We start from the raw sequence: 71,200 nt of genomic DNA on the forward strand, positions 1-71,200 counted from the left end.
CCAGTAGTTGAGTGGCTATCTATGCATTTAATACTTTGTACTAAATATAATTTGTTCAAATTAACCCATGCATAGTCTCAAGAGTAGAAATAACCTTTGACTCGGCCCAATTTTCACCGAGTATGAATTAAATCTTTCCTGCTAACAGTTCACGAGACAATTTTGAAATTTAAACTGTAATATTTCAATTGACACAAAACATCCAAAAACATATCAATTTTCAGGTGCATATAACTCTTTCACTTTTCTCAACAATGTATATCAGCTAATTGACACTGTAAATAATAAATATATCATTCAATATATGTATCATGGCTCCCGAAATCGATGAAATAAATCCCACAAAACACGGGATCGAACTGCCATTACCTTGAGGATTATCATATTCAACTAAGCAAACAGACAAGGATTCATGAAGAAGAGTATAAAATAAACAATAAATTTAGGAGCGGTATTGCGTAAATCTAAGATTTATGTACTTGTTCCTCGAGAATAGTTAATTAGAAAAGGATCAATCAGTCCTATGTAATAATCACCTGATTTGTAGTATAAATGTATCAGGCATTAGCTGTTGATTTGAAGTGATCGTCATCAATTGTGGAGTAAACAAAGCCATTGTCGACAAGAGTCTGTAATTCTTCCCTGTAGGAGGTCAAGAAATCCACTGTTAAATAATCTCTTTCAAGAGGTGAGCATATGTATGTGTGTGTGGCGAAGAGAGAGAGAGAGAGAGAGAGACATACGTTAGCTTATTCATCGGAATGTTTAGCTGACGGGAAATGACGCTATGGTGTACACCATCCTCGTTAGCACTGAAACAATTTGATACACCAATTAACAGTAATAACTAGAAGTGAAAAAATAATAGTATATACAAATTACAGCTAACAAAAAGTATCAACATCAGAAATACACAAAGGATAGAACACTTAAACATCCAAGAATATACATGCGATGAACAATTCAACATTCGTATCTCGAGAAATTTCACTATAGCAGTAATATGAGAGCACATAACACATCTATACAAGAGAACATTCCGTTCCAGACATAAAGTTCTTGCATTCTTAAGTCAAGTAAGAACTGCATGATACATGGGCTACATACCAAATTGGACTTTGGTGCTTCCGTTCCCTAATTTCTTGTCGTTATTTAAGGGTAAAAACCATCCTGAGGCCCTGATCTTTCATTTTTTGGTCCCTTAAGCCTGTGATCTTTTATTTGGACACGTTGAGCTCCTGATCTTTTACTTTTATTTTCTGTCACATTAAGCCCTTGCTTGTCAAACTGGTTAGCTGTGAATATCTAATACAGTTAAAAAAGTGTTATTAATTTCATCTGTGTTTGAAATTACATATGTTACAGCTAGAAGTAAGGTTTTTACAGTTTTCCTATAGCCACATTACACAATAAAAATTGTTTCGAACGGTTAAAAAAATAATAATAATAACACATGTGAAATGAACAACACTTTGTAAATTGAGTTTTATATTCAAAACTAACTTTTATGGTCATCAAGGGCTTAATGAAACAGGAAATAAAAGATAAGTGGCTTAATGTGTCCAAATAAAAGATAAAGGGCTTAATGCACCAAAAAATGAAAGATCAGGGGACCTCAGGATGCTTTTTGCCTTATTTAAGCACCTAATATTGGAAATTGGCTTTATTGTTTATTTTTGGAACCTGATCTCGCTGGATTCAAGCTTTAATCACAGACATGCTAAGGGAACTCTTCTTTTGCAGAACTCGCTATGTAATAAGCAAATGCAGGGGATGTTCGTCAAGCACATGCCAAAGCATTGAAAAAAGCCAATATGCTTAAGTGTGAGACATCTCATCAAAAATAAATTTCCCCACCTAGTACTCAACTTAGAAAAAAAATACATAAATGAATTTTGTTTTGCAATTTATGTGTCATGAGGTCCATCCGATGCATAAAAGACAGCATCAATGAAATTAACCATATATTTCAAGATAACATATTGTCATACCATATATATGATGTGTAAAAGCATATTTCACATGCAAGAAACACATTGACAAGCAAATAAAAACTATACAGAAAAGGGGGGAAAATTGCTATTACTATAAGGATTACATGAGAGAGAGAGAGAGAGAGAGAGAAAGCACAATTACAATCAGAATATCAAATAAAACTCACAGATGTGAAGGCTGCTGCAGAAAATTTAATATCATCTGACCAACATTGTTCAATCCATCAGCACCTGAATAGACAGAAGGCTGAAATGGAAAATTTGAGGATCAGCTCAGAAAGTGATTCTACAACTACGCACACTGTAATAATTACAAATGTTACTTGATTTGAGACGGCAGATTGGTATCCTTTAGAAGGAGTGTTCATTAATGGATTTGCCATCTGTGGTTGAGTACTTGCACTTGCACCCTGAAGTTTTTTTTTTTTTTTTTTTTTTTTTTTTGGCAAACCCAAACTTTTCATTAGAAGAAAGATGTGTATCATAGACTTTCATCATAAAGGAAAAAAACAATGATAGTTGTAACTACTAACTAGGCCAATACCCGTATTTTTGAATTGTAGAAACGGACATACATACACTCAATGAAGTGGCTTGTAATCTCATTGAAGTCAGTAACAGGCCTGAAAACCATAATCGATCTTGAAATTAAAACTCTACAGTTGATTTTTACATTCTTAAAATGAACAAGTTCATAAATTAACATTAAATTAAATGCTTGAAACTTTGGTGTCATAGAAGAATTCGATAAGGAAAAAAAAGCATCAGCTTTCTGCTAACAAGTTTTAATCAGGACTTCATATAAATGTAATTAAACCAAGAAGGAGGAAATTAATCAGATAAAGGCAATTATTTAGCGTAGTTGTTAAAGGCGCAAGGCGCGCTAAGGGGTCCTGGAGCCTAGGCTCAAGGCGCAAGGCAGGTGCGCGCCTTAGGAACACAAGGCGCAGCAGAAAATATATATATATACTCTTTTACTAGTTGAGCATAAACCAAAAAGAACACACTTATGACCACATAAACAAAACAAAACCACATAAAAACATAATACTAAATCATAAATGTTAAAAACACCAAGTTAAGTTAATACTTCATAGTGTACCTAACTATAACTAATTCTACTAAACTAATAACCATTCTCTGTTTTCTGTTCATCATTGTGTCTGTAGCAGTTTATTTTTGGGTGGAGTGAAGGAGACTCTTCTTTCTTTACGTGACTGCTCTTAATCCTTCTCTATTCTTTCTATATTTAGTTATAACTCTTGATATTCTTATTTAGATCAAGGGTTAAGATTAATCTTGTTTAAATTAGATTAGTGGTTGAGATTAATCAAACATTTATTTTACAGAAAACAGTAAAAAATAAAAATGAAAACCTAGTGAAAACCCTCAGGCGCGCCTTGTTCCAGGCTCTGAGGCGCACGCAAGGCGAAAGCCTTCTGTACAGCGCCTCGCTTTCTGCATTCAAGGCTCAAGACCTTGAGCCTTGAGTGAGGCGTGCCTTGAACAACTATGTTATTTAGTCAGCGGGTATTTCCACAGACAACTTAAGAGTTTTTCTTGAAAAAAGGGCGGCCCGGTGCACTACGCGTCCCCGCTGAGCGAGGGTCCGGGGAGGGGTCCCACCACAAGGGTGTACTGGGGGCAAGCCTTTCCCTGCCAATTTATTTGGCAAGAGGCCGCTCCTAAGACTTGAACCCGTGACCTCTTGGTCACACGACAACAATGTTGCTAAACAGCTGAAGAATTTTCTGACGACCGGCTAATAGAGTTCAACTGATAATCTCTAGCGAGAGAATGCATTTTATGTTCTCTTTGTCAAAAAAAATCTGAAAGCAACATCTGCCCATCATATTCACCAAAAGGGAAACTACAGAAAAGCCATTTGCGGATAATGATAGTAACAAGAAGCTGAATATATTCAAAGTTTAACCACTTCATCTAAACAACAAAGATAAACATCATCTAAACCTTTCCTCAAGTGTATGCATGAGTCCTTGAACAATTCTAAGTTACTACTTACTACCATTAAGGATCATGTCAAGTACACCCTACGAAAATACCTAATTTAATACAATGGATAAGGACAAGAAAAAAATGTTCAAGGGTGAAATTTAGGAGACTCAAATTACTCCAGGAAATTGAAGAAAATATTCCGTTTTGAGAAACACTCGTGAACTCTTACCATTTCCCATACAAGAGAAAGAGGTAAACTAGACATCTGTCTATGGTGAAGGTGAAAAGTGACACGTGGGTAGTAAAAGTGACAAACAAATAAATGGTGCGACCTACAACAATTTTATAAACAAAAATAACACTACTAATAAAAAATAAAAAGATGAAAAAACGGAGATAGTAAGTTCATTCAGGATTAAGTAACCTATGGTTGATGAAATGCAGGTGAGAGTACCAATAGATAATAGAACAAGTTTTTGGTTAAAATAATTGAGATAGTTCTACACAAAATCCTTAAACATATAGAGAAACAGAGGAAAGAAACTCATATTCCCATGTAGATAATACAAAATATATAATTATTATACAAACATGACAAAACAAGTTACCTGAAATCCAGTGAATACATATATTATCCAACACCATATCCTTATCATAATAATAGAGATTTGGTGTTAAGACAGAGATATAGAAATGATAAAGGGAAGGGTTGGAGTTCTTCTCTTGCTTTGTAAACATATTTCATGAAACATTATCAGAAGCAAAGAAAAAGAAGACTAGACGCTTACCTAATGGAGAAGGCATTCAAAAACCTTCTACCTTGTAGGCCTCTCAAGTGTCCAACAACACGAACATATTTTCCAACTCTATAAGAGAAAACCAGTAGTGTAAACAATATTAGAGAAACTAATTGAGTAAAAGAAAAAATATCCCTTCAACCAAACCCTTCAACCAGCTTTTGGTTGTTAAAATGAAAAATTATATTCACAAATAACTTAATTACTTAATTCCCCTCTTGATAGCTGAAAACAAACAGAAAAACTGAGCACATGAATTCTACTAGAGCTATTTCAATTCTCAATTTCTAAGCCCAATTTAGAGCAATTCTCTGACCTTCCATTTTCTCCTCACACAAAGCCTAGCAATCTAATGCACATTTTACCTCTAAAATTGAACTAAGAAAAAATTGTCGGATCAAGAAAAATTATTGAACAAATGAAGGGGTGTTCAGCTCATTGAAATGCAAGGCAGATATATTATTCAATCTCCCCTGCTAAAATGATGCAAAGCACGAGTGTAAAAGAAGAGACGTACATGATTCCCTCCACTTCATCTATGTCTATCCGTTCTTGAACCCTGTACAAACACAAAAATACATAACAAACTCATCAGAATTCAGAACTGTAAAACAAAGATATAAAATAGCATAAACTCATTGAATTTAAATTTTATACGCAGAACAACCATGTCTATAAATAAAAAGGAAAAAACAATACCATCTGGTACATTCAACCTGTCCTGTCCCATCATTTATAACGAAGGTATACTCACTAGCTTTGTCTTCTTTTTGGCATATCCTCCCCACAATTGTAACCTAATTCCAATTCAGTGTCAACAAAAGAAAACACAAAAGAAGCCAGACAATCCGACCAATGAGAAGACTTACATTGGTCACTTCAACCCCATCAATGATAAAATTGGATTCATCATTACTCGGTAGCTCCTGAATCTGCTTCACCGTCAGTGGTAATAAGCACTTGGCGTCACGATTCTGCAAGGAAAACTTAAAACCTAGTAAATTGATTTCTCATATTTAAAACGTTTAGATATGATTTGATTTTTCATCATTATCAGCGTCAGAAATTTCTCATCATCTGAAAGAAACCAAGTGTACAGCCCTAGATTGTTTAGTAAAAAGAAATGAAGAAACAAGTAAATACTCTGGAAGAGGTGAAGGAGGATTCCGGAGCCTGGGTTGTCTGAGAGGGCATAAAACCGCCGCCCATAAAGGCTGATGCGCTGCCATCGAATTCGGTGCTGCGGTACATCTTCTCTACTAATTAATGCCTGAAATCAACTCAACTGCAAGCTATCCAAAACCAAATCCCTAGCACGGCTACAGACCTTCCCGCCAATTTCAGTGATCTTTCAACTTATTGCTTTATGAGATTTGCTATTTATATGAAACTATTTCCCTTCTCAAATACCATTTGGCCCATTTCAATATTATTAAAAGGGAAAATTACACAGAAATTCATATTTTAAAAATTATTTACAATTATGAAAATCGCTTTTATGTATTTTATCATTATATGATTTTAAATTTTAAAATATCAGAATATCATAATTTTATTTTTATTTTTGTCAAATTTTCAGTTATTCAGTTGCAGGAAATAAAAACAGTTTTAAAAAAACCACCAAATATGACATTTAAATAAATTTGTTTGACATTTAAATAAATTTGTTTAAGGGTCTGACACAGTTATAAATAATTTGTTAATTATTATCATTGTGTAATTTATCCTTATTAAAATTCATTTATCATCGCTTTCAAAAAAAAAAAAAAATCATTTATCATAGTAGGTAGCTTAAAAACCAAATTAAAGAAAAATATAAGTTTATGAGGTCTTGCTTGGAGTGAACCATATTTATTTGTTTTTTAAATGCTCGATATGATTGCATTTATGAAATTTTATAGATGAAAAAAAATCAATTTTTAAAATTAGATTGATCATAATTAATGTGTTGAATTTATTAGTCGATATATAAAACATGTATTAACTTATATTTTAGCTAGGTCAATTGATTCTGGGTCAGAATACGAAATTTGTGGATTTTATCATTCTCTTTTTCTTGTTTGTGTTTTGAAAGTTGAACAATAATTAAAAAAAAAAAAAATCTGTTTTCTAGAAAACTTGCTATTTTATAGCTAATTTTTATCTTGAAAAAGTATGGACATAATATTTAATTAAAATTAAGAAATAATTATAGGTAGCTATTTAAAAAAATGGTAATGATATATACAGCTCTTAGGGCTGTATATTAGCATTTAATAGGGTAATATATTTATATTTCTTAGTGTATTATTTACATTTATTATTATATTGAAATTTTAAATATAATAAAATCTATTAATGTAAATATTGGAAATATACAATTGTATTTAATTTATTCAAAAGATCAATACAATAATATATATAAATATAAAAAATACACATAAATATACTACTCTATTAAATGCTAATATACAACCATAAGGACTGTATATATCATTACCCTTAAAAAAAATTAACTAAACAATAACCAAAAAAAAAAAACAGTAAAACAGAACAAGAGAGCCTAAACATAAAAAATTGATCTATACTTAAAGAAGAACATACGGAACATAATAAATTTATATCATGTTAATAATTTAATGATAAAATCCATAATTAAGCCTTTGAACGTTTTTAGCTTTAAATATTGAATCTTGGGTAAATTTCAAATAAAATCCATGTGGTTTCACTAATTTTCAGATAAAGGACTGTGGTTTTCTTTTTGTCAAAACGAGGATTGATGTTTCACACTTTTAATAAAACAATGACTTTTTGGATTAATACTATTAAAACCATCTTTAACGATCTGAAAATGAAAATTTTCAAGAATTAAAGTTGTTCAATGTCATATTTGTTATGGAACTACATTTTCGATTTTCGAAAATCATATTTTTTAAAACTTTCTCTCTCTAAACATTAACTTTCTCTCTCTTTACCAAACATCATCTAAATAATCTCAAAATAAAAAAGTTGAAGAATTAAAGTTGCTTAGAATATTAGTAGTTCTTAAAATATGTCATTTTTGAAGTCGTTAATGGTGATTTTAATAGTATCAATCGAAAAAGTCATTATTTTGCTAAAGTTAAAAACCTCAGTCTCTACTTTGAAAAAAAGTAAATCACAGTCTTTTATCTGAAAATTAGTGAAACCACAAGGATTTTATTTGAAATTTACCCTTGAATCTTTGATTATTTATTTTTTCAGATTAAATCCTTGAACCTTAAGAATTAAGCTCCTCATTTTTAATTCTAAGATACACATTGAACTCCTTACTTACTAATGGTTTTGTTATCTAAACCAATGTATGTGAAATAAAGGATCATGGAACTAATCTTTATAATTTTAGAAGTTTGGGGGCTTAAATGTTCTTTTTGTCTATAATAACAAAAATAAATATTAATTAGAGAGATTTAATGTATTATATTAGTTAATTTAAAATGTTTTTATAGGAGGTTAATTAGTATAACTAATTTGACATACTTTTTATTACTTTTTTATAGTTTGTCCAGTGGCGGAACCAGAACCCCGAATGACCCGGGGCTCAAACATATTAATAAAAAAAATTCAAAGTTCAGCCCGTTAGGGTTGGGCAAAATTTTTTTAGCCTCCAACGTATTAAAACTGTAAAAATGTTACTACCTCCGTTTCATATTACTTGTCTTTCTAGAGATTTTTTTTGTTTCATATCACATGTCATTTTATACGACCAGTACACGTTAAGTCATCTTTTTTTCTGCTATAAAATGCGGGTTTACGGAAATTAATTAGAATAATAGACTTATTATAGAATAAATAAATATTGGAATCAATAAATAAGGGATAACAACGTCTTTTTTTCAATATCCTTAATTTTTATACAATTTTCTAAAAAGACATGTAATATAAAACGGAGAGAGTATCATTTTTTTTAGAAACTAGCAGTGAACTAATTGAATATTAAATATGTTTATTTTTTTAATAATAAAAACATATTAAAAATGAATTCAAAAGTGTTATGAAAATAAAAATAAAGAGTCCATTTAAAAATAAAAACTTTTTAAAAGAAAATGAGGTTGAAGAGAATCGAACACAAAACCCCTCAAATAAAAGCAAGCATCCTTAACCATCTCATCTACCTTTAAACATTGATATAATACTACATAGAGTCAATATAATTCTCTCCAAAATATTACGAGACACGATTACTAAAAAAAAAATTCTCGATTCTCGGGCGGCCGGCCGGGGCTGGAGCCCCCCAACCCCCCTGGTTCCGCCCCTGAGTTTGTCTATTTCTTTTTTCAGAAGTGCAATTTCACATTAAATTAATTAAAATAGTATTATTTATAGTTAGAAACAAAAATTAAAAAAAAAACACTGCTGCCATGGGGGTTCAAACCTTGGACTCTTTGTTTACACTTCATATTACTTACCATTGAGCTAATTACTTTTCTTGTGTGTTATGTCACGCGCTGATTAATATACCACTGCACTTCTAGCTTCTATTGTTTAATATTTGACGCATGCACTTATTAATATCGATTAAATGTGCATTATAATGAATTATTAATAGAAAAAAAAAGAAACGTGCATAATAATGAATTATTAATAGAAAAAAAATCCAAGAACATGCTCTAATTTCTTATTTATTTAATTCCTCCATATTTTTGTAATTTATGTTTTAAAATGTTAAGGACGATGTTCTAAATATTGTTACATGTGTTCTTAACTTTATAATTTGTGTTCTAAAAATTAAGTATAATATTTAAAAAAACAGTAAATATATGGACCATTTTTGCATTTGTTCTATAATATAATTTATAACTCATATTCTAAATAACATAACGTATGTTCTAAAAAACATAACGTATGTTATAAAGTTTATAATTTGTGCTCCAAAAATTAAGTATAATGTTCTAAAAAATCAGTAGATATCTGGATTGTTTTTTCATTTGTTCCAAAAATATAATTTATAACTCGGTGTTTTCTATGGTTACTTTGTTTTTAACAAAGTAATCATTACTTGGTATTTTTCACCATTGGATGATGGAGTGTAAAATTAATCCAATGGTGAAAACACACAAAGTAAGGCTTACTTTGTCTAAAACAAAGTAAATATAGCCTTTACCTTTATAACTCATGTTCGAAAAAACATAACACATGTTCTAAAAAACATAATGTATGTTCTAAAAAATATGTCGTACGTTCTAAACTTCATAGTTCGTGTTTTAAAAGTTAAAATATATGTCGTTTCAAAAAAAAAAAAAGTTAAATTATATGTTATAACGTATGTTTAAAAAAATATATTTTCTTATATAACATAACAAAATATAAAGGAATTAAATAAATAAGAAATTGGAGCATGTTCTTGAATTTTTTTCTATTAATAATTCATTATTACGTACATTTCTTTTTTTTTTATATTAATAATTCATTATTATGCATATTTAATCAATATTAATAAGTGCATGCGTCAAATATTAAACAATGAAAGCTACAGTGCGATGGTATATTAATCAGCGCGGCACATATCACATAAAGAAAGTAATTGGCTTAGTGGTAAGTAATTTGGAGTGTAAACAAAAGGTCCAAGGTTTGAACCCCCATGGCAGCAGCGTTTTTTTTAATTTTTAGACTCAAAACTACGTAGTTTTAGTGGTTCTCACCATAAGGAAGTGTCCCACCTAAGAGGAGGTTCTCACTTGACCCTCCCCTATGTATTGTGGTTTAAACATAATAGATGATTAAGTAAACAGTAAAAGTATATGATTAAGTCCTTTAACTATTAAGATTTTAGGATTAAACTCACAAATTTTTAATATTTTAAGAATTAGGTTCATAATCTTTAATTTCACAATATATTGAACCCTTATTAAGGGTTTAAATACTGTTAATGAAAGGTTCAATGTGTGTTAAAATTAAAGATCACTTAAATAAATTATTTAAAATGAATTGCTATTTACTTCTCCTAAATTACTAGTTACGGTCCCCTATTGGACAATTTTGTCCTTTACATTTTTAAAAAAAAACTGTGAATGGTTTCTCTTTTCCGATCAAAATTGAAATTCTGAAAATAATTGATGAGTTTCAACCCGAGAACTCCGGAGATGGATGATTACAAGTCGGAGAAATTGGACAAGCTACATTTTTCGTGAAAATATACGCTATTTCCACTAGCTGGTCACAGAAACCGCCTGGCAATCAAAGAAACCGCTTAGCACTACTAGAAAATTATCGAATAGTATGGAATATTTCGTCACAGATCATCTATTTCTGTCGGTAAATTGTCTTGATGACGGAATTTGTGACGGATAGAAACCGTGGTTATTTTGATTGACGCAAATATGAGCTTGATTCGGGATGTTCCAATCATAGAAATCGATCACAGCTTGCTTTTCCCATGGTTGAAACATTCCAAATCAAGTTCATATTTGCGTCAAAATAGTCACGGTTTCTATCTGTTACAAATTCCGTCAGTAAGATAATTTAGCGACGAAAAAGACGATCTATGACGGAATTTTCCGTCTTGTTTGGTAGTTTTCTAGTAGGCGATCACTGAAACCGTCTGGCCATTGGCCAGGCGATTTCTGTGACTGCCTAGCCATTCACATTTCTCCAATAGAAAACGGTAACTAGTAATTTGAGGGCAGTAAATAGCAACACCTTTATTTAATGATCAAGGTTCAATTCTTAAAACCTAATTATAGGTTTAGCCCAATTTAATTTTAACCATACATGCTCATTTTTCTTATCTAGTCATCATTTGGTCCACTCCAAATTTAATCAGACATGCATGTTGATTTTATTTGAAATTTATCAAAGCAACAAATGAATCTCACATCTAAATTTAAACACATTAGTTGCCAAATCATGGATTTCCTTAAAAACGAAAAATAAATAAATAAATAATCTGTAGAACTGTTCAAGTTTTTTTTTTTTACATTTTTGGAACTTATTAACAATGGAGAAATTTATTACTTAAAAAAAAACAATGGAGCAATTTATTGGAAAGAGAGACCATCTGCATTGATGCACATTATAGGAGGCCTGTTATTTACAAATTCATTTTACGCCTGGAGAACTCAGAAAACATTTACAAAATAAAAAAATTTCACTGAACATCAAACAAATTTGCCACTCTTTCCGCAAGATGTTGCAGCCATTGCACTACGCACTAGATTTGACTATACATCCATGACAAACGAACTTTGCAGGAACCGAATCCCAGTCCGGGATGCCAGAACACCGTGTGTGCTGCCAAACATTGCAAACATCACAAGCCAACATTCTTTCTCCGTCGTCATCTTTAGCACCACATCTGCAATCAACAGTCCATCTTTCCATTCCTCTCTCCATCCTGAACTTGCTGAGGCTGCTTTTCCCGGGACACCTGCCCTTCACTACCACGAATTCGGTCGATCCCAACAAGAGTTTGACCTGGGTGGAATCATCAACACCACTATAGCCAACAATTTCTTCTGCTTGAAATCTTTTATACATCAGATACACTTCTTGAAATGCTTTGGATACTTCCAGCTTGAGGTCGGACACAGTAGCATTTGAAGGAATGATAACTAATTCCACTGGGTTGCTGGGTGCAATTTCTTCCATCTGATCCATAATTTCCACATTGCATAAAAGGCAAATAACCGATGCGTTTGTATTTGATGAAACATTTTCGACCGGATACTCTTTCACAAATTGCTTGCAGTCAAGGAGCTTTTCAGATGAATTAATAGCATGTTCCCTGGTTGCTTCAGTTCCGTAACTCAAAATAGTCCTCGGGTACAGTAGGCATTCATAAAGAAATTTCAGGTCTAGCATGAGGCTTTCTTCAGAGGGACTGATGACAGGAGAAGAACCAATGCCAACTGTGATACCATTTGAAGGAGGATTACCAGGCTCGAGCCTATAACAAATTAAAATGATAAGATACAGAAACTAAATATGAAAGAAACAAGATGCTCCCAATCTGAGATGAAGGCATGTATTACAAACTATTGCACCCTGAATTCAACTTCTATGTGTTCCAAAATTACTTGTTGTCTTAAACAATTATCCCCATATACATCATTTGGTAAAATTTAAAACTTTTCAAAAGTAAAATGTAAATTGAAATAATCTTCAGATACTTCAATTGTATTCCATTCCCTATAAAATTAATAGGGCAACATTAAAAATGTGTTTGTGTTACTGACCTGTACTCAAAAGCACCAGAATTGGGATTGCAACGGGTACAGACAGTCAATCCATCAGCTGCTACCTTCCCTCCAAGTTCCTTAAGACAATGGTCAAGGAGCTCAGGAGAAGCCACCTTGCAAACAGCACCTCTAAGAGCACGCCAACTTACCCAGGTTGATCCCGATACTGCACGTAGAACTCTAAGCATAGCATCTTCAACACGTTCAACATCACTCTTATTCCAAGAGGATGAAATCACCGTGCAAGTATGATGTTTCTTACTGGTAGAATCTTCAACCTTTGATGGAGACTTGTGAGCATCATGGATCAATCTAATCAAATAACAGAAGAGATCCCTTATATTTAAAAGCTCATGGTCCGACAAAGATTGGTACAACACGATTATGTCCTGCAATCGACAGCGTGGTTTTCGCCCCTGAGAAAGGAACATGGACAAGGGTATGTTGGAGAGTGTTTCCACAGCTGACTTATAGGTATCAAGTGTCATAGCAAAACTACCAGCACCGAATTCGTAACCCCAGTTGCCATACCATGGATGGCCTTTGGTGATGGCATGCAGAAGTCTGTACTCCAATCCATACTTCTTCGATACATCCATTACACTGACCTTTCTGCGTAAAACAGGAAATGCAATTAGGCTGGAAAAGTTAATAATTTAACTAGGCTATAAAAAAGTAGATACACATACAGCTAGACTTGACACGTATGTTTGTTTCATTCTAATATTACCAACAATAATATCCAGTAGATATAAGAAGCAACAAACATATTAAATTCAAAATGTATAGTGGGTCACAATTGCATATCAAATTGAAACAAATCAGAATAAACAATATTTACCAGTTCCTTACTCCAGATCACAAATTAAATTATTTTCACTTATTCTTGAGAATTCTTTGTTCTCATTTTTTAAAATGAAGTATGATGGTTAGCTACTTGAATCATAAAATAATTATTATTTATTTTCAAAACTGTTAAATAACTGAATATTCTATTATCAAATTTCAAATATAAATAATGAAGAAGTTCTTCAAAATATCTAAAGTTCGATTGAAAAAAGCCATCATATTCTAGTTACATATTGATTCAAAGCTCAAGTACTTCAAAATATCTAAGTACTTGTAGAATTTAGCATAAAACTCACAAGAGAGGACTAAATACGACATTTAAAAAAAAAACACCCTAAATTGTAAAAGCGTATTAACTTTTAGAAATTCAAAAGTCATTGTTCCTATTGTCTATTATGATCTGATCAACATTAAAAGATTTTATGCTACAAGATCAATAATAAAAATCCTAACCTGACTACAAGGGTTTTGCATAATCGATCCCAAAAGTCCATGATATGACATCCAGAAAGGATTCTAGAGCCTCCTTCTCTGCCATTGACCCTAAGTAGGTGACCATAACCATTTGCATGTACGACACCATGTAAAAGATGCGAAGTATCTTCTAACTGGTGATACACCCAGTCTTCAACATCATCCATGGTTGTTGCATGGTTGCATGTTTTACATCTGAAATGCAAGGCTCAAATAGTCCATCAGAACCCATGCAGAAAACAAAACCAAAACTCTAAATCTATAAAAGATAGAGATTAGCATGCAGCATAATCTCTTCCATAAAGAACCAAATCAATATATGGCATCAAAACTCAATTCTGCTAACATAAAACAGACTAAAAATATTTCATTTCATATCTTATTATCTTTAAACAATAACTTGATCCAATAAAAGTACTCCAACTTAAATATATTATAATATTTAGAGGACAACTATAGCTAAACTGATTTTTTTTTAAATTAAGAAAAAAAAGTGTTTAGAAGATTGTATAAGATGAACAGATGCAAACCCCTAAAAAGTCGACTCTACCTAAACATGCGTTGATCGTCGAAAGATAACAATACATGATCACATTTGCATAAACAAAGCTCATAGCATTGAAACCAGAGTCTAATAATCAGAGATGAATCATTGAACAATGGAACACAAAGCTAGTCCCATGTTATTGATACTAAAAAGATTTGATTTTTTTTTTCTTTTTGTAATAACCAAAGGTTCTGACCTCAATTCTGAGACATGCAGAACATCTCCACAGCATGTGCATGGTTTATGATATCCACCAATGGAATTACCATCAGCCTTAATTATAAAATGGTAACGTTTGCAGCATACTGGATGCCCACTCCAACCTATAAATTAGCGTAATCATTTTTTGAAAATCAAAATAAAAAAAAAATTGATGAGAAACCATGATTCCAATTTATTTATTTTATGGTGATTCCAATTTTCATTTGTATTTTATATAAACAAGCAATTCCTGATAGTGAAACGCGTGAAAACTTTAGTGTTAAATCGCTACGTTACGTTCATTCAATTCCCACATTTTCCCGACATATGATAAAAAAAAAATATTGTTTTAATTTTAACTCGGGTTAGCTGACTCGGAGTGAGTTAACTCACCTACGACTCGGCAGTGGTCGCAATAAACGGATCTGGATTTAGCAACATCCTCCTCCACGATATCCAGAGAGACCACCGCCGGGGTAGAATCAAGGCCTTCAGTCATATCACCGACTCGAAACGAGATCTGCCAAGTCATCAGATGAGGGAAAAGCGTAGATGGAGGTGGGAAAAGCGCGTGCTCCGTCAAAAACACCTTGATGTTAGATCGGAAAGGGCCACGGGGCGATTCGAAGCCAGAAGGGAAGGTTAAAAAGTCACATAGATCGGCGGTGACTCTCCTCTTCATTCTCTTCAAAGGCCTCCCGTTGACAACCATATCAGCGGTGCGTGGCGTCAGATTGAAGAGCGCGTGGGGGTAGATCTGGGTGTCTAATACTCCGGGTAATACAATAATGTTACAGATCTGGCGGGTGAGCTGACGTAGAGTGATGTAGGAAGGAGGTTGGAAGGACGCGAAGAAGATAGAAAGGGAAAGAAGGAGAGAGAAAGTTGGATCTAGGGTTTTCTGAAACTGTGATCTGAGCTGAAATTACATGAATCTCCTCGTCATCAACAGTGATCAGTAACTGGTTTTTAATTTTAGATTTTGATTTGATTTGATTTTATGATTATTTTGTATTAATTTCTGGAATTGAAAATCTTTGTCTGAATTTTTCTTTTGCTTTTTCTTTTTTCTTTTTTTATGCGGTTTTCTTTTTCTTTTTTGATAATAGCTATGTAAATGCCGAATGACGTGGCTATTAGTATGAAAATCTTATTCAATTAGTTGTATAGGTATATACAACTTCATCCACCTAATTTTCAGGAATAGTGCATCTTAGTCAATTGATTGTGGGAAAATATTTGCTTTTTAAAATATTAGGTAAGATAAAAAAAAAATGTTAGGAAAATGAAATATTTTTTAGTGTTTGACTAGAATGTTGTTAGGACACCGGCTATCCTCGTTTGGTGTTTCATTCCCAAAGAATAGATGTGTTTTGTTTACACTAGTTAGAGATGAATGAACATTTAGAAGGGATGTGGAAACGACTGAAAATGATAGACGAAGAAGAGACACAGATAGTGATTGATGCGGATAGTGAAGATACTACTACAAATGCCTCGAAAAAACTGGTAGGGAGATTACTTTCTTCGAAACCCTTAAATATCCAAGCCATGGCGAATGCGTTCAACTTTATCTCGAAAACGAATAAGGGGTTTTAAGTTACTAACTGTGGGGATGGTCTTTTCTAATTGAATTTCAATTTATTAACGATAAAGAACGAATACTAAAAGGTTCGTCATTGCATTATGATCCTCGGTTGGTGATGCTTGCAAGTATTGGAGGGGTTGCACAATTGTCCCAAGTCAATATGAATCTCTGTGGATTTTGATCTGTATGGGGGATGTACCGTTAAACTGCAGAACCATGGAGATGATCATTAAGGTGGCGAGCCAAGTGGAAGAGGTAGTAACGGTGGATGCTAGCAGTGTTGATAATTGGGCGAACTACATAAGAGATTGTGTTATACTCGATGTAGCCAACCCTCTCATGCGAGGATTGAAGCTTCGGATATGTTGTGACATGAATGTGTGGATCACTTTTAGCTATGAAAAAATCTCCAAATATTTGTGTGGAATTGTGGGACATGTCCATGAGGATTGTGATAAATAGTAGGAGGAAGACATGGAGTCTAAGTGGCATTATGGTCCTAATCTTAGGGCAACTCCTTTAAAGTTAAGGACAATCAATTGTGGCTTTGAAACAAAGTATACAAAAGCTAGTTAGAATCGAAAACCCGTATATGCTTACAGCAAAGGCCCTTCATCGAAGAAGCAACTATTCGATGAGATAAATAAATGTACTAGGGAGCAAGAGGAATCTGGGGCATCTAGTTGGACATGAGTTTTTTTAGTCTAACTATCCTTTGAAGGTTTAGCATGAAAAATAGGATTAAAGGTAAGAGGTGGACTTTCGCACTCAAGTTGGATATGAGTAAGGCGTATGATCGGGTTGAATGGTCTTTCTTATATAAGATGCTTATTCATATGAAATTTTCGGATAATTTAATTAAGCTCTTTATGATGTGTGTTTTTACTATTTTTATGTCTTGTGTGATCAATGGCCAATCAAATGGGTGGTTACAACCAACCGGATGATTGAGACAAGGAAATCCTATTTCCCCCTACTTGTTTCTTATATATTCGGAAGGGCTATCTACTAATATCATGAGAGTAAAGGTTGATGGAAAGTTACACAGAGTTAAGATAACTAGAAACAGTGCTAGTATCTCTCACTTATTTTTTGTTGATGACTCATTAATTTTTGGTAGAGCTACTATTTTTGAAATTACTATCATAAGGGATCTTTTGAAGGCTTGTGAATAAGATTCAGGGCAAATGATTAACTCTGAGAAATCAGAAATGTTTTTTAACGAGGTTTCGTTGCCTTAGCGTGGTCAAATAACTTATGTATTAAATGTCAACGAGATTAGGGAATTCCCTAAATATTTGGGGTCTTCCCACGATCATCGGGAGATCAAAGAAGGTTGTTTTTGCCACAATAAAAGAAAGAATCCAATGACGTCTGAATGGGTGGAAGGAGTCTTTACTTTCAATTGATGATAAGGATATTCCCATCAATCGGTAATCTAATCCATACATCAACATATAATGTCTTGTTTTCTCCTTTCGAATAGCCTATGCTCTAAAATTCAAAGCTAGATATTTTCCAAATGAGGACTTACTTTTCTCCAAATTAGCCAATAATCCTGTGTGGTTTGGAGACGTATTTGGAGTGCCATGGACATCCTAAGGCTGATGTTAGGTGGAAGGTGGGTGATGGTAAGTCAATTAGGGTATGGGAGAACTCGTGTGTGCCTAATTTAGATGGATTTTGTATAAATTCGTTTTTGGTCCCTGGGATTGGTGAGTTAAAGGTTGCAGACTTGTTACTTAAAGAGAGGAGAGAGTGGGACATGGATAGGCTCCAAGGATGCTTTAGTGAGTCAGAAGTAAAAGCAATCTGTGATATTATCTTACCTTTAGAACTTGTGACGATGAATGGATGTGGTAGTAGTCTAAGGACGATATGTATAGTGTGAAGTCATGGTATCACGTGGGAACAGGCTTAGGGAATGCTAGAACGACTAATGCTGGGTGGAGGAAAATTTAGAGTATGGAGATTTCACCAAAATTGAAGTTGTTTATCTGGAGAGTTTGTGCGGGTTGTATACCAACTCGGTCCAGATTGCTTCAGAGGAGGGTCCCTGTTACAGTAAAGTGCCCAGTTTGTATGGACGGGGACGAAACAGAGACATATTTATTCACAGATTGTTGTTTTGCAGGTGATCTTTAGCTTGTGGCGGGGATGGCTATTCCACAACCTGGAGATTTGTCGATCGATCGATGGGTGCTACAGGAATTAACGAGTGCAGCCCCAAAGATGTGAGTCAGACTGTGCTGCGGATTACATGCTATTTGGGAGCATCGAAAAAGAGTCTTATGGCAGGCAGAATGGCGGCCAACGGAACTGAGCAGGTAGAATGATGGCCGAAGCATGGTTTTGAAGCTTCTTAAGATCATCCTCTGTCCATTCAACCTCAGCTTTAACAACTGACTGGCCAGCAACAACTTTCACAGGTACAAACGGGCCTTAGACTATAGATAGCCAGGCACTCATGTTTGTAGCTTGAATGAAGTTTTTCATCCTATTCTTCCAAAAGGTATAGTTTGACCCGAAGAATAGGGGAGGCCTGGTAATGGACAACCCCTCAGGTAATATCTGAGTTGTCTGGTTTCCAGGGAGAAACCGAGTGCTGTTTTCGCCCATGGTATGGATCAACTCAAGGTTGTTAGACCTTTAGTAATGAGCTTTTAAGTTCTGATACCACTTGTTGGTCCCTTGTAAGGTTGCAAATATAGTTCCAAGGGGGGGTTAGGAACTATTTTACCTTTTTTTAAATAATTTGGGCAGATTTCTTTTCTTTAAGAAAAGTTTATCTAACAGCGGCGCTTAGCACTCAGCAAGACACTGGCTTAGTCAACTAGTGACTAAGACAGCTTCGTTGCTTAGATCAGGAAATAGCACTTAGAGTCTATTCCTGAACCTTCTCGTTGGTAGCGCACAACTCAGCTTGACCTCTTTTACTTGGTCAGTTTTAGTTTGTTTTAAGCAAGTAGTGTAAATAAGGATTTAAGGTTTAGAAATACTTCACTCAGCAGATTTATCCAGGTTCGGCTTCTTCTAAGCCTACGTCCTGTCCCCGGAACACTTTCGAGATTTCAAATCCTCTACTGAGCTCTTTAAAGGTAGAGCCTCAAACCTTTTACAATATCAGCAATTGAGTATGACAAGAGTACCTTCCTCTATACTTCTACTCAATCCTAATCTCTCCGCTGAGTACTTAAAACCGAGTACTCAGCCTCTCCTTTCTACTTCTAGAAATGATAAAGATTTTGTCCTAAACAACAATTGCTAGAACACCTTAGATGATTGAAAAACAATCACTCTAGACTTTTACACAGATATGAAAATGTAGTGTAAGAATTTTGCTTTGCTTCTTGCTTGCAGAACTTGTAGAGATTTGGACAGCGTAATAGCTTGATCAAGTTCTATGTATTGTGAAGCTTGTGATGGCACTATTTATAGAGACGTCTGGCCATTTGGTCATTTCGAATTTCGAAATAACCGTTGGAGGAAAACGGCTATGTGTCATTGTCATCCTGACTTGCACAGAGCTTTTGGCCAATCACAATCGTGTATCTTCTGTCCTCGGTCAGCACAGCAGATGGTCTCTCCTTTTATGGTAAAGTCAACTGGACAGCATACTGTGTCGTCTGAACTTTGCTAAAAGAGGAAACACTTTGTCTGGAAGTTTTCCTTTGCCGGTCTGCTGTCTTGTACGCTTTGTCGAGACTACTCAGCAGCTTCATTGTGAAGTTGTTCCTGAAGGTCTTCTAGATCCTTCCGTTTGCTGAGTTGCGTTTTTGTCCAAAACGACAACGTCTTGACATACGCGGGCCGAGTGTACTGAGTTGTTTGACTTGGGCCTTGGCTTTCGTATTGGGCTTGGGCCTTCCAATCCTTATGACTTATAACATTTATACTCAACATTGAACAAGCACATTAGTAGAATAAATCAACGCATTTAAACTTAGTGTGTTTAGAATATGTATTCTAATTTATACTTAAACAATTTTGTCAAATCAAAATTATGTGGAAAGGTGTTTCAACAAACTCCCCCATTTTGATGTTGGCAAAACTGTTCAGCAAGGAACTCAGTATGAGCTCCCCCATGATAGTTGACCTTTTTAATTAAGTGAACTCCCCCGTAAGGACTGAACTACTGACTTAGTTTTATTCTAAACATTCTAAGGTTTAACTGAATAAGTCTAAGATCAGATTTCAGGTATAGGTCAGCTTATGGGTCATATTCTATTTTACTCAGTATTCAGCGGAAGTAATGTATAGTGACAGAGCGCGCTGAGCAAATTATTGTTCAATGAGTTCTTTATCAGAATGTTTCATAAGATCATAGTATGATGTCAAACATGTTATCAGCATATCATTTAGTCAATAAATATTATAAGTGTTAAGCATAGCTGATATAAACGAAGATACATAATAACTCAGTACTTAATAGCATATATCATAACTCAGTATTTGAATAAGAAAAGGAAGTATGATATATTGATAGAAGTCAGCAGTTGCACAGCAAAAGAAATAAATTAGCACATATAGCACATATTGCAAAAATTAAGACCTAGCCTAACTATTTCTTTTTCTTGCCCTGTGACTGACTTCTCTTGTACTGACGTTGCTCATGCTGAGCTCTAGCAGCTTGCGCTTTCTCCCCCGTTTTGTCAACTTCAGGGAGCTTAAACGCATCGGTTAAGACAGCGCGAGTCAGTTCTTGTGAAAGCTCTTTGAGTTTGTCAGCACTTTCATTGACCCCATCAAAAATGCCAACGCCATCAGCGGATACTTCGACTGGTATATGAAGATCAGTAGCACTGAGCATATTCACACTGAAGGCTTGTGCTTTGGCTTGCCAAATGAGAGCTTTAGTGAGACCAGCAAAGACTTGGTGGAAGGTTTTTAAGAGTGCTGAGTCATAATGATGACGCTGGATATTGTTATGACGGATGTGAGTGAAGGATTGCCGTGCAAGAGATAGCAACTCATTTTGCTTCATCGAGTCAGTATCCATCTATTGCTTGTTGAGATTAAGGAGCCGGATGGCCTCACCAAGTTGCTCGACTGAGCACTGACTATAGGATACCATTTGCTCATTTGTCTTAAGTTGCTCAGTATGAAGCTGAGCAAAGAGCATCTTGAGTTCTGAGGAAGTGGCATAGTCAGTGTTCACAGCAGACAACTTCTGAACTTGCTGATGGAGTGAGTTCAGATGTTGAATTGTTGACAACTGTATCTCTACCAACTTAGCAATTGAATCCTGCTTAGCTTGCTGGGCTTGTAATGACAGGACGACATTCAGCAGATCCTTGAGTCCCTTGACTTCGTTAAGAAGTAGAGTGACTTGAGAGAGCTGAGTTGCGTCAGGAATTGAAGAACCAACAGTAGGCGAAGCGGAATGTTGAAGATCGTGGATGAGTGCTTGCACTGAGTCAATGAGCTTTTTGCCGGAGTCAGTGGTATCCCGATGTACATCAGTATGACCAGAAGAAAGTGGGGTGAAAGGAGTACCCTGGTCAGTGACTGGATGACTTGGCTCAATCTGCACTTGAGTTGGAGGTAAGTTTGATTGATCAGCAGAGAGGTTGTTGATGATGGAAGTCATAACCCGAACACTGTCTGTGCTGACGGCAGAGGGATGAGGAGTCAGCATTATGCTTGAGGAAACAGCATGGGCAGTGCTTGGTTCAACCTGACTTGTAGAAGTGGTTGAAGTGTTATGCTCGGCATGTTCCTGTTGAGAAGAAACAGAGGCTTGTTTTTCCAACGGCGTTGTAGTAGAGGAAGTTGAGGGCCATTTGAAAAATTTTAATTGGACTGTAGAAGGATCCTTTGTTGTCTTGGAGAGGACAAGTTCAGGAATGGATGGTGGTTGCACAAGAGGGTCACTGACTATTACCTCACTGGCCTTAACCAGTTTTCGCCTTCTACGTGGTGGAGTGGTATGATGAGCAGGTTCTATTGAGTGAGTAGGAGAAGGTTCCTTTTGCTCAGTCTGAATCTGGTCAGCTTGCTCTTCAACTTGTTCAACTCCCGCAGCCAACTCAGTGTCAGTCTGCACAGCTCCACCTGCTAACCCAGGGTCAGCGTCCTCAGCTTCAATTTCGCTGGCATATTCTTCAGACTCCTCAGCGTCATTCTGACCGCTGGTTTCATCATCTTCTTCTTCTTCCTCAGTATTATCTCCATCAAGTTCTTCCTCAACTTAGGAGATGAAGTGGTCATCTAACTGGACCTCAGTTCCCTCAGCATCAGTGCCTTGACATTGAGTGAAGTGAGAATCACCCGGTACAATAAAATCCGCCGGTATGACGTCGAGAGGGGCTAGTGTTGAAGACTTCTGCTTCTTCTGAGGGAGCTCAGCAGCTGCCTCAGTGTTAGACTCATCTTGCCTGCTTCTCTTCTCAGCTGACTTTCCAGCTGACCTCTGCCTCTTTGCTGGAGACACAACATTAGGTGTCTCAGCAGATTTTCTCTTGCGAGAAGCTGGGGCCTTAGTTCTTCGCCCTTTCTTAGGCTCAGCTATAGTCTCCTCAGTCTGATCAGCTTGGCTAGCAGCAGCAGCAGCTTTTCCTTTCTTCAAAGGCTGCCCATATTTCAGTGCCCTCGGCGAGGCAGCTGTGATTTCGGTTCCTCTGAAAGATTCCTCACCTTCAAGGTCAATCTTGTGGTCGATGAGGATCCTGGTAATGATTGATCCCAACCTCATTGTACCCGTGCTGCGTAGGAACCCAGCAACTAGGAAGACCAGCATATTGATGGGGGTGTACGTCAGCATGTGCCATATGAAGCACTGTTCAAAGTTCGTTGCTGGGGTCGTGCAGTTTATCTTAGGGTAAATGAAGTAGCTCAGCAGGTAGTGAGCCATCTTTTGGTGCTGTCCCATTGAAGATGCTGAGATCTCGCCTGAGTGACCCTCAGGTTTGCAGAAAGTATGGACGTAGTCGGTCTTGTCCTGATCTCCAGACTTCCTCAGCCTCACTCCCTCAGTTTTAAGTTGGAGGAGATTTCCTATGTACAGAGGGTTGATGAAGATCGTCTTTCCTTTTACTTTAGCGCTTAGATAGTCAGGGGAGTCATTGGCAACCATGAGATTGTGGTAAAACTCCCTTACCAGGTCAGGATACGTTTCATCTCTGACGGAGAACAGCCCAATCCATTCGTTCTTTGCAATCCATTCGGCAAACGGTTGTTCATGTTGGATGAAGTGCTCAGAAACCCATCTGGAGGGCTCAACTTTCCATTCGAGAACACTTTCGAAGACTTTGGAGTAGGTTCGTATTTTCACAGCTTTCTCTTTTTCAGAGTTTTGATCAGTTTTACCCTTGCTAGAGGTGGAAGGGTTTCGTGAAGGTTCATCGGAGCTGGACTTATTTTGGCCGGCACCGGAGACGTTGAAGGATAGCTTAGTCATGCTTCTAAGATGGAGAGAATAGAGGTATTTGAGAGAGAGAAATTTGGGTGATTTCGTAGCCTTAAGGATTTGTTGAGCGTAAGGAGTAAAAGATGGGGAAATGCCCATGATTTATAGACGAGTTGAACGGTGTGGATCTTAACCAAATCCATGTGTCAGTTGCCTTGGGATCATGTACCGACAGGGATCCTGGCATTTATGACACATTACGGCGAATACGTCATCCTAGGTTATACGCGTGCTTGGAATTTATGCTAACGGATTAATCACTCAGTAATTAGAATGTCAAGCGTTTGATATTCTGAGTGGTCAGTGCATTATTTAAGGATGGTTTTAAGTTCAAGTTCTAAACTAATTTACTCAGTGTGCAAGTTTACTCAGTATTGTATATTCAGTCAGTTTCAATGAGATACTCAGCAAACAATAAATCATTCAGCATGTAATTCACTCAGCATTCAATATTCATTTAGCACAGGAATTTACTGAAGAGGATTAAACATACCAATTGCTTCTCTCAGTATGCTAAATTGCTCTCGTGCTAGAGGCTTTGTCAAGATATCAGCCAGCTGCTCATCTGTTGGCACATAAGTCAGCTTAATTTCTTCTTTGAGTACATGATCTCTGATGAAGTGATGTCTTATGCTGACATGCTTCATCCTGCTGTGCTGGATTGGGTTCTTTGAGAGGTCAATTGCACTCTTGTTGTCGCATTTGACTTCAATTGTCTTTGTTTGAACACCATAATCTTCAAGCTGTTGCTTAATCCAAAGGACTTGAGCAACACAGCTTCCAGCAGCAATGTACTCAGCTTCAGTTGTGGACAGGGCTACTGACGCCTGCTTCTTGCTGAACCAAGATACAAGACAGCTTCCTAGGAATTGGCATCCTCCAGAGGTGCTTTTTCTTTCCAGCTTGTCTCGTCCATAGTTAGCGTCAGTGTATCCGATGAGTGTAAAGTCATGAGTATTTGGATACCACAAACCTGCATTTACTGAGCTTTGCAAATATCTAAGGATCCTTTTTACGGCTATGTAATGGGATTCCTTAGGGTTAGCTTGATATCTAGCGCAATAGCATACTGAGAACTGAATGTCCGGTCTACTTGCTGTTAAGTAAAGTAAAGAGCCAATCATACCTCGGTATAACTTGCTGTCTACTGACTTACCATTCTCATCAGCACAAAGGACAGTGTCAGTGCCCATAGGAGTGGATATTGGCTTGCAATTTTCCAAGTCATATTTCTTTAAGATCTCCTTGGCATATTTGGCTTGACTGATGAATATGCCATTCTTTCCTTGCTTAATTTGAAGTCCGAGGAAGAAGTTGAGTTCTCCCATCATTGACATTTCGAATTCAGTCTGCATTTATTTGCTAAATTCCTTGCACATAGATTCATTAGTAGCACCAAATATAATATCATCCACATATATTTGTGCCAGCAGGGTATCTTTACCCTTTCTCTTAATGAATAAGGTTGTATCAGCTTGACCCCTGACGTAACCTCTAGTCAGTAAGAAGTTGGTCAGCCTCTCATACCAAGCACGTGGTGCTTGCTTGAGTCCGTACAGAGCCTTTTTGAGTTTGTAAACATGGTTTGAGAACTTAGGGTCCTCAAAACCTGGAGGTTGATTTACATAAACCTCCTCGTTTATAACTCCATTAAGAAAAGCACTTTTGACATCCATTTGGAATAATTTAAAGTTCATGTAAGATGCATATGCACACAGTATTCTAATTGCCTCTAGCCTTGCCACTGGGGCAAAGGTCTCACCGTAGTCTATACCTTCTTGCTGACTGTAGCCCTGAGCTACAAGCCTTGCTTTGTTCCTGACTACGTTTCCTTGTTCGTCCATCTTGTTCCTGAAGACCCATCTTGTTCCGATGGTCTTTTGACTCTTTGGATGAGGCACTAACTCCCATACATCATTTCTTCGAAATTGATCGAGCTCCTCTTGCATTGCGTTCATCCAGAATTCATCGTACTCAGCTTCAGCGAAATTCTTCGGTTCTTGTACTGAGACGAAAGCAACATTGCTGAGGTACTTCCTGAGTTGATTCCTCGTCATCAAGGTATTCCCAGCAGAATCAAGGATTGCACTTTCGGAGTGCCCTCTTGGAATCCTTATTTCTTTGGGTAGATTCATGTCTTGTGCTGTTCGTGTTTCAACATTCTCTACAGAAGTAGATGGGTCAGTGAAAGTAATTTTAGGTTCACTCTTACTCTTGGTCAGCCATTTTATGAAGGACTCAGTAGCTGGTTCTTGATCAGCAGGTGCTGAGTTTGGTTCATCTTCTGTCAGCGGCTGGTATCTTCCTGCAGGGTCAGTTTCATCAAATTGCACATGTATAGATTCTTCTAATACTTGGGTTCTCTTATTAAAAACTCTGTATGCTTTGCTGTTTGTTGAGTAGCCTAGAAAGATAGCCTCATCAGCTTTTGAATCAAATTTGGCTAAGCTATCTTTGGTGTTTAAAATAAAACATCTACAGCCAAAGGCACGAAAGTATCCAATATTGGGCTTTCGTCCTTTCCAAAGTTCATAAGGGCTTTTCTTAAGTATAGGTCTGACTAGAGCGCTATTTAGAATATAACATGCTGTGTTAACAACTTCTCCCCAAAAATACTTTGGAAGCCTATGCTCATCCAGCATTGTCCTTGCTATTTCAACAAGAGTTCTGTTCTTCCTTTCAACAACCCCATTTTGCTGAGGCGTTCTAGAAGCAGAGAAATTGTGGTCAATGCCGCTGGCTTCACAGAATTCAACAAACTTTTGGTTTTTGAATTCTCCGCCGTTATCACTACGGATATGAGCTAATTTTAGGTCTTTCTCATTTTCAATTTTTCTAACCAAGTTTGAAAATGTCTCAAAGGTCTCATCCTTGCTGGTCAGCAAGATAACCCACGTATACCGAGAGAAGTCATCTACAATGACCAAGGAAAATCTTCTTCCACCCACGTATACCAAAGAGATCCAAGTGTAGTAACTCTAACGGACGTTTAGTTGAGACAATGTTTTTACTATAAAAAGATTGTTTGGTTTGTTTTCCAGCTTGGCAAGCGTGGCATAGTTGATCTTTTTGGAATTTAAGTTCAGGCAGTCCCTCAACCAATTGCTTTCTTGCTAATTTGGCCAGGAGGTCCATGCTTACATGACCAAGTCTCCTGTGCCATAGCCAGGAATTTTCTTCCTTTGTTACTAAGCACACAGTTTTTGAAAACTTTTTCTCTAAGTCTAGCATAAAGACATTATCTATCCGAGGGGCAGTTAAGATTAACTCATTAGTTTTACCCTCGTATATTTTACATCCAGTAGCATCAAATATAACTTTTCTCCCATTGTCACATAGCTGAGCTACGCTGAGTAAGTTATATTTGAGTCCGCTGACTAGGGAGATAGATTCAATAGTAGGGTTACCTCCGACGGTTCCTGAGCCTACTATCTTACCCTTCTTGTTGTCTCCAAAACTTACACTCCCTCCTCGTTTACGTTCAAACGTGATGAACTGAGTTTCATCACCCGTCATATGCCTTGAGCATGCGCTGTCAATATACCACATCTTTGACTTCTCGGCACATCTCAGACTTACCTCATTAGATTGCTCTTCATTATCTGACTCATCAGATTGGTCAGCATGCTCAGAAATGCATGGCTCAGCAAGTTCGTCAGCTATAAAGCATATCTTCGCTGACTCGGTGGCCTCAGTTTCTGTTGATGAAGATTCATCACTGTCACTCCAAGTAGCCACCATTGCCTTCTTCCCACTTTTCTTGTCTTTCCTCAGCGTGGGGCAGTTTGACTTAATATGGCCATCTTGGTGGCACTCAAAGCATGTAATGGGCTTTGAGCTGTCCTTTCTGTATTTGCTGTCGCTTGAGTCAGCCTTATACTTATCAAACTTTTTGTAAGGCTTTTTGGAATATTTGTCGTTCTTCCTGAACAGCCTCTTCATCTTTCTTGTGAACATAGCCATCTCCTCATCATCAGTTGAACTCCCGTCAGTGGAGTCAGCCTTCATGACAAGTGACTTCTGCTTCTTGTCACCAGATTTTTCCTTCACCTCAAAGTTTTTCATGGATATCTCATGGGTCAGCAATGAACCGATGAGTTCGTCATATTTGTAGGTGGTTAAATCCTGAGCTTCCTCAACTGCTGTCTTCTTTGCTTGCCAGTCTTTTGGAAGACTCCTGAGTATCTTTTTGACTTGTTCTTCCTCAGTGAAGATTTTCCCAAGTCTCTTGAGCTCATTAATGATGTTGGTGAACCTTGCGTTCATGTCTGAAATGCCCTCATCATTGTTCATCTCGAACAGCTCGTACAGTCTCATCTGCTGATTCACCTTGGATTCTTTTACTTTGTTTGTTCCCTCGTAGGTGACTTCCAGGTTTTTCCAGATCTCTTGTGCCGACTCACAACCTGAGATTTTGTTATATTCTGCAGCATCGAGCGCACAGTGAAGCATATTGATAGCCGAAGCATGGTTTTGAAGCTTCTTAAGATCATCCTCTGTCCATTCAACCTCAGCTTTAACAACTGACTGGCCAGCAACAACTTTCACAGGTACAAACGGGCCTTAGACTATAGATAGCCAGGCACTCATGTTTGTAGCTTGAATGAAGTTTTTCATCCTATTCTTCCAAAAGGTATAGTTTGACCCGAAGAATAGGGGAGGCCTGGTAATGGACAGCCCCTCAGGTAATATCTGAGTTGTCTGGTTTCCAGGGAGAAACCGAGTGCTGTTTTCGCCCATGGTATGGATCAACTCAAGGTTGTTAGACCTTTAGTAATGAGCTTTTAAGTTCTGATACCACTTGTTGGTCCCTTGTAAGGTTGCAAATATAGTTCCAAGGGGGGGTTAGGAACTATTTTACCTTTTTTTTAAATAATTTGGGCAGATTTCTTTTCTTTAAGAAAAGTTTATCTAACAGCGGCGCTTAGCACTCAGCAAGACACTGGCTTAGTCAACTAGTGACTAGGACAGCTTCGTTGCTTAGATCAGGAAATAGCACTTAGAGTCTATTCCTGAACCTTCTCGTTGGTAGCGCACAACTCAGCTTGACCTCTTTTACTTGGTCAGTTTTAGTTTGTTTTAAGCAAGCAGTGTAAATAAGGAGTTAAGGTTTAGAAATACTTCACTCAGCAGATTTATCCAGGTTCGGCTTCTTCTAAGCCTACGTCCTGTCCCCGGAACACTTCCGAGATTTCAAATCCTCTACTGAGCTCTTTAAAGGTAGAGCCTCAAACCTTTTACAATATCAGCAATTGAGTATGACAAGAGTACCTTCCTCTATACTTCTACTCAATCCTAATCTCTCTGCTGAGTACTTAAAACCGAGTACTCAGCCTCTCCTTTCTACTTCTAGAAATGATAAAGATTTTGTCCTAAACAACAATTGCTAGAACACCTTAGATGATTGAAAAACAATCACTCTAGACTTTTACACAGATATGAAAATGTAGTGTAAGAATTTTGCTTTGCTTCTTGCTTGCAGAACTTGTAGAGATTTGGACAGCGTAATGGCTTGATCAAGTTCTGTGTATTGTGAAGCTTGTGATGGCACTATTTATAGAGACGTCTGGCCATTCGGTCATTTCGAATTTCGAAATAACCGTTGGAGGGAAACGGCTATGTGTCGTTGTCATCCTGACTTGCACAGAGCTCTTGGCCAATCACAATCGTGTATCTTCTGTCATCGGTCAGCACAGCAGATGGTCTCTCCTTTTATGGTAAAGTCAACTGGACAGCATACTGTGTCGTCTGAACTTTGCTAAAAGAGGAAACACTTTGTCTGGAAGTTTTCCTTTGCCGGTCTGCTGTCTTGTACGCTTTGTCGAGACTACTCAGCAGCTTCATTGTGAAGTTGTTCCTGAAGGTCTTCTAGATCCTTCCGTTTGCTGAGTTGCGTTTTTGTCCAAAACGACAACGTCTTGACATACGCGGGCCGAGTGTACTGAGTTGTTTGACTTGGGCCTTGGCTTCCGTATTGGGCTTGGGCCTTCCAATCCTTATGACTTATAACATTTATACTCAACATTGAACAAGCACATTAGTAGAATAAATCAACGCATTTAAACTTAGTGTGTTTAGAATATGTATTCTAATTTATACTTAAACAATTTTGTCAAATCAAAATTATGTGGAAAGGTGTTTCAACAATCGCGACTAGCTAGCCTTTCAACGGACTTCGAGCAAGTATGTAGGGACTTGAACAACAGCTCCCTGTGGCTTCCGCCTCTTCATGATGCCATTAAATGCAACTTGGATGCGGCCATCTTTACGGCTGAGGAACAGTGCGGGCTCAGAGCTATAGTGCGGAATGAGATGAGATCCTTCTTATTTTGTAGTAGCAGTATGATCCGAGGGTTAAAGGATCTGAAGTCCTTGAAACTCTAACGGTACGTACTAGTATGCTTTGGTTGGCGAGTCAATATTTTACTCATGTGGAGTTTTAAACGGATGTCAAGTTGGTAGTGGATGGCATTCACTCTATATTGGTGGACCTTTCTAAGTTTGATTCACTGATACAGGATTGCAGGGTCATTATTAGCTCTAATCCTAATTTTAAAATTTTATTTATCTCTTGTTTAGCGAATGAAGTTGCTCATTTTATGCTAAGTAAGCCCGTTCTAATGCTAACGATTATTTTTCTTCTGAACTGTCGAGTTGGCTGATGGATGTAATTTTTGAGGATGCAAAAGCATAGTTTAGTAATATGTCCATTTTGTTTAAAAAAAAAAGAACAAAAATGTAAGTCTGATCCAATGGTTAAAGGATTTGAAAGCCCTTTAAGGTCTAATGCTACATACTAGTATGTTTTGGTTGGAGAATCAATATTTTACTCATGTGGAGTTTAAAACGGATGCTAAGTTGATAGTGGATGACATTCACTCTACATCGTTGGATCTTTCCAAGTTTGGTTCAGTGATACATGATTGCAGGCTCATTCTTAGCTCTAATCCTAATTTTAAAATTTTATTAATCTCTCGTTTAGCGAATGAGGCTGCTCATTTGATTGCTAGATACACCTATTCTAATGCTACCGATTATTTTTCTTCCGGAATATTGAGTTGGCTAATGGATGCAATTTTTGAGGATGCAAATCCCCACGTACTAGTAATATGCCGATTTTGTAAAAAAAATAAAATAATAATAATAATAATGTAAGTATAATATGGGTTTTGCCATTTTGGAACAAAAATGTTTGTTTTGCGGTTTTATAAAATTAATTTACTTTATCTTAAGGGGGTTTATGAATTCACAGCTCTCTATCTCCAGTTCTCTACTCCTGAGCAGTAGCACCAATCTTGAAGGTTAGAGCAACAATTATCCATGGCAGTCACTTCTTCTTGGCGGAGATTATCATCCTCTTATCATTCTAATTTTGTTCGCTACTTATCCTTCTCCTCTTCTCACTCTCAACCCTTTGATCCTCCCCCTTCCTTCACTCCTCGCAGAGTCGTTGTCACTGGTAACTCAATGCTTCTTTTTCCTGAATATGCTATCATATGCCTGTTCTAGGGTTTTCTTATCACTGTGCTTGTGTGTTCAGGTTTAGGCATGGTAACTCCTTTGGGCTGCGGAGTGGAAATTACATGGAAGAGATTGATAGACGGCAACTGTGGAATCAGAGCGATAACGCCAGAGGATCTCAAAATGGATAATTTTGATAGAGAAACTCAATTGCATACATTCGATAGCTTGACCTCTAAAGTTGCTGCAATCGTACCTTGTGGAACCGGCCATGGTGAATTCAATGAGGATTTGTGGCTTAATTCGAAGGTTTTTTATATGGCAGCATTAGCTCTTTTTTCTTTATCCTATTCGAATTGGATATGCTACAAATTTGTCTCTGTAAACCGTACGGAATTTTGACAATATTTACTGGTTGGACTTTGAACTTGTGATCGGTATCGAAGAATTCAAAACTAGAATATTGGATAGAAATCACTAAAGATATAGAGAAAGAAGCACAAATAGGTTATAATCCTGATAATTAATACTATAATCAATTTTTTTATGAGCCAAATTGATTGATACAATGATATTTATTTCATCAGTTGAATCAGTTTTTGGCCTGTTCTATAATGCGTATCTTCATATTCTGTGTGTGCATTCTTAATTCTACTGCAGCAGTTAGATATCTGGAAGCTTTGCTGATTCATATTCCTATTATGTTGCATCCTCCTATCTTTAGCATCTATTTCACTGAAATTTCTCTTGTTCAGGACCATAGATCGATCTCAAGGTTCATAGGCTATGCCCTATGTGCTGCCGATGAAGCTCTAAAAGATGCAAAATGGCTACCCACTGAACAGGAGCAGAAGGAGAAAACAGTAATTAGTTGTTTGCTGTCAAAATTTAGTAGTTTGCCTACTTTTCAATTCCTTGATGATGCATATTTTCTTTAACATGAAGAATACCAGGGTGTCTCTATTGGTGGGGGAATTGGAAGTATCACTGATATACTTAATGCATCACAAATGATTTGTGAAAAGGTATGCTTGTAGTTCTCCTTTATTTCAATGTAGGAAAGGGAAAAAAGCCTTAATTAAATAAATTTGTATTTTGTTTCCATCCTTTAAGAAAATCTTTGTTGCCATACACATAACTTCCCCCAGTTTTCTAACTCTGCTGGTGGAAACACTTATTCACATATCTAGACTTTGTTAATGCAGAGACTTCGCCGGCTTAGTCCATTTTTTATTCCCCGGATATTGATCAACATGGCAGCTGGTCATGTGAGCATGAAATATGGATTCCAGGTATTTCATGATGTCTATACCATACCTAGTGTTCTTTTGTTGACGACATGATGAACTTGTGAGGGTATGCTTCTTAGCCCTGAGTGGTATTATGATAATAATAAAATCATACAATGGTGCTTTATCTCTTCACATGTAGTAAGGCATTTGACAGATTATTGATGAATATTAACTCTTTGATGTAGTGATGTGCTACAATTCCAGAAACTATCAATCTCTCTAACCGCTAATTATTTTCATCTTCTCAAGGCCGTTCTTGTTTATATTTACTGAAGACATGATACAATATTGTGGCTCTTCTTTTGGATATAGGGACCAAACCATGCTGCTGTAACTGCTTGTGCTACTGGGACACATTCCATAGGTGATGCTGCAAGAATGATTCAATTTGGAGATGCTGATATTATGGTGGCTGGAGGTACAGAGTCCAGCATAGATGCTTTATCAATAGCAGGATTTTGCAGGTATTTTTTGTTTTTATAAAATTAGGTTTTCTTGGAAAGGGAACTACTAATTAGGAGTCTGATCTTTTAATTTGTGTGAAATTTGGTGAAAGAACAACGTTTCAATGTAGACATATCCCTCGACTTGTGATGGTTAATTAATGATTGCATATTACTGCAAATGAAATATACTTGCTTCGAACCTGTTGTATTGTGTGCTTTCTTCTACTTAGGAATTCAGAAAAATTATGTGTTTGAGAGTAGAAATTCTTGATAATCTTTTCTCAGCTGACTCCAGATTTGTAGAATCCTAGGATGTTGACGAATCTCTAGCATTTTATAATTTGGAAGAATTCTCAAAGCTATGCAATGCACTAGTCGTGTTAGAGATAATAATAAAAACTATTCTTGGGCCTTAACTATTAGCTTAAGATTTTGGTTCAAATGGTTGCTTGACATAGTATAGTATCAGAGCCTCCTAGACCAAGTGGTCGAGCTGGGTTGGAATCCGGACAACCTCATTTATTCATGGAATTTCAGCACATGGTAGGATGGACCAGTGTTGTGCACGCTTCAAACCCGGAGGGCATTCACGTGAGAGGGTGTGTCAGAGATAATAATAAAAGCTATTTTTGGGCCTTAACTATAGCTTAAGCTTTTGGTTCGAATGGTTCATTGACAATAGCCTAACTGTTTTATTTGATGCCTATTTTTTGGCGTTGAAGATGCTAAATTGTGAAGCGTCTGTAAATATTAATACAAAGTAAAGGAATCAACATCCAACTAAATGAAGGGTGACTAAGACGGTTTGCATATATTTTTGCTATTAGACTCCTAGAGAATGATTTGATTTACTCAATAGGGTGGGTAACATTACATGGTGTAGATAGAGGTTTCTGGAGCACATTTTATTTTCACTTGACGAAGTCTGTTGATTTATTTGAGTGTACTGTATATGGATAAATTCAAGGAAAAAATGGTCTCGAAATATTCCTTCTCAAAACCATCGTCTGATTTGGCCATTCTAATTGATGCCAAGAAACTGCAACAAGCTCAGTTACTGGAGTTTGCACTAATTTTTCACCTAATAATGGCTTCTTGATTTATTTGAGAGTATTATATGTATAACATAAAGAAAATTTGTCTTCACATCTCCCTTCTGACAACTGATTCAACCACAGTTGTTAATGTTTTATGACAGCACACAAACAGTTTTTAATCCAAGGATTATATAAGGTTCATTTTCTTGTACATCCTTCAGCAAGTGTAACAACATAGTGTGAATAGTTTTGTATTATGATCCGTGTGGTTTGTCGTTTCGTAATATCTTTTTGAGTTATGCTCAGCTTCCTTTCTAACGGGACTGGTCTTCATTAATTTGCTTGAAAAGTTGGTGACCTTTTTGTATTCCCAGGTCAAGGGCCTTGACTACAAATTTCAATTCAACACCTCTAGAAGCTTCACGACCTTTTGACTGTGATCGAGATGGATTTGTGTAAGCACATTGTTTGTAACAAGTTTAGTTACATATTTTGCTTTTGCTTTCATTACCATCTAAGTTATTTTATGAGCACAGGATAGGCGAAGGTTCTGGTGTTCTTGTATTAGAAGTAAGTCAAGACATGCCTTAGTACAATACCCTGATATGTTCTTGGTACCACCGTGAAGCTGATTTTGTTTTCTGGGCTTTATTCTGTCAAGGAACTTGAGCATGCAAGAGAAAGAGGTGCCAAAGTGTACGCAGAGGTTCGGGGCTATGGGATGTCAGGTTATTTGTCAGAAATGATAATCTGCGTGTGCTACTGCCACTGTTTAATTGTTTCATTTACAAAGATACAACTCTTGTCTAGGTGATGCATATCACATCACTCAACCACATGCTGATGGAAGAGGAGCCGTTTTGGCCATGACACGTGCCTTAAAGCAGGCAAGGACACCACTTGTAGATTTGATTTTTTTGTCCATCCTTAATTAATTGTTCATGTGCCTGTGAAACAGTTGAAAATTTAATTTCCACCTAAGTTGCTTGGATCTGGTTTGAAGATGAAATCTTGAAAGCCAATTGTTTAAGCCATTAAGGCCATCTTTTGTACGTTGCTGATGGAGATGACAATTGTTGTTAACCATTATTTCTAGTAGTGTGTATTCTTCTGTAATCGATATTCAGATTGTTTTAATATGCTTGCTTCTTGATTATTTGCAGTCCGGTCTTCATCCCAATCAAGTAGATTATGTAAATGCCCATGCTACATCTACACCTTTGGGTAAAGTTGTGAACCTTCGCATCACTTCTATTGAATGTAAAAGTTGGTTTTTTGAGAATATATATGCTGAACTTGTCTACATGTTGTTCTTGTTTGATTTTCACCTCTAGGTGATGCTATAGAAGCCAGAGCAATTGAAACCATATTCTCTGAACATGCAACATCAGGTGTTTTGGCATTGTCGTCCACAAAGGTAACTTTAAGGGACTGAACTGTATGTGCTTTACAAGGTTGCTGATCAGAGAGTTATACTGCCATTTGACGGTTATTGAATATAACATGCATAATTAGCCACAGCTTAAGCATGGGTCTGCAAATAATTAAGTGTCATTACACCGTCTAATGGTTTTTAAAATCCCTCTTAGATTATATTAATTTTGTTTGTGTTGTTAACACTGGTTATTCTAATTAAGGAATAAATTATAGTCGTGTTAGCAAAAATTAGGAATTTCCAATCTTTTTAGTTTTTATTTTTTTGTTTTATGTTTCAACTTTCAAGCCATTTCGATTGTTCCATATAACACCGCACTGTGACATTTCCTTGTATATATTGGGAGAAGGATAATATTCTGTCCGTTGCTAATCAATGCAAATTTCTTCTGTAAAGAACAATATTTCTCGATGTTGCTTCTTGATTAAATGACGTGAATCTATACATCTTTTACAAAGAAGAATTAGCATTTGTGTATCTGTGATTTAATTCAGGGTGCCGTTGGCCATCTCCTGGGAGCAGCTGGTGCTGTTGAGGCAATTTTCTCAGTTTTAGCCATACACACTGTAAGCTATTATATCTTGTTGGTTCATTAAGATGATCTAAAGCAATGACATAGTATAAATTATGGAAGGATCGTTTAGGGGTGTCAAAACGGGTTATTGTGTTATAATCTTGTTATGTGAACTATATATTGCATACGATTATATATGATATAAATGACACAAAAATGATAATTGTGTCAAGCAGATTGTCTATGTAAATAGTGTTTTCCTGTCAGATTATTGTATTCTATGCCTATATTATTATTAGATTTAGACAAGATTTTTGAATGTATGGATCCAATTTATTGGGAATTCGCTCGTTTTGATCCATATGTTTTAGCTTCCATTTGAACATTTTGCTACTTGTTCTCCATCTTTCAGGGAGTTGCTCCATTGACACTGAATCTCACAAAACCAGACCCCATATTCAAAGATAAGTTTGTCCCACTGACTGCTTCAAAGGAGATGCCGGTAAGAGCCGCCTTGTCGAATTCCTTTGGTTTTGGAGGAACAAATACATCTCTGCTGTTCGCCTCATCCTCGTAGAAGATATGATTGGGCATATACAGTGACAGATCCAAGATTCACTAATAGAGAGTGCTTCAACGCCTATGGTACTTCTAAAATTGAGATCTAGCCTGAAGGAATTTGATTAAGCGGTCAACCTGATCTACCATCGTGATTTATTTTATTTTATTTAGGACTTGCTGAAGTAGTGAACTCTCATAAAGGAGTATTAGAAGGATGTTTTAGAGATAGAAATACAATAAAATTAAATTATTAGTCTATGAGAAGCATAAACTAGTTTAACTGATGGTGAGTTTTCTCATTTTTATTAATTTTCTTCGTTTTTCTGCATTTTTTTTTCTGCATTTTTTTTTTCATTTTTTTCTGCATTTTTATCATTGAATTAGTTGAATGGGAATATGTTGCAATTCAAGTTTCACTTGACAAAAAGATGAAAAATTTATATTAATGTTTTAGCGGAGCGCATCGAGCAGAACAACGGGATAAGCCCATCCTGGAACGACATTGACACGCTAGGATTAGTGGGCCGGGGGTGCGGGGGCAGAGCCCCGCGGTATGGTACAGGGGTATTTTGGTAATTTGTATTCGCATTATAAATACATGTGAAAACTGTATCTTTCGGTTACACGATCAATAAGAAAACCGCTCATCGCTCCTGGAGACGTAGGCAATTCAAAACTGCCGAACTTCGTTAACAAATCCTTGTGTTCGATCTTTGCTTGATTAATTTCTGTATTATTTAGCTTTGTTTTCAACAGAATAGTTTATTGAGTTTCACACAAGGTGAAATTCATGTTAAATTCCATTGCAATGTTTGAAATTTATTGAATTTTTTGTGTTAAATTTTCAGAATAGTTTCAATCAGTTTCACATGAGTCTCATCTTGTTTCCTAAGAGTGAAACTGATTGAAAATCATTTGAAACTTAATTGAAACCTATTGAAACTACGTGATGGAAACTTTGTGTTAATGTTTTTAAGAATAGTTTCATGAGTTTCACCGAGTTTAAAAAAGGGGAAAATGAGTGAAAATCATGTTAAACTCGATTGGAGTCTGTTGAAACTTGAAGAAACTTTTTTATTAATATTTCAGGATAGTTTCTGTTCTACATCAATTTCACATAAATTTCATCTGGTTTCACAAAGGTGAAGCTAGTTGAAGTTCAAGTGAAAATCAATTTTAAACTGTTGAAACTCGTGTGAACCTTAATGAAGACTTTGTTTAATATTAAAAAATATTTTTGCATAAGTTTCAGAAAAGGTGAAAATGAGTGAAATTTCTATTAAATTTGATTGAAACATGTTCAAACTTTTATATTGATGTTTCAGAATAGTTTCAACCCGTTTCATAAGAGTTTTCATATGAATTTCATTCAATTTCACAAAAGGTGAAACTAATTAAAATTCAAGTGAAACTTGATTAATCCTTTGTAACATGTACAAGAAAATTGCAATCAAGTTTCACTGGGTTTCACAAAAAGTGAAACGAGATTAAAAAACTCAATTGAAACTTGTAACAACTTGAAAATAAAGGGTATAACACCTCTATAAAACCCTTTATTTTCTTTCTAAGACCTTTTACTATTTTTACTATAGGCTTAAAGTACTTTTTGGCCCCTGACCTATCCAAAATTTGTGCATTTGGCCACTGACCTATTATTTGGTCATATTTGCCCCCTGACCTATCAAATTAGATAAAATTCAACACATATTGAATGGAAAATTAACTTTGTTGGAAAATTAAAACGACACATGACACATAAAAATTCCTTGACCTATCAAAACGACACATGACATATAAAAATTAATTTTATTTATGTGTCGTGTGTCATTTTTGTATTGGTTACTGCCCTTACTATAACACTTGTACATAGAAAGGGTATAGGTTTCTGAAAACACACGAGTGTTTGACTCGTCTTTTGGTGGGCTAGTTTATGAAAATATCACACTACCTTTCAATATCGCTAAACAGAATACTCCTTATGTTAATTTTGTAGAAAACGTAGCAGCCTCCCAGATTGATCAGGAAGATAGAACAAATAATTTTAGGTGACATTTTCACAATTATTTTTCAAAACATTAATTAGTTTTAAATAATATTTTTTTAACTGAATTATATGCTCACTACTAATTAATCAGGCAAGCAAGAGCTTTATGTTACCAAAAATAAATAATTAAGAACTCGATGTATCCAAGTAAAAATCTAAAACTTAATAAATAAAAATAAAAATAAAGAATTAGGGACTTTATAATGCTTTTTCCTTGATAATAAAAGATAAAAGCAATAAAAACAAGCCATATTTGGATTGGGACTTTGAGGTTGTCATAAATAATAATAAAAGCTAGAATTTGATCTTAATTATTAACTTAAATTTTTAGTTCAAATGGTTTCTTAACATGATATCAGAACTGCACAGGCTAAGTGGTTGAGAGTTTGAATCCTAACCACCTCATTAATAGGAGGAATTTAAACATATTTGATGAACTTATGTTGTATGCCCTTCAAACCTAGGGGGCATTCATGCGAGAGAGTTTGTTAGAGATAATAATAAAAGTTAGTCATAGACCTTAACAATTAGCTTAAACTTTTAGTTTGAATGGTTCTTGGACAGATGCGTATGTATAAATTTAGTGGGGTGAAAGTTTCTGTTGCATTCTCTTAGACCCCTTCCATATTTGAGATGTACCAATCAGATGTACGCTCACACACGTTAAAAAATGAAGAGAAAACCAAGCTAGTTCTTCGTTATTTTACGTATATAGTTTGCTCCACTAGTAGAAAACTCTAAATCCGTCCCTGACCGCAAATAGAAGGGTTAGTCCATAATAATCATACAATAAATGCATCAATCAATGAAAAATGTTATGTTCCTGAATCAGAATAGGACATGCTTACGCCTATAAAATGGATGAAGCACCTAACGTATGGGTTCAAGAACATACTAAAGATGGTCATATAAACTGAAGTTTAACACTTGATAGCCTATTGTTTATCTAAAAGGAGAGTACACCTTTTACATTACATATTATTCTGATAATAAACCCCAAGTATACTACTGGCTCATAGATCATCATTATCATCATCAATGCCTAAAAGCTCAGCCAGTTCTCCACTTTCATAAGCTTCAACAGTATCTGTTATCAACAAATCAGATGCATTTGTCAAGTTTTATGTCCCAATATTTGCTTGGATAAATTTGCAATTGTCCCAACACTACTATAATTAAAGGTAAAATCCACTATATCATCAGATTAGGACATAACTTGCAATTTAGACCAGTTCTGTTCATATTCAATCAAATTATAGACTATAAAAGAAAGCAGTTCCTATTTGGTTTTAATCTATAAACAACATATGAAAAACACTTCAAATCATCCAATAAGACTGGCCTAAATTGATTCTTAAATTACAAGTTTCATTCTCATTTGACCAAAAACCAACTAGTTCTTAAATGCACACAAGAGTGTCAAAATGAGTTCTAGTGTCATAATCATTGTTATTTTGATCTATATATTCTACATCATTATATTTGATATTAAAGCAACAAAAATGGTAATTGTGTAAAAAGGGTTGCATTAGACGGATTGTCTATGTAAATCGTGTTGTGTCAGAAATTAACAACCCTAAAACTCTGCAATTCACTGGAAAACAGCATTATGTTAGACGGATTGTCTATGCATTTTGCTAGTGCAAGAAGAAAAGCTTACCATCAGAGCCACCAATGTGCTTTCCATCGATGAAAACCTGAGGAACTGTACGCTTCCCAACGATTTCACCTAGAGCATCCTGAATGTTTCGCCCATCCTCTAGAAGAAGAAAAATGGAGCACTTTGTTAATTTATAAATCTAGTTATACCTATGACTAGCTGACATACATAGTTATTATAGGCAGCAAGCGAACTAAGGCGCAAGGGAGTCTGGACCCTAGGCGCACGCGTGAGAGGCACAAAGGTTCACCAAAGAAAAATAATAAATAAAATCATAAATAACAACAATTAACATTGCTATTCAATTATCCATTATCATAAAATGAATGAAATAAGTTTCAAATTAACTACTAACTCTTTCATAGTCACAATTCATATAAAAAATTCTTAATCTAAAAACTAAAATCCAACCAAATCCTAAGTTAGTTAACTAAGAACACAAAAATGAGCATTGCTCAAATCAAGAACATGGAATTTGGTACTTGAAAGTCTAGTCAATATCCCACAGTCGTCCAGTCGTTTTACCCCAAAATTAGAAATGAAAAAGATCATACCAACAATCTGCTGCTAGCAATTATAGTTCAAAAATAAAGATGGAGAATGTGAACAAACCTCTCTGATCAAGTTCAATAACATATGGTACCTCGTTCAACTCTTTGAAAACACCTTTAGCCCTCTTACAGTATCTGTAGAATAATTCCACAAATTTCGAGTTAACCTTATTGCAAATGGTTTCCATTCGATTACATTTCTTCATTGATATAGACAAACTTAGAAATTAAACATAGCGCATCCTATATTGTATGCAAAGAACTCCTCAATCACTAAATAACAATTTCAATATACATTAGTATCTTTTATGTATACAGAAAATTATAGCATCGGATCTCAGAAATCAAGAGAAAGCTCTAAAAAATTGCTCAAACAGATCTTCCCGTAATAAGAGGAAACTCTAACACAGATTTGCAATTATGAAATGAAATGCGATTCAGTAATCTAACTAATTGCGATGTAAAGAAGAGAGAGTCATACGGGCAATAGGACTTGGAGAAGATGACAATCTTGTGGGAGGCGATGGTTTTCTTGACAAAAGCAGTTTCAGTTGTGGATGCGCAGCTCAAATAGGCTGAAATAAGTGTTACTATGGCTGTTGCTGCCAAGATCGATGACACTCTCATCCTAACCGCCGCCATTGAAGAACAAAATTACCAATTTCTTGTTACAACTCAAAGAGTACTTTTTGTTATATGGAGACGGAGTCACGGAGATCAAACTCGCAAAAAGTATAAAATATCAATCAACGTTGCAATTTGATGACGTATTAAAATTCTTAGGTAAAGGATTCTAACAACTTTTTATTTTTCTTATTTTTTGTACATTATCTTTGATTTTTTATTTAGAAAAATTAGATATTTTATTTTTTATTTTTAGTCATATTATTTCAACTGTATTTTAAATTTATATTTTAACGGTTTAAAATCCGTTTTTTGATATGTATAATTTAGTAATATAAAAACTATGAAAATTATAATTTCAAACGTAAATGAAATGAATAAAGTTTTTTTTTTCTGAGTGAATTAGATGTTCACAATTTAGCAAGAAAGAGCTTAATAAGATAATAGAAATGATTAGATGTTTAATGTGTCCCAATAAAAATCAAAGAGCTAATACACCAAAAATAAAATATCAGCATACATTATCACGTGATCATATCAATACATTTCGAATAAAATTTGTTGTCTCCATTTTACTGCCCTCCTATATGTTTTTCATTTAATGTCGGACACTTGATGTAATTATTCTACTTTAACCAAAGTTAATAGGATTAAAGTAAGATAATTATGACACGTGTCAAAAATTGAATAAGAGACATGTAAGATTTTTTCCCAATATACTACGTTCTGTTAAACTATTATCCTCTAATGGCTAAACTCTACTATCTCTTAATCATATGAGATTCTCTAATTAATTTAACGATATACTATATATATATTTTTAGAATAATAATAATAATAAAGCTCCCAAAGGCTCATCAACCGGTATCAATTGAGAAAAAAACATTTGGTTATTCAGTCTTAATGTCTTTAAACTATGTTAACCACATTAACTTTGGTTAACTCTACTTTCTTAACACATTTGGTTAAATCTAACAAGATTTTCTTTCCAACGATTTTGACCATATGTACTTTAAGAATCATATAGTATTTGGTCATTCACCGTTAGATTTACCAAACCATCAAACAAACATCTTCATCTACTTCTTCTACTTTTTTTTTTTCATATATATGAATTGTGAAACTCATGTGATGTTTTCCCTTTTGTTGTGATGATGCATGACTCCGAACTTAATACCCAAATCTTTTTTCTATATCAAAATTTAAATAACAACACTACGAATTCAATGTATATAAAGATAGTCGAAGATGAGTCAAAGAAAAAGAATATTGAGTCTGACTTTATAGAATGTAAGTTAACGTTTCCAGAATTCCATGTATTGCTATTGAAGTCGAATTGAGATTAAGATTATAAGAGTTTCACAATTCATATAAAAAAAAAAAAAAAAGAAGAAAAGAAGGGTAGAAGAAGAAGAATTATTATTTCATAAAGGAAACCATGGGGTTGTGGTAGAGTGGTAAAGACTCCTCCTCCCTTAACCAAATGTCCAGGGTTCGATCCTCGCCTTTGGGAATGGAAAGAATTTCCGTGGCCAGCAGTCCCACCCATGTTTTCCCTACGGAGAGACTAATGAGTTCTTATTAGCTCTCTCATTGTGAATGCCTTTTAGTTACTATAGTCAAATAAGGATAAAGACATCATTTTGATTTTTGACATCTAAAACTTTTATTTGGTACAATTTAATCTATGAACTTTAATTTTTAGCGAACTTTAGCGTATATAAAACAGTCTTATAGAGCAGAACAACAATAGAAGGATCAATTCCATCCCCATCTATATTCTTTATAGGAATTTTTCATCTCGTCTCGTTAAGAAAAATAGTGATAAATTTATATTTATCCTTACTTCAACATGTATATAATTATTTTTTTTTTCTATAATAATATACTACAATAAAAACACCTATAAATAAATACAAATATTGTTTTTGAAGAATAAATAAATACAAATATAAATGTTGTTAACTGAGATAAACTCATTTAAATAATACAAACTTGAATACTTTAAAATAACAAAACATTCTATAAAAATTAAAATAAAATTGCACATATTTTAAAATAATTTTAATAATTAATTAACCAATATTATAAAAACATAACATAATATTTGAATATGATCCAAATAATTAAAAAACATTTATATCAATGTTCGAATTTTAAAATGTTACTGTAATGCAATGCAATGCAATTTCACATAAATTTCACCTTTTGTACAATTTGAGTACAACGGACCAGAAACTCATTGAAACAATTAAGCAATATTAACACCAATCCTTTATCAAGTTTCCATTAGTTTTTAAGAGGTTTAATTGTAATTTCACATGAATTTCATCCAATTTAACCTCTTATGAATTAAGAGGAATCAAGTAGAACTCATTTGAAAAATTTAAGTAACATTAGCACCAATACTTTTCAAGTTCCACATGTGTTTTAAAAGATTACAACGTCATTTCACATGCATTTCACTAGTTTCACCTTATGTGAAATTGAATGAAATTGGATGAAATCAACTGAATTCATTTGAAATTGATTGAAACGAGTAACATTAACATCAATATTTTATCAAGTTCTAGAAGAAGAAGAACCGCAATTTAGAAGCGCGCATTTCAAGACATGGTATTATAATAATATCCAAATAGATTGATGGTATTGAGTGAAATAAACTTGAGACCTCCCATGTCTAATAAAAATTTATACATAGTCCTTTCAATAGCCATTATTCAATTGCTAGTTGGCTATCAACAAAACAAAGTATCCATACAAATTCTCTTCTCTTTGAAACAATATGAATGCAAGTATATACTAAAATAACTCAAGACTAATAGACCTTTGTAATCTCCCAAATGAAAGAAAGAAAGAAAAAATTAATGATATTTATACACAATCTTACAGTTTCATCCTTTGAGAAGATGCAAAATTAGAAACTACCTCAATATGGTCTGTGTGGCAAGGAAGAGGAGTCACTGGGCAGAGGAGGGGAAGAGAAAACCTCGGATAAGGCATCCCATGAAAGCTCATCGACAGCTTTACGTCTTCTTTCCAAGAAAGCCGGCTTAACTGGTGTTGCAGCCATTTGAACTTTGCATGTTAGCATAGCAACAATATCAGACATGGGAGGCCTCAAGTTGGCATGAGGTTGAAGGCATAAGAGAGCTACATTAATTGCTTGCAACACATCTTTCTCCTCGTATCCGTGTTCTTGGATTCTTGGGTCAACTAGTTCTATTACTCTTGATTTCTCATGTAACTTCCATGCCTGCACAGAACATGTAAATATTAGCCGAGGAATGGCAAAATCAAAAGTTTGACCTTATAGTTGATGCAATTTGTCATTTTGATCTCTATATTTTAATTAAACTAGACAGATTTGACTCATTTACAATTTGAGAATTCACAGACGGGTACCCTTAGCAGTGCATCACAGGCAATGTTAAAATTAAGGACCAGATTTTGCAAATGAGCACAAGGGGTCAAATGAGCAAAAGTAGAAGTGCAAAGAGCAACATGAATATTTTACTGAGTTCAGGGGCCAAATTTTGAGTTATTCCGCTGTAGAAGCGACCAAAATCATTAAAAGATTAAAAAAAAAAAAAAAATTCTATTGATGATAACCATTAAGAGAAAGATCATTTTCAAGGTTGCCCGTGAAGTTATGAGTTCAAACTCCATTGAGAGCCTACGAGAAAAGGACAAAGAGAAGGATTTCATTGATGATAATTTAAGTAACTTACGTATTCGGGGAGGTATTGCTGTTCTGATGGTAGAGTTAAATCTGTATTTTTCCGCCAACTAATTATTTCAAGCACAAGCACTCCAAAGCTATAGATGTCTGCCTTAACTGAAAGTTCTCCTCGAATGGCATACTCAGGAGCTGTGTAACCTCTGAAAGAGAAAAAGATTAACTCGCATTATAAACAGGTGAACAGATAAAAAAAACTAATAACTGAACAAATTTCAAAGAACGTGAGTTTTGCCGATAAAGATAGAAAGATGATCTTTTTGTTACATTAATATGGTTTAGTATTTATGTCTGTCTCTTTTCTCAAGAGCAACTATTACGCTGCTGAGAGTTGAAGGGAATGTAGGCTAAACATATTGTTGTTAACAAAATAAGTTGATGCATCTATTTAGAAAACAATAAACGAATTAGCTAAAATCACAAAACTGTTCAACATTTTCATTTAGTCATGAAGCCTTTCGTTAGAAGTCTAATTTTCAAGAGCTGCAAAGCAATCAATAGTAACAAAACTTACAAAGTTCCAGCAAATGTAGTACTTAGGTAAGTTTGGTCTTCAGGAAAGAACCTAGCCAGACCAAAATCTCCAATCTTAGGTTGGAATTTATCATCCAGAAGAACGTTGCTTGCTTTGATGTCTCTGTGGACGATTTTTAGATGCGAGTCCTCGTGTAAGTACTGTAATCCTCTAGCAATGCCCAAGACTATTTGGAATCGCGTGTTCCAATCCAGGAATTGATCACTATTTCCTGCATCAGAGAGCAAAAATGTATTTTATATATCAGCTAAAGCTTTCAACACTGTCATAGTTATTCAATACCAGTTTCTTATGGAAAATTAAGCTATGATAAAGCAGATCTCTTCAACTGACCTGGAAAAGTCAACATGATAAGTCAAGTTCAATTTAGAGGATGAATGTAGTCTAGGTTATTTTACCACAAGGATACAAAACACTGCTTACCCCAATGTGACTAACTTGCTCAATAATCGAACTGAAAAGGGAAAGCACAATTTTAAGCCCCTAAACTTTATATTTGTGCTGCTGAGCCCCTCAATTTTATATTTGTTATTGAACCCTTGAATTTTTGTAATTGAATGTTGAAACCTATTGAGCCTAATTTTTTGTTCTTTTATCAGCTCTACCAAGCATCTTCTACAATGCACGGTGTTGTTTGTGTTAAAAATGACTATTTGACAGCTCTCATGTCCCTTTTTCGAGCGCTCATACTTTTTAAGTTAAAAAAACTCAATGATTTTCAATTCTACAATCCTGGGGTTTAATAGAAAAAGTTGAAGGACTCATTAGCAAAAACACATTAAAAGTTCAGGAACATAAAAATGTGTTCTTCCAATTGAAAATATTTACTAGAAGATTCTGCAGCAGTTTCACATTTCAGCAGTGAAAAAAGATGCTAGTTCAAAGCCAAAGGAGGCTATTCATCTAGCTATCGAGTCACCTTTAGTAAGTGAGAAAGATCACAGAAAAAAGTTTCGTTAGCCAAAGCTGCTTCCGAAATGAAAGACAGCCGCTCAAAAGCTGCTTTTTGTCCCGTTACATCAATGCTATATCTTTGTGCAGTGATTATTAAAATTCATCAATGCATCTAAATAAACAACATTCTGCTTCTAACAAATTTACTTTTCTGATCATATCCATTAGTGGAAAATTAAGGCTGCTATTTAAATTTGTTATATCATGACAAAACTATTATAAACTCATCCAAATTAGCCACAAAGCAAAATGAAATGATACCGTATATGATGAGGTCTAAGCTCCTGTTCTTCATGTATTCATACACAAGTAGGCGCTGGTCACCATCTGAACAACAGCCTAGAAGTCGAACCAAGTTCTTGTGCTGGATGCTTGTGATCATCCTCACCTCTGAGAGAAATTCTGATTCCCCTTGCTGAGATTTTTCAAGAGACAACTTCTTGACTGCAACCAGTCTACCATCAACTAACTTTCCCTATCAATCAGCACAAGCTTTATGCAATCTTAGTAAACAAATCAAAAGCTTTAAGTTTGCTCATTAACTTTGATGAATGTGCTGTCAGCAATTGTTACGTTGATGCTGCCAAAACATGCAATTAATTTAAAGACAATGCATAAATTTGACGAGTATGGTTTCAAAAATAGTTTTTTATCATCTCTAAGACTCGAATACCCTCTGGACTTAAAACTTGTACAAACACAGGTCTTGTGCTGAAATTTAATTAATGTATGTGGTTATCAAGACTCGAACTCTAGACCTTTGGATAAGTGACTCTAATATCATGTCAAAGAACCATATCACCAAAAGTTTAAGCTGACAAGTAAGGTTCCAATAATAGTTTTATTGTCTATAACAAAACAAATAATATCACAAGTTCATTAAACATTTTCTTTCATTAATTTCTTTTTTCATATCTCAACTCTTCATTAATGCATGTAATTAGAAATTATGATGCATATAGAGGTACTGCATTGAAAACTAATAACTGAACATATCAATCAACCAAAGTAGAAATTTAAGATTATTAGGAAAGGTACCTGGTACACAGGTCCAAATCCACCTCTTCCAAGAAGATTATTGGGATGGAAATTTTTAGTTGCCTTCTTCAATGCTTGGAAATCAAAATGACTTATTGTTCGAAGGTTCCCACTCCAGAATTCCGAAGCCTCTGCATCCAGGTACAGAAGATCAGAATGTTTTACAGTGTACACTATTATATTGAATACTCGTAATTTATTACCTTGCTTTCTTTTACTTTTTCTTAGAAACTTAGTCACCCCTCCAATTTTGAAAAATTTCCAAAAAACGACGATAAGAATCAGCAATATTATAAGGAAAATTACTCCTCCAAGGAAGAAGAATATAGCTGAAGAATTCGATGAACGGGAGCTCTTTGTCACACCCATAGATGGAGGTGGAGAGAACACTGCAGACGCAAGGCAGTCAGCATTTTTTAATGGATATTTAAAACAAAACACAATACAAAAAAATAAAACTTTCCCAAACTATTCCACTATGATTATGCTACTTTCCTATGACCATTCACTCCACAGAAACCATCCCATTCAAATATAGCGCTTGTAATACAGTCAATTTCACAACAGACTTTATAGAAATTCATCCTAATAAACGTACAAAGTGGCAATAGAAAACCAACAAGTTGTAGGTTGGAGCAGTTAGGAGCTCAAGGTCTCATATTCGAGTCTTGTGAATGGAAAAAACAGTTGTTGGAAATAGATTTGCCCTTATCAGGATCCTTCCTTGCTCCAAATCCAGATTCAACTAGAAGGTGAAAACTAAAAACAGCATAAGTTGAGTTGTTGATCATGCTTTTTGGACTTCATCTTTGTCTTCCATTGATGAATAAGAAGTAGGAGAGAGCTATAGGGTCTTTAATCTCATCATCTGTTATCTATCTATCCCTTCAAACCTCGGTACCAAAGTGAAAAATTGACATTTTGTTGATCTCCAAGAGTTCAACTGACAACTATGTCAAAGACAAATCAAGTTGACTATGACTAACTAGATATGTAACCTTAAGACAACCTCTATCAAATGTTGAATCAAAACATACATCAGACGAGCAATTGAAATTGACATTGGCCTATCAAACGGGATATGATTTGAGCATAATCGAGAAAAAGTACCTTCTATCGCTAGGCGAGGCATATAGTTGAAGACAATTGAAAGCAGTCTTTCTTCCTTCTTTTCTTCTTCTTCCTTTTCTTCCTTTCTTGACAGGCTTCAGATGACCCAGAGTAGAGCCAAAGAAGGTTAAGCTGTAACATAGGAATAACCGAAGGAAGTTGGAATATCAGACATTTGATTACTTCGAGTAATTAGGCATTTTAGACAATAATTGATAAAAGGACGAGCAGAAACATACAAAATGTCTTGATTAGTAAGCATTTTCCTCGATGGAAACGCGTCCTTAAAGAACTATTCAATCAATATCTTATTTTACATATCTAGTTAAGCGCCAGCCATATCTCACACTAGGGGCGATCAGCCGTCCTTCATTTTTATATATCCTCTTCCCCCAATTTCACCCGTTTCGATTTCTGAAAGTGATTGAAGCAGTTTATTGTTAATAGAAAGAAAACTCACTCTCTGACTGAATCCAAACTTGTTTCTTCATCGAACCACTCATCAGTATCTTACTCGTGCTTTATCATTCACCGCTACAGACAAGTGTCGGGTATAACCACGACGCCGGATCTGAGATTCTTGAGAAGCCGCGCCTGGGAAGCCGGCGACGTAAGGTCGGTATGGCGGCGCGCGACTTCATCAATGAGGATTATGTATGAATGCCGGTTGGAGAAGAAGGTGAATTGGAGAAGCTGCTGCTGGTGGCGGGGAGGTTCTCAGATGAGTGCCATTGGAGGGAAAAAGGAGACCACCATTGAATTGTAATGTTTTTTGTTAAAGGATTGAAGTGTAATTTTGAAAATAATGTTGTACATATAATTTTAGGTTAATACACATATTTGTGCTTATATTTGTCCGTTTTAGCATATATATCCTTATATCAAATAAATATATAAATATATCCCTATATTTTTCAAATAACATCATAAATTCCCTAATTTAACAGACTACTTATTTAACTTAACACCATTAATGTAGTCACCACACCACTATATTTTTCAAATAACATCATAAATTCTCTAATTTAACAGACTTGACTTATTTAACTTAACACCATTAATGTAGTCACCACACCACTAATATGGCACCAATTAACATGTTACCCATCATCAAATATAATTTTAAATACTAATAAAAATTAAAAATTATAACACATTGGTCTGTGAAATTGTCCTCCTTCTACAGATCACGGGAAATTCGCATTCTTTATTGCCTTCATTATCACCTTTCAATCGCTGCGGTCTAACCTTCATGTTGCAACGCGAATCGAAATGGCAGATAAAAGTGATAATTCTGATCTACACTTTTATTTTTTATCTTAGCTCCTTCAAGTTGTTTCTTCAAGCAATGGAAATCTTAGCTATAGCTCCTTCAAGCTGTTTCTTTGCTTCTTCTGCCTTTTCCTTTGAAATTCCCTCTTTAAACTTTTTAGGCAATCCTTCAATCAAATCTTTCACCTCCTTGAGGGCCAAGCTTGTCCGACGCCATTTGAAGAAGCTCCTCCGATCAACGTTGAGCGGATGGTCTTGGAGGCAGAAAGTCGTATCGGGCAGACTCCGACGGAGGTATTTTTGAATGTTTTTAAAATTCATATGAGTATTGTTTAATTTGGATGAATGTAAATTTCTCTTGAGTTAATTTGATTCAATTTAGGATTTTGAAAGCTAAGTTGATCATGTTTGAGGTTTTTTTCTCCAGAATTTTGGTGATTGCTTTATAAGTGCTTTTAATTGCTTATTTAGTGCAGAAATTATATGCTAATTGGTTTGAAACATCTTCTCCTCCACAATCGGTGCAGCATCAGCGGCTCCGGGAGCAGCAACCACCGCCGCAGCAGGGGAATAAGCAGCAGCAGAAACTCGAAGCTTATCCTGAAGATAGTCGACAGCGGAAACTTCAACGAGGAATTGCTTGGTGGGGGAAAGAGTTGGGTAAGTGGAAGGGGAAGAGAGAGTGAGTGTTCTTGTGGAAGATACAGTAGAGACACGCCATTGTTTCACTGTAAAATGGAGAGGAAGAAGAAGATGTGATGGGATAAGGAGACTGAGTTGGAAGCTTTTTATTGGACCCCAAAGTTAGATTGCTTATGTCATGAAGAAGGCGTTGACTTTGAAATTATTGGGGAGGCTGACCGTGTTATACCGTTAATAGTCTGTTAGATTAGGACATTTATGGTGTTATTTGGAAAATATAGGGATATATTTATGTGTTTATTTGATATAGGGATATATGTGCTAAAACAGACAAATAGAATGGCAAATATGTATATTAACCCTATAATTTTATGAAAAATAATGTTTAAAGGAATTAAAAAAAAGTGACAAGGAATATGGGACCAGTATAAGCCTTTGGACTGTAGCCCATGAAGCCCACTGGCCCATGTCCTCTCTATATAAAACAACCTTCACCACCAACACGGGGATGGTGATATCTCTCTCACTCTCTCTTTGATATTAGTGTGCGAATACTAATTTGATTGTCAAGCATAGGGATGCAAGGAACTACGAAGGTGATCCGAAGTCCACATTTCATTATTTGGTGCAGTGAGACTGAAAAAACGAATGAGAGAGAGAGATAGTAAGGTGCACGTTGGGGATTAGGTAAGGAGTAGGATTTTTAAAATAAAATAAATAATAAAATATAAAATAAATGAAAGGACAAAAATGTCCACTACAAGAAAATTGCTTTTTGGCAACAAGATTTGGCAACAACAGAAAAAGTTGTTGCTAAAAATGAACATTAGCAACGATAGTTTTTGTGTCGTTACTAATGGTTGTTGCTGTAAATTACTTACATTTGTGGAAAAAAGGTAACAACTTTGGTAACAATAGCTTCGTTGCTGTAAATAAAAGTCTTTATAGCAACAACTATATGTTGTAGTGGTAAATCAAAATCTTAACAGCAACGATTGCATGTCGTTGCTGTAAATGCTGTCATTTACAACAACGACTGTGTGTCGTTGCTGTAAATGCTTTCATTTACAACAACGACTGTGTGTCGTTGCTGTGAATGAAATCATTTACAGCAACGACTGTATGTGGTTGCTAGAAATGGAAGATTTATAGCAACTACTATATGTTGTTGCGTAAAAATTAAATATTTTAGCAACCCGAAAAGTCGTTGCGAAAGAAAATTATTAAACTAACTAATTAAAAATAAATAAATACATATTATTTTTATAATATAAAATAAATTAAATATTTAACATAATTTAATTTGAAATGGAATTATAAAATATATAATACTATTTTATTTATATGTTATATATTTATAATTTTTTTTATATTAATTTTTTTTATTACTATTTTAAGTTTAACTGTACACGTAATAAATTATAAAAATATAATTACTTTATATAATTTAACTCGAACTATAAAATACGATATAATTATAAATACTTAGTTAAAAATTTATATTTTACATTATGTATAATTAGTTTTTGCAACAATAATTTAACGGTGGAAAAGTGTTATCATTTAAAACATCAATTTTGTTACAGAAAATATCACTTTTTACAATAATAACCTTAAATTATTATTGTATAATTTTTTATATTTATCTATAATTGATATTAAGGGATAAGGTGTAAAAATATTTAATATATATATATATATATATATAAATGAGAAAAAAATAACGAGAATAATAAAATATTTTTCTTAAAAACCAATTGATTATTCGGGTTATTGAAGAATTTTCAGTTCTTCGATGAATATTGAATAATTAATCACATACTTTTGATTTACTCTTATAATGAAAATAAAGATGAAAATGGAGTGAATAAATTAACGAAGAGTCATTCGAATTAGAAGTTTGGAGGTTAAATTGAAATGTCATAATAAATTAAAGAAGAAATTATAACATTAAAGGATATAACTGTATATTTTAGTAATTAAGAGGGTAATTTGGGAACTTTTCCCTATTCTTGAAGACAGCTGTACATCACGATTATTTTTGGGGGAATTGATACATCATAGATAGTTGAGTTATGCTTCTCCCTGCGGTCGACTTTCAACTCCATGGATACTGATCTCCTTTTCTCTCAATATTGACTCTCGATTACTCTCTATTGGGCTTTCCTGACCGTCTTCTATGGTTCTCGCTCAGTTCAGACTTTTATGAGGCCTCATCGAACCAGTTCCAATGACAGCGGCGGCGGTTTCCGTCTCTGATGTAGAAGTTGTTCTTGAGGAGTTTCCATCGGACTATAACTTACATGCAAAGGTAAGTTTGAGGTTTGTGACCCTCTGCTCTCTCGATTCCCCTCTCTGACTTTGATTCTTCTTCTTGTTTCGGATTCCTGCGGGTTCTAAGAACTCCTAGAGGCAGAAAAGGTATTTTGAGTCTTTTGATTTGAAATGGGTGTTCGGTTATGTTGTTTGATGTTGCTTGTTCATGAGGTGAGACCTATTTGTGTTGGCTCTAGCTTTGGTTTGTGTATTCGTTATTGTTCTCTTTGCCTTTTACCTCTTTGATTCCGTAAGGAAAAGCCTTCATTCTACTTATTCCTGGTTCCTGTTGTTGCCTGAGATCAGTTTGTCATGGAAAACCTATTCAAACCCAGGAAAATGAATCAAACAGCCATATTCTGTCAATTGAAACTGAAGCAACACCTGCAAATTCGAGGACAAGCAGGGCTTCTAATTACTTCAAGAAGTCACCTTTTTACAGTCCAAGTCCATTCAGGAACTCGCCTATATCAACCCCTTTGCGTATATTCAAGAGGCCGTAGGTGGTGTTTCTTATGTAGTGTGTAGCCGTTATTTCAGCGCATAGTTCTGAACCATTTTTGTCCTAAATTCTTTTTTCTTGTATAATGGACATGGATGTTCCTGTTTTTCTAACCATCGGTTGTTGTGTTTTGCTTCAGAATTTTCTATTTAGTACTACGGAGGATAATTCCCAATTGAAGGCCATTGATTTTGGACTCTCTGACTATGTAAAGCCTGGTAAGTGCATTACACTACCTTTTTTTCTTATCTTTGGGCACAAATGGATTTGATTTTGACTATAAGTTTCTGCTGCAGACGAAAGGTTGAATGACATCGTAGGAAGTGCATACTATGTAGCTCCTGAAGTTCTACATCATATGGAGCTGAAGCAGACATGTGGAGTATTGGTGTAATTGCTTATATTTTTCTATGTGGAAGCCGACCATTTTGGGCCCGAACAGAGTCTGGCATCTTTAGAGCTGTTCTCAAAGCAGATCCAATCTTTAATGAAGCTCCTTGGCCTTCTTTATCCTCTGATGCAACAGATTTCGTAAAGCGCTTGTTGAACAAGGACTACCGAAAGAGACTGACTGCTGCTCAGGCCCTGAGTAAGTAGCTCAAACCATTTATATTAATGTGCCGGTTTCATCATTGGTTGAGTGGATTTTTGTGTGCCAGGTCATCCATGGTTAGCCACACATCAAGATGTAAAGATCCCACTGGATATGATAGTATATAAGCTTGTGAAAGCTTATATCTCCTCAACTTCTCTTAGGAAATCTGCACTAGCGGTATGTTATATAGACTATACAGTTTATGGTTGAAATTTCGTTGTTTAATTAGCTTAGGAAGTGTTGAAAGGATTTCTCCGTAATGAACATATTAGCTACATAGTGTTGATGCATATCTTTTGACCTTTTTTTTTTCGACGAAACGATTGTAACGAGTATTTTTACCATGGCAGGCTTTAGTAAAGACATTAACCGTGCCTCAGCTACCTTATCTCCGGGAACAATTTACACTATTAGGACCAAGCAAAAATGGGTTCATTTCCATGTCAAACTTCAAGACCGTGAGCTCTTTTTGCTTACCATCTATTCCATTTTTTTCCTTCAAAATGTATTTTCTACATTTTCTCATGTTATTCTGAATGGTTTCAAATTGACAGGCATTAGTGAAGAACTCCACGGATGCTATGAAGGATTCAAGGGTCCTTGATTATGTGAACTTGTTAATGCTTTAAATATATTAAGTTCATCATTGGAAGCTCCCTATCGAATCTAATTACAAGGAAGATATTATGGATGTCCTTTTCAGGTGAGCAGTCTTCAGTACAGAAAACTAGATTTTGCAGAATTTTGTGCAGCTGCTGTTAGTGTGCATCAGCTAGAAGCAATGGATTGTTGGGAGCAACAGGCAAAGAGTGCCTATGATTTCTTCGATAAGGATGGGAACAGAGCTATTATGATAGAGGAACTTGTCTCGGTATGATCTCTCTCTGAAATGCGAGTCATATGCTTACATCCCTTCCTTTTCCTACATGAACTGAACATCATAAAAATATCTTATTTTCCATTTGTATATTCAGGAGCTGGGACTTAGCCCATCGATACCATTTCACGCAGTTATCCAATACTGGATTCGACATTCAGATGGGAAGCGGCGCTCTCTTCTTTCCTTCTCGGTAAGACTTCTCAGTGATACTTGTTTGTTAGCTTTCCTTTTCATGCTTTTGGATTTTGAGGTTCTATTGCTTTGCTGCTATTGTCAGTCCCTTCTTCGCTGCTTCTATGGATCTCACAGATTTGAATCCAGTTGATATCTTGGAGATTAATTACAGCCCATACTGTTGTAACTTCATCCTCTTATCTGATTGTTCATTGATTTTACAATTCTATGATTTTCTTTTCTCCATGTTCTTGGGTGTTTCTATCTTGCTTTTAAGCTTGATTTTACAGAGTGTTGGGTGAGACTTGTTGTACTATTATTATTAAGTACTTTTTAAGATTGTTAGTCAATTTTTCTAATTTTGTTGACATATTTGTGATAACATCGTCATTTATTTTCTTTTACAGGAAACTTTGTTGTACTATTATTAAGTACTTTTTACCAATGATGAAAGCACGGTGGTCAAGTTATAGTTGAGGTTGTCCGGTTGATAGTCGATCATGTTAAAGCTCACAAGAAATTTGAATGAAACTGAAGTATAAAGAGATCTATGCTTTGAGAACAGACCACTTTTTTGTATAGCTTACTAGCTTGTGGTTATAATTTTTTTGTGAACTTCACACTCAAGCTTTTTGCCATCTTTGATAATTTTTGGACTATGTGATGGTGATTCATTAGATTAGTTTTGAATGTAATTAGATATAAGGATTTTCTGTATGTAAAATTACAAGAATATACAAGAATATATGTTGAATTGGTATTTAATTATGGTTATTAATGATTAAGCTTCCTATGATGAATTATTATGAATTATATATATATTTGTATATTTACAAATAAAAAGAAATTATATATATATTCAGGTGTTTTGTTTATTTTGCAACAAGTTAATTGCCAAAAATGAGGCTCAATGGCAACGATATGATATTGTAGTGAAACAATTGTATATATGGCAACGTCAATGTTGTTGCTAAACGTATGCAATATGGCAACGACAACTCTTGTTGTGAAAAAGGAAATATATGACAACGCTTCATATTGTTGGCAAACATACAACTATTTACTGCAACGATAACCCTTGTTGCTAAATATAAATACATATAGCAACATCCTATGTTGTTGCTAAAGGAATACTCTAGTTCTTCGCATCTATGTTCCATATTTGGCAACGTCAAATCTTTCGCAACCATGATGTTGTTGCGAAATACATATTTTTGGCAACAACAATGAGATTGTTGCGAAAATATTTAGCAACGGAATCTGTCATTACGACCGAATGTCGTTGCCAAATATAGTTTTGGCAACGACAACTTGCGTTGCCAAAAAATGATTTTCTTGTAGTGGTCCTTTAGATTCATTGACTTTGACTGCCATGTCATCTTTTTTAACACTATTAGTCAGTTTAGACTTTGACTGTCATGTCATCCTCAAGGTACATGTTTGTTACCTTTTAAACCACGAGTATTATATTTACAAATCGACCAAACCACATGATTTACTTTTATACTTTTCCCTTACAAGTTTATGTTTACATACAATTTCGTCTTATTTTATCTTATATGAACGCTCTACGTTCTGATTATAATTTATGGACTATTTATCATGTATTAGTGATATTATATAGTAAATCATAATTATACAATAAATCAAACAATAAATCAACATTTCATTAATCAAAATATCTTAAAAAAAAGAATGTTTTAAGAAAAAATATACACATGGATTAAAAAAAAAGTCTTTTAAGGGTTTCTAATTCCAGACATCTTTACTAATTTTGCAATGGTTATAAAGATGAATTTAAGTCAAAAGATTTGAAAATATTTTATTATTAATATTTGGGAAAAGTTTGAGTTTTTTTTTTTTTGAACCAGGGAAAAGTTTGAGTATAAGAATGAGAAAGAATAAATAATTGAAAATACAAAGAAAACTTAACAATTGAAATCAACAACGAATGTTTGACACTAGCTACGAAAGAATATAAATACAATAAGAACATTTGTGATAGCAATTTTAATTATCAAACATAATTTTAAAGTGACAAACTTGGAAAATGAAAAAGAAAAGAAGATAATTTTGAGAAGAAGAAATAAAAGAAGTTTGAAAGAAAGTGTTTGGTTTTCACAACTCCATAACCATTTTTAACTATATTTTCTATTTTACCTATTCTATCTTTATTTTTTTTACTCTATAAGTTGCTATAGTAAAACTTTTCCAACCATCTACTCTATCTTATATACTCTTTAAATATTTTATGATTATTATATTCATTTTCCACATAATATTTATATTCTTTATATTATTAATAAAAATATATCTATTTATCGTGTAATGTTTTTATAATTCGTGTAATGTTTAAATGTTTTTATAATTTATGTAATATTTAATGTTTTTATAATTATAATTTAATATTTAAATGTACAACACAACAAAAAGATCAAATAACACTATAATTAAAAAAATATTTGATTAAAGATTGGTTAGCGAGGAAGGGTAAGCGGCGGACATCCCAGCTATGCTGGCACCCCCACCACAGATCCAAAAAAGCTCCGAACCAAATTTATTAAAAGAGTAAATTAAATAACACGAATACTTATAACATATTTAACACATAAAGATGGTGTCTAATGTGCCGCCTTCTTTGGATTACCTGAATAATTATTTTAGGATTGATGTTCTTTTCAATCCCAAAGCCCCTTTCTCTGGCCGGATTGCGTGTTCTTCATCGATTCCTAGGATTTCGGTGGGTAAGGCTTCTGTTGCTCCTCCTGCTGGTCGGAATTTTTCTTATGCGCAGGTCGTTTCGGCCAAGAGTGATACGGTTCCGAGTTGTACGGCTGTGGTTACTGAAATTGGAGGGTTGAAATCAATTAGAATTTCTCAACAGGCATATGATAAAAGGGTTGAACTTTGTTCATATTCTCTAATTGGGCGTTTGATTCTCAGTAAAGGGGATTCCCCTTGGAAAGTTGCAGCTCTTAAGGATGCTTTGTCAAAAATTTGGGGGTTTCAGGATAATTGGAGACTTATATCTATTGGGCGCGGGTTCTTTCATGTGGTGCTTAACTCTCAGGAGGCTAGAAATTATGTTTTCTCAAAGGGAATTGTGAATGTTAAGCCAGGTACGTTTCGTTTACAATCATGGGTTCCTGATTTTGATCCGTATGCTGAGAAATCTACTAATGCACAAGTTTGGGTTAGACTATATTCGCTTCCGTGGGAATATTGGGATCCACAAATTCTGTCAGACATTGCAACTGGTGTTGGAGGTCTGATTAGGCTTGATAAGGCTACTATTGAAGGTGATTATGGGCATTATGCTCGAATGCTGGTTGATGTTGATTTGAGTTCTGATCTTCCAATTAAACTTGGAATTGAAAGAGCAGGGAAACAGATATGGATTGATCTTGTTTATGAGAGATTGCCAAGCTTTTGTAAGGTGTGTTCTAATATTGGTCACATGGCTTATGATTGTAGGAAAAATAAGAGACCGGTTGAAAGGAAAAAGATTGAGAAACCTTTAGAAGTGGTTGTTAATGCTAAACAAAATCTTAATTTGGTTAAGGTGCATAAGGAATCACAAGTTGTGCAGGTTCAACAGGTTAATGCGAGGTTGCTTAATGATATTGGTGTTCATGATGGGCCTCCGGGTTTTATTGAGGATCGGTATGAGGATGACTTGGTTGTGCCTTTGTTTGGCAGCCCTCTTGGGTATCAAAAGGATGGTTCTGATGTTTCTCGTCCTCCTTCTCCGGGGATGGCAAATATTTTTGGGGCTTTGGAGAAGGGTAATTGTTCAGCTTCTAATCCTGTATCTCAGGATTCGAAATCTTGGGCAGATTTGGTTGAGGATGATGATATTGGTTGGAGTACTATGAATAGTAAAAAAGTGAAGCAACGCGAAAGGATTATGACTACTACTGAGAACATTTCATCTCGTGCAAAACGGGCCAGTAAGCCTCGGGTTCGTTTTAAATGAGTCTTTTATATTGGAATTGTAGGGGTATTCTCAACAGAGATACCCAGAATTATTTGTTTCATTTGTGTTCGGTTCATAAACCTGATTTGTTATGCCTTGCTGAGCCAATGGGGAGTTTTGATTCAGTTAGGTTGTCTTTTTGGAGAAGTTTGGGGTTTTCTTTGATTGCTGTTGATGATAGGTCTTTGCCGACTCTTTGGGTTTTTTCTTCTATTTGTTTTTCTTCTGTTTCTGTGTGTTTCTGTCATGAGCAGTTTGTTCTGTTGCATTTAAGATCAATTAATACTTATGTTTGTGTGGTGTATGGTAGTGTTTGGGCTAATCGAAGAACTTCTATGTTTGATAGCATTCTGGATCAGAAAAGTAGGATGGGTGGGCAGTGGATTATTATGGGGGATTTTAATGCAGTTTTAGGTGCTAATGAGAAGCTTGGTAGAGTTCCTGCTGCCAGGCCTTGCAATGATTTTTGTAATTTTATTGATAATGGTTTGTTGATGAATTGTCCCTCTCAGGGTAATTTTTTTACTTGGTCTAATGGTAGGATTGGTTCTGCTAGAGTGGAGTCTCGCTTGGATAGGGTTTTAGTTTCGTCTAATTTTTTGAAATTCTGGAATATTGTTAGTTGCACGGCTTTGTTGCGGCATCATTCTGATCATTGTCCTTTGTTTTTTACTTTTTCTAATGGGCCGTGGAAGTTTTCTCGCTTTTGTTTTCAAGCTAAGTGGGTTCTTCATCCGAGTCTTAGGGATGTGGTTGTTGAGTATTGGAATGGTTCTCATCCTAGATTACCTCCTATGCAAAGTTTGTGTGACAAGCTTAGACGTCTTCGCCCGATCCTTAGAAATTGGAATAAGAATGTTTTTGGTAATGTTGACATTGCAATTTCTGAGTCTGAGGAGAGTTTGGCTAAAGTGCAGCATGATATCTTGGTGTTTGGTTTTTCTGATTCTCTTTATCTTGAGGAGATCGCGACTCATTCTAATCTGGATGCGGCTCTTCGTAGGAAAGAAGTTTTTTTACGGGAAAAGAGCAGGGTGAAATGGTTAAAAGATGGTGATAGGAATTCAGCGTTCTTTCATAGAATGGCTTCAAATCGTGCTGCTATGTCTGGAATTTCAGCTCTTAGGATTGATGATCAATTGGTTGCTAATACTATGTTGATTAACTCTCATATTGAGGATTTTTATTCAACTTTGTTTAAAAATGATTTGGGCAGCCCCGGTAATTTTGATTTGGTTTATGAGGTGGTGGCGAGATTGGTTACTGATGCTGAGAATGATTTGCTTATTCATTGTCCGGATTTCTCTGAAGTCAGAAAGGCTGTTTTTGAGATGGATGGTTCTAGCTCTCCTGGTCCTGATGGGTTCACAGGGATCTTTTTTCAACATTTTTGGGACGTTGTTGGTAAGGATGTTTATGAGGTTGTGAGGAGCTTTTTTCTGAATGGGATGGTTCTTCCTGGTTTATGCTCTAGTATTATGGCTTTAATTCCAAAAGTTGATGGTGCCATTACACTTGATCAGTATAGACCGATTGCTATGAGCAATTTTTGTTATAAATTAATTTCCAAGATCTTGGCTGATAGGCTTGCTTCTGTTGCTTCAAATTTTGTTTCTGCTAACCAGTTTGGTTTTATTCCTAAGCGAAGTATTCATCAGTGCATTGCTATGGCTTCAGAGGGCACTAATATGCTTCGAAAAAAGTGTTTTGGTGGTAACATGGCTTTAAAGGTGGATATTAAGAAAGCGTTTGACACTTTGGATTGGAATTTTCTTTTAGCAGTTTTGGATGCTTTTGGTTTCTCCTTGCAACTTCGGGATTTGATTTTGAATATTTTATCGGCTTCTAGAATTTCTATTCTGAATAATGGGATAATTAGTGGCTATTTTAAATGTTCGAGAGGGGTTAGACAGGGGGATCCTCTTTCTCCTATTTTGTTTGGGATTGCTGAAGACTTTCTTAGTCGTTGGTTGCTTTATCTCAAAGATTCGAGGAGGTTAGCTCCGATTCAGTACACGGGTTTGGAGGTATTTCCTACTCATTTACTTTATGCGGATGATATCTTGCTTTTTTGTAAAGCTTCGTCTGCTAATTTGGAGATTATTAGGGATGTTTTTTATATGTATGGTTCTTTGTCGGGCCAGATGGTTAATTGGAATAAGTCGGAATTATTTTTTGGTAGCTCGATTACTTGTCGTCGTGGTACTTGTTGTCCTCTGAACAGACTCTAGCAAGTGCACTAGAAATAAGTAATAAAGTGATAAATAGAGTATCGTCTCCACAGGGATTGAAGACCAAATTTTACTAGAAAAACCTTGTAGAACAGGGTGTTCGTGGTATGTGAATTCTTTATAATGAGAGATATTGTGAAAATGTGACAAAGTCAATGAGTAAACTGATAAAAAAGATTTCTTGATAATGGATAAAAGGTAGAACAGGTTGGGCACAGCGGAACAGGCTACTTTAAGTCCATAAACATCCTATTTATTCATGAATGACATAAAGTGAAGTCAAGGTCTCTGCTTTAATGCTCACTTAAGTCAACTCTCGTGTGTTCTTAAGATTCTAAGACTTACTACAACCATAAGCGTCCCTAAGGTTGGTTCTTTCTTGCATTACGATCGAAACAACATTTCAGTAAAGAAAACCCTTGATACAACCTCCTAACATTCCTGCTTCGGGGTTGGATGTTTGATAAAAAGTTCCGTGAAGATGAAAGGAGTTCCCTATCATTCATCTATCACTAGAATACATGCATAAGCAGTGGAATAAGAGGTTTCATCAAACACTTCATAAATTATCAACATTCATTCATAAATAGAAAATAGAGAGCTTACATAACCGGTCCTAACTGGCCGAACCAGTTCAAAATGACTACTCACTCATACTACCGAGTGAACAGTTTGCTTCCCATCTACAGAGCTCCATTAATGGAGTCATCCTCCTCATCGAGAGCTCTTCTCTCTACCAAAAAGTCTATTTTTAGTTGACAAAAAGATATATTTTCCTTTCCCCCACTACGTCTATTTAAAGGAGAAAAGATCAAAACAGTACTGAAAGTATGTGATAAAATATTACAAAAACCAACTAAATTGTTCATAAATCCTAAACTACTAGAAGTGGTTAAGATCCTTTTGACCCTTGAACACTCAAGGGTCGAACTTTCTTGTCATCATGCTTCTTTTAACTGCTCTTATCTGCCTTTCCTGCCTGCCGCTCCTGCCATCTGTCAAGTCGCCATCTGTCATCAGAAATTGCAGCGTTAGACCGCTGGATCATAGGTTGCTCATCTCCTCATGGTTTGTGCAAAACAGGCTGCTTACAGTCTGTTTGACTTAATCTTTCCCAATCTGCACAAAAACACTTATAAGGCCTTCTTTCACGTAATTTAACCCTAAAAACACCCTTAATTCATCATAAATAATATGTTAAATTGTAGTCAAATTCATGCCTAACAGTACTCGTTTGGCGGCAATCATTGGTAATAGGCTTGGGGAGGTCCCGTTACATTATCTGGGTGTTCCTCTTTTCTTTGGGGCCCTTCGCAAACAAGTTTTGAGAAGTTTGATGGATAAGGTTTTGGCTAAATTTACCAAATGGAAGGGTCATTGTCTGTCTATGGCTGGTCGGGTTGCTTTGATTAACTCTGTTATTACGGGTAGTTTCATTCATTCATTTATTGTTTACAAATGGCTTGTGGCTCTGCTTAGGAGCATGATGGGTTGTATGAGAAATTTTGTTTGGTCTGGGTCAATTGACAATCGAAAATTAGTTTCGCTTCCTTGGACATTGTGTTGTGGTTCGATTGACTTTGGTGGGCTTGGGGTGAAGAATTTGATTTTCCTTAATCAGGCTTTGCTTGGTAAGATGGCTTGGGGCTTAATTCAGGAGAAGTCATTGTGTTTTAATTTATTAAGATCCCGTTTTATTACTAGATCGGGTCAGCATAAGCCTTGGCTTCATAATTCGTCCATTTGGGGTTCGATTAGAGGTGGATTGGGCGGAGATCTGGTCTTAATTTCTGGAATGGTAGATGGATTTGCCCTACTGTTGAAGGAAAATAGGCAAACGTTTGGCAGCGGAAATATAAAATTTTTAACCTATTTACTTTAAACCAAGATCCGTTAATCGTTATTTCACATAAAGAGGGATGGAAGGAAATACTTTTTGATGAACTATCTACCGTTGCAAGCGAAGTGCCCTCAACTCTTAATTCGAGTTCACGAGCACAAAACAAAACACAAATCAAACGATATTAGAACTCAACCAAGTACTAGCAATCAAGATAGATTGCCTCTAATTAATCAACACAAGATCAAGGATGAGAGAAAGAGATGAAATCAATAGAATGGAAGTGAGCGGAGCAATTTCTTCCTCTACAATAGACTGGTCGAAATTCTCTCTCTATTAGGGATTAACCAAGTACACCTATAAAAGGGGATATATATAGCCTCTTGTATCTAAACTTTAGTTAGATAGAATTAGGTTACTTCTTTTGAGTTTTATTCTAAAATAAAACTTCATAAATATTATCTATGGTTTTTAGATAACTTCTTTACAGTTTTATTCTAAAATAAAAACTTCATAAATATTATCTATAGTTTTAGATAACTTCTTTATAGTTTTATTCTAAAATAAAAACTTCATAAATATTATCTAAAGTTATATCTAAATATAAAGATAATATTAAGTTGTTTGGTAGAATAATATTTAGAAGCAATTTAATCACTTTAAATCTTCTAACTTAATTATTCCATAATTAATTTATCCACAATTATAATCTAATCATAATTGACTAAAATAAATTAATTCTCACATGTATATATATAATATATGTATTTCCCCTTTTCATTATTTGGGCCTTTATATTGGGCTTCCATCTATTAATTAACATCCATTCCTCTTTTGGTTCCAAGTCTTATGTGTGACCCATTAGGTTCTTATTGCTTCTAGCCGTATACAACTATTAAATTAATTTTCTCAGAATTATATTTAATCTTTGTATAACGGAATGAGTGCGTGAACTGTGATTGGCAGATCCGAAACATTCCCCTAGAGCTATAAGAAGACAGGTTGATTCCGTCGTTGACCTTTCCGTATTAGTTACAGTATAATTCGATCCTTTGTCAACTACATCCTTGAACTGAATCTTATGACTATGGGCAATGTCAAGTCACATATAGCGAGACGTTCGTTTTTCTTGTACAAGCCGAGTTAACTCCAATTAGATAGGTTAAGTGAAATCTGCATTTCAAGTCTTAAGCTATCACCTTGCAAGGATTTAGAGTTAAGTCTTCCACAAGCGATCCTTGGATGTATCTCCCATTTATCAGGAGTGACAAATGTTGAAACACCTTTCCACATGATTTTGATTTGACAAAATTATTTAAGTTAATCCATGATTAAGACAATTAAATTTATGTGCTTTGATTTAATTGTACTAATACGTTTGTTCAATGTTGAGAATAAAAATATATATATAAGAACAGGAATCAAAGTAAGACAGAACGTAGTCAGCATGATAACATAGCATGAGCTGAGTAAAGTATAACTCAGTATGAAAGAAGGAAAGTCTTCTTCAGAACTGAAACTTGCAGATAAAGTTGACCACAGATGCTGAGGAGAACGTAACTCAAAAATATCTTCTTTGGAACAATATCTTGCACAACGAAGCTGACCATGAAAGCTGAGTAAAAAGCAACTCAGTATCGTAAATAGCAACGATCGAAGACAACGGCTATCAAAGTAAAGCTGAGTGCTCTTCAGGACAGCACCAATGATCCGTTTGCTAAAAGACAAGATCCGACAGTGATCTGCGCCAATTCAGAAGCTTTGGAATCATGCAAGGATATAGTTTCGAGATGCATGGGTCAACTGTCCTCTAGCTAAAAGATGAAACTGGCGCTAGAAGACGAACCTGCGAGAGGAAGACAAGCCTGACGCCTGCCAAATTCAGACGACAGGATTGGCCTGCAAATCTGAAGCTGACCAGAACAATGTCGCATGAAGAGTCATTTGAATCTAACGGATAGATCCAGATTCAAATGATTTAGTCTTCAGATTTCAACTATAAAAGGACAAGTTCATTCTTGGATCCTTTGCCGATTGCGGAAACAAAAAGAGCAAAAGAGAAATATACAAAAGCACATTCAAACAAGAAAAAGATCTTACACCAAATTTCCAATTCTGTGTAAAAGCTAGATTGATTTTGTAATCATCTAAAGTGTTCTTCATTTAGAAAAGAACAAGTTTGTATCAATTGTAAAATTGAGAGAGTGGTGCTGAGTACTCGGTTTTAAGTACTCAGCGGCAGAGAAATCTAGGTGTTCGGTTATAGCACTTAGTAGGAGTTGAGTAGACGAATAGAGGAAGGTACTCTTGCATATTCAACTGCCTTGTAAACGGTTTGTGCTCTACCTTTAAAGAGCTCGGTATTGGATTGGAAAAGCCCGGAGGGACTCTAGGGACTGGACGTAGGCGGAGAGGCCGAACCAGGATAAGTCGTGCTGAGTAATTTCTAACTCTCTCTCAATATATCTATATATGTGTTGCTTGATTAAATTGCTCAGGATATAAACTATAAAAGCTGATACTGAGTAATTATGGTCCTGAGTTGGAAGCTGACCTCAAGTGTCAATTCCCAACTCATAAGTAAAACAGTTCTAGTCAGCATCTGACTAAAGCTGTCTTACGTCTCTCGACCGTGCTGACCAAAACAAAGTTAAATAGCTTAAGGAATTTATAAGTCAGCATAATTTAGCAAAAAAGTTACATTAGTTCCTAACCCCCCCCCCATTGGAACTAATCACACGGGACCAACAAGTGGTATCAAAGCTAAGTAGCTCACTACTCAAAGATATAACTATCTTGAGCTGATCCCGATAAATGGCTGAGAACAGCACTCGTTTCCTTCCAGGAAATCAAACGACACAGATACTCTCTGAGGGATTATCAATTAGTCGGCCTCCCTTGTTTTTCGGATCAAATTATACATTTTGGAAAAACAGGATGAAGAACTTTATTCAAGCTACAAACATGAGTGCGTGGCTTGCAATAGTTCAAGGCCCATATGTGCCTTACAAAACTGTTGACAACGAAAAGGTTGTCAAAAGTGAAACTGAGTGGTTAGAAGATGACTTTAACAAATTACAAAACAATGCTTCGGCTATCAATATGCTTCACTGTGCGCTAGATGCTGCAGAATACAATAAGATTTTAGGTTGCGAGTCAGCACAGGAAATATGGAAGAAGCTCGAAGTGACGTATGAAGGCACAAGCAAGGTCAAGGAGTCCAAAGTGAACCAACATATGAGATTATACGAACTGTTCGAGATGAATGAAAACGAAGACATCTCGGAGATGAACTCAAGGTTCACCAATATTATAAATGAGCTTAAGAGACTTGGAAAGAACTTTATAGAAGAGGAGCAGGTGAAGAAAATCCTAAGAAGTCTCCCTAAGAGCTGGCAAGCTAAGAAGACAGTTGTGGAGGAAGCTCAGGACTTGACCACGTACAAATACGACGAGCTGATCGGATCTCTGCTGACCCATGAGATCTCTATGAAAAACTTTGAAGCTAAAGAAAGGTCAAAAGACAAGAAGCAGAAATCACTTATCATGAAAGCTGACTCAACCGAAGCTGACTCATCAGATGATGAGGAGATGGCCATGTTCACGAGAAAGATGAAGAAGCTGTTCAGAAAGAATGATAAGAACAGCAAGAGGCCATACAAAAGAGGCGATAGGTACAAAGCTGAGTCCAGTGACAAATACAAAAAGGACAGCTCCAAGCCTATCACGTGCTTTGAGTGCCATCAAACTAGGCACATTAAGTCAAGCTGCGCTAACTTAAAGAAAGAAAAGAAGGGAAGCAAAAAGGCAATGGTGGCCATATGGAGTGACAGTGATGAGTCAACCTCATCAGAAGCTGATGCAAATGAGACAGCAAATATATGCTTCATGGCCGACGACGCTGCTGACCAAAGTCAATCTGAGCAAGCTGACCTCTCTGACGGTTCTGAATAGGAGGAACACTCCAATGAGGTAACATCCTTACACTTGCTTAGAAATGAAATGGTTAACGCCCTGAGTGATTTATATACACTGACTAAAAAGTGTAACAAGAAAATAAAGGCACTCAGCAGGCGGTGTGACGAGATTGAAGAGGTCAAACTCAGTGACCTTCGATATCTTCTCCAAGACAACTCAACCTTGCATAACAACATGGAAATCATGCACAAGTTTGTCTCGGAAGTCCAATCAGATTCAACGAAACTGAGAAAGGATGTCACAACCCTACAGAACCAAATAAAAGGTTCAACTAAAAATAAATCACATGCTGAGTACTCAGGTACTGGTTAGCGTAGACAGTTCACTCAGTGTGACTGTTGTGGGAAAAGAGGACACACAATAGATGTGTGTTGGTATAATCGGCGGATTGTCCAATGCGACTTCTGCGGAAAGAAAGGTCATACCACTAAGGTATGTTGGCATGTTCAGCACAATGGTGCTGACCAAAGACAAAGTCACCCTAAAAGGGTAACTCATTGTGACTTCTGTGGTAAACAAGGCCACACCATAAATATATGCCGTCACAAATTAAAACATGATGTAGCACCTGTCTATGCTAACCAACGAGGACCCAAAAAGAATTGGGTACCTAAAGATGAATGATTCAAAATGCAGGTGAGCCTGAGGTGCGTAGAGAAGTCAAAGCTTTGGTATATTGACAGCGCATGCTCGAGGCATATGACTGGTGATGAAACTCAGTTCATCACACTTGAGCTTAAACGAGGTGGTAACGTAAGCTTTGGAGACAATAAAAAGGGTAAGATAGTTGGATCAGGTACTATCGGAGGTAACCCTACTATTGAGCCAGTCTCCCTAGTTAAAGGTCTCAAATATAACCTATTGAGCGTAGTTCAGCTGTGTGACAGCAGTAGAAAGGTTGTATTTGATGCCACTCAGTGTCGGATACTCGAGGGAAAAACAAACGATTTAATTCTAACTGCCCCTCGTGTTGACAATGTATACATATTGAGTTTAGAAAAACAGTTTTCTAAAAATATATGCTTAGTGTCAAAGGAGGATAACTCCTGGCTATGGCATAGGAGACTTGGTCATGTAAGCATGGATCTCCTTGCCAAATTAGCAAGAAAGCAATTAGTTGAGGGATTGCCCAAACTTAAATTTGAAAAAGATCAATTATGTAATGCTTGTCATCAAGGTAAACAAACGAAAAAGTCTTTTCAAAGTAAAAACATTGTCTCAACCAAGCGACCATTGGAATTACTACATTTGGATGTTTTCGGACCTGTCCAGCCACTCAGTTTGGGAGGTAAGAAATTTTCCTTAGTCATTGTAGACGATTTCTCTCGGTATACTTGGATCATCTTGCTGAATAGCAAGGATGAAACATTTGAGATGTTCACAACATTGATTAAAAAGCTTGAAAATGACAAAGACCTAAGAGTAGCTCATATAAGGAGTGATAATGGCGGAGAATTCAAAAACCAACAGTTTGACGAATTCTGTGAAGTCAGTGGCATTGACCATAATTTTTCTGCACCTAGAACGCCTCAACAAAATGGGGTTGTTGAAAGGAAGAACAGAACAATAGTTGAAATTGCTAGGACAATGCTGAGCGAAAATAGGCTTCCAAAGTATTTTTGGGGTGAAACTGTCCACACAGCATGCTATATACTAAATAGGGCCTTAGTTAGACCTATTCTTAAGAAAACCCCCTATGAACTTTGGAAAGGACGAAAGCCCAACATTGGCTACTTTCGTGCCTTTGGGTGTAAATGCTTTATACTCAATACAAAAGAAAACCTTGCTAAATTCGATGCTAAAGCTGACGAAGCGATCTTTCTCGGGTACTCAACTAACAGTAAAGCATATAGGGTGTACAATAAGCGAACTTAGGTTGTAGAAGAGTCTGTACATGTTGAGTTCGACGAAACTGACCCTACAGGAAAGACAACTCAGTCCGCCGAAGATGACCCAATCTCAGCTTCCGCTGACCAAAATGGAGCCACTGAGTCATCAGTACAAGGACAAACCAAAGGTAAACACGAAACCGAAATTACCTTTGCTGACCAATCTACTCCTGCAGATATTGTAGAAACACCTATTCCAGACAACTCAACATTGCCCAAAGAAATCAAAATTCCAAGAGGACATTCGGAGAAGTCCATTCTTGATGCTGCTGAAAACAAGCTGATGACGAGATATCAGCTTAGAAAATATCTCAGCAATGTTGCATTCATCTCAATACATGAACCAAAGAACTTCTCAGAAGCTGAGCACGACGAACATTGGATCAATGCTATGCGAGAGGAGCTTGATCAGTTCAAAAGAAACGAGGTATGGGATTTAGTACCAAAACCTAGGAATCAAAAGACCATAGGAACTAAGTGGGTCATTAGAAATAAACTAGATGAGCAAGGCAATGTAGTCAAGAACAAAGCCCGACTTGTAGCCCAAGGCTATAGTCAGCAAGAGGGCATTGACTATGGTGAAACCTTTGCTCCTGTTGCTAGGTTAGAGGCTATACGTATATTGTGTGCATATGCTAGTTTCACGAACTTCAAACTATATCAAATGGATGTCAAAAGTGCTTTTCTTAATGGATTTATAAACGAAGAGGTATATGTTAGTCAGCCTCCTGGGTTTGAAGATCCAAAGTTTCCAAACCATGTTTATAAACTCAAGAAGGCCTTGTACGGCCTAAAACAAGCACCTCGTGCTTGGTATGAGAGGTTGACCAATTTCCTGCTGACCAGGAACTATGTCAGAGGCAAAGCTGACACAACCTTATTCATTAAGAAGAAGGGTAAAAATACCCTACTGGCATAAATTTACGTAGATGATATAATCTTTGGTGCTACTGACGAATCTATATGCAAAGAATTTAGTAAACAGATGCAAACTGAGTTTGAGATGTCTATGATAGGCGAACTCAACTTCTTCCTTGGACTTCAAATCAAGCAATGGAAGAATGGCATCTTCATTAGTCAGTCTAAGTACGCCAAAGAAATGATAAAGAAATTCGATATGGAAGAATGCAAGCCCATATCTACCCCAATGGGTACTGACAATGTCCTCTGTGCTGACGAGAAAGGTAAGTCAGTAGATAGCAAATTATATCGAGGTATCATTGGCTCCTTACTTTATCTTACTGCTAGTAGACCTGACATTCAGTACTCAGTATGTTATTGCGTAAGATATCAAGCTGATCCCAGGGAATCTCACCTTATAGCTGTAAAAAGAATTTTCGGATATTTGCAGAGCTCAGTTAATGCAGGTTTATGGTATCCAAATACAAATGACTTTACACTCATTGGATACACTGATGCTGACTATGGACGAGATAAGCTAGAGCGTAAGAGTACTTCAGGAGGGTGTCACTTCCTTGGAAGCTGTCTAGTATCTTGGTTCAGCAAGAAGCAATCATCAGTGGCCTTGTCAACAACTGAAGCTGAGTACATTGCTGCTGGAAGCTGTGTGGCTCAAGTCCTATGGATAAAGCAACAGCTTGAGGATTATGGTGTAAAAACAGAAACAATAGAAGTCAATTGCGACAACAAGAGTGCCATTGACTTATCTAAAAATCCAATCCAACACAGCAGGATGAAGCATGTCAGCATAAGGCATCACTTCATTAGAGATCACGTACTCAAGGGTGAGATCAAGCTGACCTACGTTCCAACAGATGAACAGCTTGCAGATATCTTCACAAAGCCTCTGGCTCTTGAGCAATTTAACATACTAAGGGAAGCTATCGGTATGTCTAATCCTCTTCACTAAAATTATATGTTTAAATTGAATGTTG

The 71,200-nt window shown here is 35.8% G+C and overlaps 5 protein-coding genes and 1 pseudogene across 6 annotated transcripts; 2 read left to right on the forward strand and 4 right to left on the reverse strand.

The window, feature by feature from the left end:
• Window positions 1-324: 324 nt before the first annotated feature.
• Window positions 325-6,102, reverse strand: LOC136202979 (replication protein A 32 kDa subunit B). The gene is made up of 10 exons (XM_065994007.1): window positions 5,891-6,102; window positions 5,617-5,721; window positions 5,447-5,544; window positions 5,265-5,306; window positions 4,739-4,816; window positions 2,539-2,617; window positions 2,318-2,404; window positions 2,162-2,241; window positions 744-812; window positions 325-642 (listed from the first exon to the last, which is right to left on the reverse strand). Exons 1-10 carry the CDS (start codon window positions 5,996-5,998, stop codon window positions 558-560), a joined length of 831 nt encoding a protein of 276 aa, XP_065850079.1. The 5' UTR covers window positions 5,999-6,102; the 3' UTR covers window positions 325-557.
• Window positions 6,103-11,616: 5,514 nt separating this feature from the next.
• Window positions 11,617-16,123, reverse strand: LOC136202723 (PHD finger protein At1g33420-like). The gene is made up of 5 exons (XM_065993521.1): window positions 15,407-16,123; window positions 15,009-15,135; window positions 14,245-14,460; window positions 12,940-13,554; window positions 11,617-12,650 (listed from the first exon to the last, which is right to left on the reverse strand). The coding sequence occupies exons 1-5, from the start codon at window positions 15,723-15,725 to the stop codon at window positions 11,909-11,911; spliced, it is 2,019 nt and encodes a 672-aa protein (XP_065849593.1). The 5' UTR covers window positions 15,726-16,123; the 3' UTR covers window positions 11,617-11,908.
• Window positions 16,124-31,202: 15,079 nt separating this feature from the next.
• LOC136203475 (3-oxoacyl-[acyl-carrier-protein] synthase, mitochondrial) lies at window positions 31,203-37,083 on the forward strand. Its single transcript, XM_065994633.1, has 14 exons — window positions 31,203-31,468; window positions 31,550-31,779; window positions 32,226-32,333; window positions 32,424-32,495; window positions 32,676-32,762; window positions 33,075-33,226; window positions 34,620-34,700; window positions 34,782-34,815; window positions 34,907-34,973; window positions 35,056-35,132; window positions 35,409-35,469; window positions 35,580-35,662; window positions 36,175-36,246; window positions 36,607-37,083. The coding sequence occupies exons 1-14, from the start codon at window positions 31,330-31,332 to the stop codon at window positions 36,769-36,771; spliced, it is 1,428 nt and encodes a 475-aa protein (XP_065850705.1). The 5' UTR covers window positions 31,203-31,329; the 3' UTR covers window positions 36,772-37,083.
• Window positions 37,084-39,578: 2,495 nt separating this feature from the next.
• Window positions 39,579-41,737, reverse strand: LOC136202136 (glutaredoxin-C4). The gene is made up of 4 exons (XM_065992626.1): window positions 41,492-41,737; window positions 41,072-41,145; window positions 40,460-40,558; window positions 39,579-39,886 (listed from the first exon to the last, which is right to left on the reverse strand). The coding sequence occupies exons 1-4, from the start codon at window positions 41,650-41,652 to the stop codon at window positions 39,813-39,815; spliced, it is 408 nt and encodes a 135-aa protein (XP_065848698.1). The 5' UTR covers window positions 41,653-41,737; the 3' UTR covers window positions 39,579-39,812.
• A 2,536-nt stretch (window positions 41,738-44,273) lies between these two features.
• On the reverse strand, window positions 44,274-49,875 carry LOC136203696 (probable LRR receptor-like serine/threonine-protein kinase At1g56140). 2 transcript variants are annotated; one of them, XM_065994898.1, is made up of 8 exons: window positions 49,471-49,875; window positions 49,011-49,142; window positions 48,104-48,289; window positions 47,901-48,031; window positions 47,124-47,337; window positions 45,888-46,119; window positions 45,366-45,516; window positions 44,274-44,890 (listed from the first exon to the last, which is right to left on the reverse strand). In XM_065994898.1, the coding sequence occupies exons 2-8, from the start codon at window positions 49,030-49,032 to the stop codon at window positions 44,564-44,566; spliced, it is 1,263 nt and encodes a 420-aa protein (XP_065850970.1). In that variant the 5' UTR covers window positions 49,033-49,142; window positions 49,471-49,875; the 3' UTR covers window positions 44,274-44,563. The 2 variants fall into 2 exon arrangements, with proteins under 2 accessions (XP_065850970.1, XP_065850969.1); XM_065994897.1 differs by having other exon boundaries at window positions 49,250-49,875.
• Window positions 49,876-52,982: 3,107 nt separating this feature from the next.
• On the forward strand, window positions 52,983-56,140 carry LOC136203352 (CDPK-related kinase 1-like; annotated as a pseudogene).
• Window positions 56,141-71,200: the final 15,060 nt, after the last annotated feature.

The sequence above is a fragment of the Euphorbia lathyris genome, chromosome 8 (genome assembly GCF_963576675.1).
Source record: "Euphorbia lathyris chromosome 8, ddEupLath1.1, whole genome shotgun sequence".
Lineage (NCBI taxonomy): Eukaryota > Viridiplantae > Streptophyta > Magnoliopsida > Malpighiales > Euphorbiaceae > Euphorbia > Euphorbia lathyris.

What these genes read in the sequence shown, in the direction of transcription:
- LOC136202979 (XM_065994007.1), bottom strand. Translation starts at nt 5,998, where the DNA reads ATGTACCGCAGCACCGAATTCGATGGCAGCGCATCAGCCTTTATGGGC. An exon ending in TCTACAATTCAAAAATACGG is followed by an intron (nt 2,405 to 2,538) that starts GTATTGGCCTAG and finishes AAAAAACTTCAG; the next exon opens with GGTGCAAGTGCAAGTACTCA. An exon ending in CTGCAGCAGCCTTCACATCT is followed by an intron (nt 813 to 2,161) that starts GTGAGTTTTATT and finishes AAATTGTTTCAG; the next exon opens with TGCTAACGAGGATGGTGTAC.
- LOC136203696 (XM_065994898.1), bottom strand. Translation starts at nt 49,032, where the DNA reads ATGCCTCGCCTAGCGATAGAAG. An exon ending in CTTAGACCTCATCATATACG is followed by an intron (nt 46,120 to 47,123) that starts GTATCATTTCAT and finishes TCTCTGATGCAG; the next exon opens with GAAATAGTGATCAATTCCTG. An exon ending in ACTACATTTGCTGGAACTTT is followed by an intron (nt 45,517 to 45,887) that starts GTAAGTTTTGTT and finishes TTTCTCTTTCAG; the next exon opens with AGGTTACACAGCTCCTGAGT.
- LOC136202723 (XM_065993521.1), bottom strand. Translation starts at nt 15,725, where the DNA reads ATGGTTGTCAACGGGAGGCCTTTGAAGAGAATGAAGAGGAGAGTCACC. An exon ending in TGCAAAACCCTTGTAGTCAG is followed by an intron (nt 13,555 to 14,244) that starts GTTAGGATTTTT and finishes TGTTTTACGCAG; the next exon opens with AAAGGTCAGTGTAATGGATG. An exon ending in TCTGGTGCTTTTGAGTACAG is followed by an intron (nt 12,651 to 12,939) that starts GTCAGTAACACA and finishes AATTTGTTATAG; the next exon opens with GCTCGAGCCTGGTAATCCTC.
- LOC136203475 (XM_065994633.1), top strand. Translation starts at nt 31,330, where the DNA reads ATGGCAGTCACTTCTTCTTGGCGGAGATTATCATCCTCTTATCATTCT. An exon ending in AGGAGCAGAAGGAGAAAACA is followed by an intron (nt 32,334 to 32,423) that starts GTAATTAGTTGT and finishes GAAGAATACCAG; the next exon opens with GGTGTCTCTATTGGTGGGGG. An exon ending in CACAAATGATTTGTGAAAAG is followed by an intron (nt 32,496 to 32,675) that starts GTATGCTTGTAG and finishes TTGTTAATGCAG; the next exon opens with AGACTTCGCCGGCTTAGTCC.
- LOC136202136 (XM_065992626.1), bottom strand. Translation starts at nt 41,652, where the DNA reads ATGGCGGCGGTTAGGATGAGAGTGTCATCGATCTTGGCAGCAACAGCC. An exon ending in TTCTCCAAGTCCTATTGCCC is followed by an intron (nt 41,146 to 41,491) that starts GTATGACTCTCT and finishes ATTATTCTACAG; the next exon opens with ATACTGTAAGAGGGCTAAAG. An exon ending in TATTGAACTTGATCAGAGAG is followed by an intron (nt 40,559 to 41,071) that starts GTTTGTTCACAT and finishes TTCTTCTTCTAG; the next exon opens with AGGATGGGCGAAACATTCAG.